The sequence below is a fragment of the Haplochromis burtoni genome, unplaced genomic scaffold, assembly GCF_018398535.1.
Source record: "Haplochromis burtoni strain Fernald_Lab_line unplaced genomic scaffold, NCSU_Asbu1 Contig_131, whole genome shotgun sequence".
In the NCBI taxonomy this organism is placed as follows: Eukaryota; Metazoa; Chordata; class Actinopteri; order Cichliformes; family Cichlidae; genus Haplochromis; species Haplochromis burtoni.
The window spans coordinates 528,210-600,298 of record NW_024582492.1 but is presented as its reverse complement, the minus strand read 5'-3'; the positions used below and the strand labels follow the sequence as shown (position 1 = coordinate 600,298).

Here is a 72,089-nt window from a genome sequence, read left to right as displayed (position 1 = left end):
GGAGTGAAGGAAGCAAGGAATAAAGGGGAAAAAGGAAAGTAACACAGAAAGAAATAATAGTATAGAAAGTGTATGTAGTCATAAACACTGAGCTACTTAAGAACCACATTTCTGAATTTCTTTAAGGGAAACGGGCTGGGTCGGTCTCTCCATCGTTGCCCTTCTACTTTCTCTGTTTTGCTCTGTGACTTTCACCTTGAGGAGTCGACGTGAAGCTTGTCACTCAAAATCACTGTCACTACAACAGTATACAAACACTGGCTGAAATTGCTCACAGTGAAACAGCACGAATTAAAAGAAGCTGTGCACTGACTGATGCTTTTTTTTTTATTACTGGTGGCTAGGAATATGTTTTTAAGAAGGCGCATTACAACTGTGGGTTTATAGTTTGACTCTGGCGTGCTTTCTTCTGAAATAAATACTCATATTTGCAAAATAAAAGAGTGAACATGCACCAGCGAGTGAACGTCCACACCAACATGAATATCATGTACACAACCCACAGATCAATCCACTTAGTGCCGATGAAATATAGGGAGTAGGCTGGCCACTCTGCGAGTCTGACATCACCATATTCAGCCATTAGGCTAAGTGCCATCATAGCTCATCATCTCTCTAGGACTGAACTTGGGCTGCATTTAAACCCAAAACCTGTAGTCCTGGCTCCTTTAGAACCATCTGGAATATCTTAAACCTGTTGATTAAGTGTGAGGTTCAGCATGTCAGCCGAACAGGCTTGCACTCCTACACTTTTGCTTAATTTGGGCTGCGGACAGATCATCTGTTACATCTATTAATGCTGCAGTGCAAATATGGAAGGTCAAATTTAGACAGAGCCAGAGATAGCTTGACTGTGCAAGCGATATCTCTACTTGATGGCATGGGTTTGTAAACCGAGTTAACATCTTGCAGGGCAAACAGAGTTTTCCACACTGAGCTGAAGTACTGGTCTGCATGCTGGAAATCACAAGAAACTAAACTTTTAAGGAAGGTTTGAGACAACTTTATCACCAATTGCCTAATCAATGCAAGGTGATATTGAAATGTGTCCAGCAAAATAGGGAACTAATATTTTATTTGGAAAACCAATCATCATTTGTACTAATCAAGTAACCGTCATGATGAATACATTTACCATTATTCATCAATATTATCAGCAGAAGACAAAAATATCAATATTCTGGATAAATAATGGATTAACTGTCATTTTACCCGTCAATAACCAACTGCTGTCAAAAAAGACAAACTGAGGAGTATGCTTTCTATATGCTTTCCTATTTACAGTTCAAACTTCATGCATTGTAAACAAATGTGATTCATTACAGCAATCTACACATATAGCCAAATGTCAGAACTATCTGTGGACATGGTTAAGAGAAAGTTCAGACCTTAGTCTCCCTTCTTGGGATGATTCATGTGACAGTCCGCCATATGTCACACTGCTGCAGGCTGGCAATAAATGGGAAGCAGCTTTTAATATCATATTTCACAAAGTTAAAGTAACGGACAAAGCCAGTGTACAATCCTCATCATCAGTTGGCAAGAAGGAGGACTGTTCTGCTTCCGAGAGAATTTCCCACAAAGTGCGCGTTCACAAACTTAATGTAAGCTTTAGAAGCATATTTAGCACCACGTTTCTCTTTAAGTGATTACCAGGCTGCTTTGCATCTACCGTATATCTCCGAACATGCCATATAATGACACAGGTTCAGAAAAAAGAACCACATAAAAATTTCTATGATACAACACCGTATTACTTTAAAAAGCCAACAGGCTGTTTTCAGCTGTACAGTACTCACATCTGCGATGTTGGGAATTGCCCGCTCGACTCAGACGAAACGGTCGCCAAGAGTAGGAATAGACAAAGTGAGTAATCCATATCTTTGTTAATTTCCCTAAAGCAGGATTCAGCAGATGAACAAAAAAAAAATGGAGAAAAAAAGAAGAAGAATTGCCCACAAATCCAAAGCGCCGCTCGTACTTCTCAAACCAAACGCCTCACACCGCCATCGGTGCGCGTTTGGAAACAAATCTCATCCGATAGCTATGTTCTCCCCACCGATGGAGTTGAAGGAGTGTGTTCTTTTTTTGGAGTGGGGGTGTAGCGTGTGTATCTGTGTGTGTGAGAGAGAGACACTCTTAAGTGAGTGTTTCAAACTGGAATAGGCTGTTAGAGCAAATCTCAAGCGTGTGTCCAAAAGATTTATAAAATAAATTTTAAAAAAAAAACAAAAAAACAGGAGAAAAGGGGAGGGCGCATTTACAGTAGAGCTCAAGCTCGGCCGGCAGAGCGGTGCCACTCCGCACACTGCAAAAAACATCGTGGGTTCGCGGGGATGAACACGAGGGGTGGAAGTGTGTTTGAGTGATTGTGATGATTTCACCCAAGTTGTGCATGGCTCGGAAAAAAAAACCTCGCAGTTTATTTCGAAAGTCTTTTAGAAATCTTTACACAAATGGGAAAAGTCAATCTATGCGTAGACATGTACACGTGACCTAATTTAAGATTTTAGGTAACTTTAAAAAATTAGAATACACAACCCTTAATGGCACTTTTTTCCCCATGTTTTTTTGCAGTGTGTGTGGTCTCTTATGTTTGTGTTGCTGAGGCGCAAATGGGTTTCCGGGCGCCCTTCACGTCACCCAGCAACAGTTATTTACGGCACACTGGCCTTATCAAACATGGGAGATTCTAACAACACTGCAGCCCGTGTCTTTAGATTTAAGTTTTCCTCTGATAACCTTAAAGCCCGATATGACCTCGAGCTGATCATCATCATAAGACACACACTCCACTGACTGTGCGTCTATATTATCCTTCCTACAATGATCTTCTTCCTCACAGAGCTGACTTTTGAATGTTTTTTCATGTGCATTCTTGTAAACAACAAAGTCAGGTGACTTCCAGGGCAACTTTGCTCTTGTCTGGTCACATGCGTTGCTTAAAGCATTTCAGGCCCACAACCCAGTTGTAGTCCATGTCAGATTCAGTCAAGCATCTCAAAAAATAAATAAAATAATACACTCTTCCCGTCCAATAAAAGCTCTCCGTTTTATTATGTGTATCATGATGAACCTTCATTTAATTTTCAATAGCGCAGTGCCTCTTTTTTATGCAGAAATGTGATAATAAATTCCACTGGCTCCAAGGGTTGTGGCAAACTTAATATGGAGTGACATTTCCCTTTGCTGGGACAATCAGCAAGGTAAATACCAGAAGTATTTTCTAGTACTGTATTTTCTAACGGGTTTGTCTTGAAAGCCCCTTGTCAGATGCAAAACTAATCTTTCACTAATTTGCTTCAAGCTCCTCCATTATTACAACCCCCCAAAGATAATTCTTTTCTTTTTTTTGGCTTGAATTTTTGTCTGCTTGTTTTTGTGTGTATGGATGTCTGCATGCAGATGAGCTGTGTGGGTCACAATAGACAAACAAGGCAAAGTGTTGCCCACCTGCTACATGAATCCCACAAATAGATATGCTGTGCAAATAGCTGTCTATGCCCCCCCTCTCAGGTTTCACTATAGCTCATATAAAAGCTGTTCCTTTGGGACCTCTTGCCTGGCATGGCTCTGAGGTGGGGGATTGAAGTGTATTTACCGAGCAATGGCGAAGAGGAGGGGCCGGTTTGGAAAGAGTGTTGACCGTATGGAGAGAGGAACGCTGGTTTAAAGGTTTAAGGGCTAACATACTATACACTATTTAAAAAAAAAACCCACAGAGATGAACTATATGTGGTAATTATCCGTTAAGAACGTCCACAGGTCGACTTTTAAATTAATTCTGAAGATATTTCTAAGTGGAAAAAAAAAATGTACAATGTGTTCCCATAAAAAAACATAACAATCCCTCATGCTGCTCGTGTTTTTGAAACAGGCCAGCAAATGCAACACTCTCTTAAATAGGATTATATGGGTTTTTCACAGAGATTAGTTTTGGCTTACAAAAGCCTCTCAAAAACAGCAAATTCAGTATGACTAAATACATCCAATTTCCATATAATCTCTGACTCAATGTTGTTTCATGCTATAATCAGTATTTTTAAGCATCACACAGAGTCAGTTGACTCTGTGTGATGTAAAGGGAGACACCTAAGTGACAAACTAAACTTCCTCTATATATTTTGGCTCATTGATTTGCTTTGACTATAGCTTTTCTCCCTTTTTTCATTGCTCCATGTTCATACACAAAGTCTTGATAATTTATGTGCACTACCTGCCCTGCCCCAAAAGTTAGTGCACAGGCAAAGCAGATATTTTTTCCCCCATAGAGAATAAGAAAGCTGCAAAGAGAATGACTAATATGGCCATCAATATGACACGAATGCTAATCTGCTGAGGCCTGCACTGTAAAGCAGGATCTGAGGTTAGTCGGGTAACTTTGTCACGTTTACCCCAGTGGTTCAGTTCTTTGCGGGGCACCATGCAAGTCATGCAAGTCTTCTTGTGTGAAATATGCAGCTGTTTGCAATAGGTCACCTGGTTACAACACTACTGTTTCTGTTCTAATGGTAGATTCAGAAAGCCAGTGTTTTCTGGGAGACTTGATAGCTGCCATCAGCCGTTTAGGTTTAACAAAGGAAGCTAACAAAAACCCAGCTGCTTGACTATCTATTTCCTTAAATTAAGGCTTCAGTATTTTCGAGCAATATACTTATTTTGTTTTTTTTAATGCCATTTCAAAGCCAATCCTAATGCACCCCGATGGCAGCACACTTAAGCGAGCATATTCAGCAGATGGGAAATTGTAGGACAAAATTAAATAGGTTAAAAAGACAATACTATGAACACAGATAGAAAAAATGTTCTTCATTTGGCATTTAAGATTGTACCCTGTGTAAAGGTTGTGTTGATTTCAGTCATGCGATTCACTGCACTTTTGCTTTAACCTGTTGGCCACTAAAGTACAATTTGCTTCAGGTCATGTTTCCAGAAAAGAGCAGGAGGTAAAAATCAGCGCAAGTGTGTGTGTGTAACAGTGAGACAGGTGTGTGTCTGTTTCTGAGTGAATTAGAAATGTGTATATGCGTCTGGCGGGCAGCAGGTGTGGCCTCTGTCATCAGCTCGCGACCCCACCCACCTGTCCAGGGAATAGCCCCCCCGGCCATCGCCTAGCAATGCATTTGTCGTCAACTAAGCCAACTAAGCCACAAGGCTGTTTCTTCTCATCCACTGAGGACACGCCTAACATGTCTTTGTAGAAATGAAGCTGCAGAAACAATCAAATTTACAATCCCAATTCCAAAAAAGTGTGTAAAGAAAAAACATAATGATTTGTAAATCTTATAAACTCCTATTTTATCCACAATAAAAGATAGAAAACAAGTTAAATATTTAAACATAGAAAATGTATCACTTTTAAAGACTATTGGTTAATTTTAAATTTGATGGCAGTCTTCTTGTCATAATTTTTGTTTCATGATGCACTAAATACAAACACAGCTGTTTTGGAATTGAGGTTGTAATTCACAAGTGTGTGTCGTCAATTTTATTCAGATCATCATTCAAAATGTGAGTTTAGTTTCCTGTCAGAAGCATAAAACCAGGAATTAAACTAGGCCTGATTGATTCAGGATGGCACTCTGGCAACTTTAGTTAATGAGGTTAATGTATATTATTATTACATTTGGTTTTTTTGTTTTGTTTTGTTTTTATTATTGGCCTGGCACTCCTTCCAGCCCCCACATGCTAATACCGTCTAACATCTTCAGCGCATCCTCTTTCCCTCCCATCCCTGTGATGCGTTCATGCTGCAGATGTAAAGTTGTGGTTGCAATACTTCAGCGTCTCACTAGTTACAGAAGAGGAGCTATCATAAACAGAGTAACATGTTTTTTTTTTTTTTTTTTAATGCTACATGATTCCAAATGCAACTTTTCAAACAGCTCAACAAATTTCACCAAAACACACAAACTGTTTCTGTGAAGTCTGTCACAAAACATGCCTGTGAGCTAAATGTACAGCTGGTGTATTTCACTAGTAGGGAAGATCAGAGATTATTTTCAAAGGTCAGCAAATTAGATTTAAAATTTAAATCTTATATTTAATATTCTTGTTCATTTTTGAGTTTTAGATCTATACACAATGTTTAGCCTAATTGTGTTTTTGTAAAAGCTCTTGCAAAAACAAATCGAAGCATAGTAATTTTGTTGCTCAACGATTCCATTAAAACACAAAGCCAGGGGTGTGGGGGAACTCCAGGCCTCGAGGGCCGGTGTCCTGCAGGTTTTAGATGTATTCTTGATCCAACACAGCTGATTTAAATGGCTAAATGACCTCCTCAACATGTCTTGAAGTTCTCCAGAGGCCTGGTAATGAACTAATCATTTGATTCAGGTGTGCTAACCCAGGGTGATCTGCAGGACACCGGCCCTCGAGGCCTGTTGTCCCCTGCACCAAGTAGTTTAGTGCAGGCAACACCGGTTGGTTTGAATTATTCTGTCAAAGTTTACAGAGATGTTTGATTGAGGACTAGTTACATCTATGGTACTGTTACCAGGTTACAACTAAAGTACCAGACATAAACTTATATTTAGGGTAATGACGCTGATTAGATTCACTCACTGGGTTGTGACTTTCATACTTAATAGTGTGTAGGGATTGGAAATCAGCCATTTAAGCTTGCATAACATCAGCTTATATGATGTTTAAATCAGTTGGGTAAACCTACAAAGAGCAATGGATCTCTGTGTAGCAGCACAGGTCAGCTGATCACAGTGACTTATTATTATGCGACTTATTTCTAAGTAATTATTTTCCCCACCTTGCACATTTCCACCGGAACTTGGGGTTTCCCCATCGGCAACATCCCACTGTAAGCCCTAGATATAACCACATCATTTTTAGTGTAATCAACCAGCTCTTATACACAATTTCTTAATATAACAGCACAAAGGAGGAAGATCTATTAAGCAATAAGGTTTAATTACTAAATGTATAAGCTCATTAAAACACATTTGCAGGGCAAAATGCTTTGCATCATATTCAAATAACAAAAATGTACCTATGGCTATTTTTCACATCAAATAACCACTTCAAGTCAAACACTGTGTGTTCTTTTCCCTACTTCCTGCATTTCTGATCATCGCCAATGACTTTTTTGCCGGTACTTTTTCATGATGCTGATGTCACCGAAAAATGCAGGTTGTAAGCATATGGAGAACATTCGGAGCCACGCAACATGATAAAATATCATGAGGCATCTGTCGCATCTGGCTTTCATCTCAAAAGTTTAAATGTCACTGTCATATCCTGTCACATTTTTCAGTATTCTGCAAGACAAACAAATTGATACATACTGCTGAATCTTCCCCAAAGAGCAAAATTCTGCATTCATGCACCCACTCTGCCTGCCCCCACAGGATGCCAAACGCAGTTCATTTAATAACTCGTCTGTGGTACTGTGGCGATAAATGATTTCCAACTTTAATCACATCTCTCCCCACACACCATCTTTCTGGGAAAGATTAAGGGCCATGTGTTTTATCTCAGCATGAGCTAACAAGGACGTAGTCTTCACTGTCAGTTCCAGCTTCTAGAGAGGAAAATGATGGAGTACAAGGAAAGAAATGAAGTCTTTTGATTCAGATTCAGGTCATTTTATTAATCCACAAAAGGGCAATTTGTTTGCAGCTTACCCACACAGTCCTGAATTCAGATGACAAAACATTGAAAGGACGGTTAATAATGTTTTTGTTTTCCTTCTTTATAACCTGATTTTTCAGAGTGAATAACAATCTCTCTGACTGACCCTGATTTTGGAGCAGATGTTAATGTTGCTGAGGGAGTTTTTATGTTCGATAGATAAAACACTAAACCAGCAGACCAAGATGAAATATTAAAAGACTTTCAATAAAACGAACAATAAAAATGACATAAAATCTCCTTATTAACATTTAAAAAAAAGTTCAGTTCCTTAACAAATGAATGCTCTGTTGACCCCGTTTTACATCAGACTCCGTGTTAGATGGTTCAACCATCAACTCGAGTTGGTGGTTGTTGATGGTGTTGATGCCAAAAGGTTGAATCTGTTCATCTAGACAGAACATTAAGAGATGTGTTGATGATTTTTATCTAAGCTTACTTCGACAGTCTTTTTTTTTTTTTCCTTTTGAAAATGCGCTTATTTGCTTTCTTGGCAAGATTTGTCACTTCGGTCTCTCAACCTACAGTCAGCACACACAAATTGACCTATTTCATTCAATTTCTTCCAGGCACTTACAAGAAGTTTCCTGAAACGCTCATACTTGTCTTGCTTCTTTTGCCTTTTCTTGTTTACTGTTACCTGCATTCATAACAGAAAGCAAATTGGACCTCTGCAGAATTTACATGTTCTTAGTTAGTTTCCATTCATGGTTTTATGCAGCACAGTCTGGGGCACTATTGCATTTACAACTTATCCTGATGGAGAAAATCATACTCCATTAGCAACAACAAATAAGATTTGTTGTGCAGTAAATATACCACGAGTATAAACAAATATATAGATATCTTTCAGTCGAATCAGGTTTTCTTGGTTGAGGAGGACAAAGAGGCCTACTACACCTGCATGGCCTATTGTTACTTAAATACCTCCCACTAATACACCCATTATTCTTAAGTACTGTTATTTCTAATATGCACTAAAAACTCCCACACACTGCATATGCTTCACCCTCCACACTGAAACCTCTTGATTCTGTTCATCACACTGCGCTGTGTTTATCATAGCTGAAAGATTTTCTTACTCACACAGTATCTCATATGAATAAGTCGGACAGTCTGCCTTTAAAAAATAGAATGCAGACTTCTTACAACGTCCAATCACAGGACTTTTAAACATTAGCTCTACCACTTAACCAAACTCAAAAAAGAGTTCAAATTCTGAAATGACAAATAGAATGATAAAATAGAACGGGACCAATATCCTTTGTTTCCATTAAACATATAATAAGCAGTAGGAAAATGTGAAGCCTTTGTGCTGTGCCAGGGGAATAACTCCAGCTGTACAATAGGTCATTGGTCAAAAACAGTGACAAGAGAATTATTCTAGCCTTGAAAGTCCTTGGATGTGTGGGTTTCCCCCCATGGAATACCACAGAAACATGAGGAGAACATGCAAACTTCACACAGAAACACACAGAAAGGCCATGGGTTCTTGCTGTGAGGAAAGAGTGATAATATTTTGCACAATGTCAGTCCTAGGGAACCAAAACACCAACAGCTATGCTGGCTACGTACGTGAGGGTCAGTGCACACAGCGCAGGCTTAGCTTCAGCTGAGCTAGCTATTGCATGGCTGCTTGCCACGATCATTGGATTTTATACCCAAGCTTTTGGGTTTTTTATGTTTGAAATTCATTCGAACATTTTTGATTATCTTTGAGTTTGGGTTCTGTGTTCCTTGGATTAATTAGGTAATTCCCTTTTGTGTTTTCATTCTGTTCCTCCAGTCTTGCTCTATATTTGTATATTTATAGCAACTGGTGTCTCTGCTATTTAGATCTGATATGCACTAGTCTATGAGAAGTTACTGTACAGCAGCATGAAATCTCCCAAAACAATAACAAATGGCCAAGCTCCTCCTTCAAGTCTCCTTAATCATTTGATTCAGGTGTGTTAACCCAGGGTGCGATTAAAACCTGCAGGACACCGGCACTCGAGGCCTGGAGTTGCCTACCCCTGCTCTACAGCGATGCTATTTGTTGTTAGCATACAGTATATGCAAGTGTCTGATTTTCTCCTGAGGCGTCACATCATTTATTTATGATTGATTCAAACTTATTGATATTTATATAATTTTAAAGATTGTGTTTGCAAATTCCTTGAATATCCTCTTCTTTGCGAGACACAGCGTTTGTAGGTCACCCCATAAAAAACAACACTGGTTTTCTTGCACCACAGTCTTGTCTCGGGTGATGGCCGGAGTGGTTACACCTTGTTGACTCAGTGAAAGAGAAGTGACGGAGAGTGTGTGTGATATGATGTCTCATTTGGGACAGGGGCAGCCTCGGTCCCCTCTGTGCACTGACTGATCACATTACTATTAGTGAAAACTATTCTGTCAGTAAGAGAAGTCATGGCCCAGCAAAGGATGGCCTTAGGGTGAAACTGGGCATCCAGTGATGGGAAGCTGTCTTCAGGGGGGATCTGAGGTGATGAGATATGAAGGGTCTTAGCTGTCCTGTTCTCTTTTTTAACTCACAAAATCTTGAATCCTTTCTAAAAAATTACATTTTCCTATTCAAATTCTCAAAAGAATTTTTGTTGACAAGACTCGTGTGACCACATGCATGTAGAGCAGTAAACTGTCACATATGTAACAGGTGACTCTGATTAATGTCTTATCCTAATAGTTATGTTAACATATGTTTTCTGCATCATATACAACCACTGCAGCTAAAGCTCATGATCTACAACATCATCTTCTGACACCACTTGCCAGCAAAGATCCCTTTCTCAATTCCCATTCATGTGTCCAAATGCTGGCGTCTCCTCTTATCAAAACACTACCATCAGTCACTGGTTAGAGACAGCACATCCGTGTCTGTGTATCATCTGGACATCTGGACTTTACCAGATGTGAATTTCAGAGCAAGAGAACAAATTTAGGAACAAGGTTATGGAAATTCAATCACAATCCAGATGCTTTCTTTTACACTATTCTGCAGTGGTAACTAAGATCATTTACTCAATCAATGCAAAAATTAAAGGTAGATACCTGTATTTTACTTGAGTATTCCAATTTAGGCACCCTTATCCTCCACTGTGTTACAAGGGTAGTTTATCCCATCAGCAAAAGTCTTAAAGAAGCAGTGCTTCCAAGTGATATCTCAAGTGAAAGTTTGCAGCACCTCTTTGGAGATCAAGGCATATTTGATGGATGTGTAACCTCTGTCTAACCTTGCATAAGCTGATGCATCCAACGACATTGCCTGATCCCGCCTCGTCAGATCTCTGTTGTTTTCATCAAAGTTACCGCTATGTGAATCACAGATGCAGGACAACAGCACAATGTTTCCAAGCCACCATCTGATTCAGGCCACATCTTTGAAGACAAAAGAGGGGAACAAACACATCTTTAGAAGCGAAGGATGTAAGGGATCTATCAGAATCAGAGAGGGGGGAAAACAAAGGGGGACTCACTGAGAAGCGGTATGAAGAGGGGGAATATGAAAGAGATCACAGGGAACATGAAACAAACAGGGGAGACATAAAGGGAATAAAGTACACACCAGAGAAGAACCTGGCAGAGAGAGCCTGGCATAATTTGATCAAGTTGTGGAAATTTTCAGCCAGAAGCACATCATAACTTAATCAAACCATATAGTCTAAGGTCCTCTATCTTTCTCTCATGAACACTTCTGGAAAGAACTTATACAGAGAGCTGCAGCATTACAGACTATACAAATTGTAGACATAAAACATATTTTTGCTTTATGAAGCTTCTTAACTTAACTTGTGGGATATTATTTGACAGAACCAGGCTTCTTTCTAAATGTATTATTGTGTAAATTTAAGCTAAGCTACAGCTAGCAGTTGGCTAGCTTAGCTTAGCACATAAAGGTAAAATTGGAGAAACCTCTGGCTGAAGGTGAACTTCTTCTATAAATATGCAAAGTTTAAATAGCGGACAATATTTCATGTGAACATTAGCCAACTGTCAAGCTTACTGGGTACACTTTTGTTCTAGCATGCAGTAGCTAAGAGCTTAGTATCCTGCTATACTTAAAGTTTTTTCTCCAAAAGATCAATTTGAGGCTCATTAGTGCTCACTTTGCCCCATTCAGCGATATCTGGTGTAGTGTTTGCAACAGGTGTTCTCAGAAAGATTACAATTGTACCAGATCACCAGCGATGATCAAGGTTCCCCACATTAGTCATCTTTTTGCTTTATGTACCTGATTAGCATCATCTGCTTTTTTATATATATAATGAATTCTTTTTTAGGGCACAAATTAACATTAAGGTGCTTCACAGCAGTAACTTTGGCTTGGTTTCATCAACACCAAATGCCTGATCAACTCTCTATCACTGTACACCAATAAGCCAAGAGAAATACATATCTCTTAGAACTGCAATTCAGCTGTTAGAAAAGCTAACTAGAGCATTAAACAGTACTTGTGTAGACTGAGGAAAGGATTTTTGTTTTCTGTTAACCATATAGTTACTGTGCATTTGCATATTCTTTGTCTTTCAGCTGCTCCCTTTAGGGGTCACACCAGTGGGTTGTCTGTCTCCTGGCTATCTACCTGGCACCTTCAACTTCAACCATTTGTCCAGTATATCTACTATCCGTTCTCTGCACCTGTCCAAACCATCTCAACCCTTTCCTCCTTAACTTTGCCTTCAAACCACTCACCCTGAAATGCCTCTCTGATATATTTCCATCTAACCATGTTCCCTCCTGGTCACTCACAACAAAAACCTTAGTACTTTCAACTCCGTCACCTCCAGCTCAGCCTCCTGTAGTTTTGACAGTGTCACCGTCAAATCATGAATCGTAGCAGCTCTCATTACAGCTTGTAAACGTTTTCATTACTGTGCATTTGTATAGATTGCTCATTCCTATAAAATAATAGATAAAATCCTTATTTTGTTCTAGGTATTATAACTGTAGGTGATCTTCTATTTTTCCAACACATGATTATTTTGTGGCAGACTCAGCTGGCAGAAGCAGGTGTTTTTTTCAGCTGCAGAGTCAACATTCAGCAGGTGCTGACACAGGTGATCCATCCCCTGTCTGTAAACACACAGACACACACACACAGACTCGCACTACTCCCTGAAAAAAATGCAATAATAAGTAAGTTATTTATAAGTTTAAATGCATTTAAGCTTATGGGATCTCTATTTTGAACTCAGAAATACTTAAGGTCAAAGGTCCAAAAGGATTCCACTACAGAGAACTGCGTGACTGTGTAAAATGGATTTCTTACGCCCCCTGTTGGTGTAATATACATATGTATAAAAAGTCTAAAACATTTTTTAAAATGAAAAACTGTTACAGATTATTTCTATGATTTGGATATGCTTTTAGGTTGTTGTATGTTGCAGTAAACACATTATTCCACCATCACTCATGAAGTAAATTCAGATCTACTAAATATGAGTCAGTGGACTGTATATTGATTCTAGAAGGTTTTAGTGCTAACCTGTCATTCTCATTAGTCGCCTCTGAGCTTTTTTCAGTTTCCTGGCTTTAAAGAACAGCCCTCCAGGGTCGAAAGTACAGCAAGATTTCAGACCCATGGTTGTTGAGCCGAACAACTGAATCTTTTCTTCATGATGTTGCCGGGTGAAGCTAATGAGAAAAGCCTGTCCGTGGAGAATGTCAGACACCTTTTTTCAGACTTCCCAGTCTCCTTTGTAATCTTTAGTTGTATTGTGTTTCCTTTTCCCCATGCTTGCTTGCTGGTGTCTTACTGTTTGTCTCCATGACTTTCTTTGTTTTGCTGTCAGGTACTGCCTATTTTACTTTCATCCTTATATGTGCCTTATAGTGTCTCCCTGGTGTGCTGTGTAGTTTAGTCTTCATCTTTGTCATTGTGTGCTATCTATCTATCCATCTATCTTTGGATGGTTACATTTTGCTTCAGTTTAAGGTTTGGTTGTTTGTTTTTTAACACAATTTTGACTCATACCATAGACTGTATATAAAAAATGGGCGAAGATTCTACATCTCAAAGTTGAATTTTTTTTCTGACGGCCAACAGGGGGAATTCCATCTTCTCCTTTGCTCTTATGGTCTTACTGAATACAACATTATGTTAATCTTACTTGATGTAGTGACACCATTAGAGTTAACAAGGAGGATCAAACAGGGCATGCTATATGGTGCTGCTACATGCCACATTAAACCATATGTTACTATAGTGCAACACCGTATACCATATTATTATATTTATATATTTATATATATATATATATGAAAGTAACGTAGCATTATAGACGCATCTAAGCACGTGTCAGATATCCTATTATAGCACATTTTAGCATTATGCATACAAAGGGATCAAGGACCAACAAATAGCCTTGAGCACACATATACACACACCTGGTGCTGATTTGTCTTACAATGAAGCCGGACCAAATGATGCTACAGAAGGATCTGTCAGCAAGCCCCATCTGCACACTCCCACACAGTCACGAAAAGACTAATCAGTAATAAGTGAAGACACATGTGTGAGCACTGCAGGCTCGCGTAGGCTTGCTTGGACGTCACCACGGGGCTCCAACTGGCCAAAACGATAGCAGATGGCACCATCTTGTGGCTGTATTCTGTTACTTCCTCATATGCAAGCCATGTATGCAACCTCTCCCCCCCCCGGAAATATATACACACACACACACACATGTGTATTTATATATATATATATATATATATATATATATTATATATTAATTATATATATATATATAAAACACTGCAGTTTCCCAGAAATTGCACTTTCTACGTTCAAAATAATAATCTAACAGTGGAATATGCAGTAAACTCAATGCACGCTAACGATGCTTCATTTATATGATATTTAATATTTAGACATGGGGCAACAGCCATTTTTACAGCACATTTTGCATAATTTATCAATACCTCCTGTATACAATCACAAAACCATGACATTAGATTTCTTTTTTTTTTTCTGTTTACTTACAAGTGAAAAACCAGACAGGTTTTACAAGCATACTCTTTGTACACTCAGCATACATCATCAATTATAAGTTTTCTTCATAACTTCCCCCTCTATAACATTTGTTCTATATCTCTCTCTACACCATTCTTGTTTTTTCTTTAATAATATCCGGACACAAAAATAGTATGAACCACCAACAAAACATGCAACATCCAGTGTGAGCACATTTAAATTCTCCTGCAACTACTTGAGTTGTGAAGATAGACTTCTGTGTTAGACTCTGGTAAACTTTTAGTGTTTGGTGTAAAGGGTCAGGTAAATCTGGGTCCCTAAAAACAGACAGAAGCTCTTCCCTCGGCCTATCCACTGTACAGCGATCCAAGGAGAAACAACTCCCTGTTACTTCTAAGATCACGCGACTTTTTTTTGTTTGTTTTTTGTTTAGTTTTGACTGCTAAAAGACCTATTGCTTCCCCAAACCCCAGTATAAAAAACTATTTATTTACAAGGTTGAAGATAGAGATGGCATCTGGGTGTGTGTGTGCGTGTGTGTTTGTATAATTCATTGTGTGTTATGAGAAATTTTAGATAATTTAGACAGATAACATGTAAAGGAAGGGATACTGCATTAGAGCTAATGACATGCATGGACTTGGTGTGAAGATGCTACACACACACACACACGAGCACATGGATAGAAAGTTAAGAAAAGCAACCAAAAATGCACGTTGCACCTTACGTTTGAGGTGTGAAGTCCACTGATTACAAGGTTTTCTTTAGTTGCTTTTTTTTTGGTAATTCATACACTTACTGGAAAATGAAACAAATCGAAGGGGGAGGGCAAAACAAAGATAGGAATCATGACTAGGAATGTTCGATTTTCTTCCTTTGATTTATAGCTACGTGGAATTGGCGATTTTAATGTGAGCGTGTGTTCGTGCACAAGGGCAAAAAAGTTGGTTCTCTGAGTTTCAGGCCCCTCTAAATATTGTAAACAAGCACTACATAGTGTATAAAAACCTAATTTCTCTGTACATCTGATATGTACTGTAAACAAATATAATACAACATATGAAATTGTCTCACAGGCAATAAATAAAGATTAATATAGCAATACAAAAAAAATCACACGGTAAATAAAAAAAACCAAACAGAAAACAACAAATCATATTAAAGCAGTAACCATTTCGTGGAGGACATGAAAACATAGCAGTGCAAAATAAACAGAAATGCTTCCTCTCAAACCAAGTGTCATATTTCTGGCAAGTCAGGGTGCAGTTATTTACGCTATATAGTAGATGTTGCATAGAAATCACTCGGATATTTCACTGAAAATGTTAAATGAACCAGCCTTCCAGTCTTTTGACACCTGTACAGGACCTGTCTCATGAAATAATGGGCATAATAGGCGTTTAATGAAGTGCGCGTGGAGGTGGGACGAAACATCATCATGCTACTGTTACAGCATCGCGTCTTAGGATCGTAACTCTGGGTAGTTCCTGGTCTATAGTTTCTCACTTTCCCAGTGAAAAAATAATAATTTAGCAGGATGATGATGTTAGTTTTACATTCTAAGCAGAAAAAGTGCAAAATACTACAAAAGCGAGTGTCGTCGAGTTGACTGCCCTTACGAACGAAAGCAAGACTGATGCAAGACTTCTAATGTGCTCCAATCTTACAAGGAAAAAGAGGAAATGCTTAACTCTCATATAGTAAACGTCTCACATTCTAAGGGGCAGCATCATGAATAAATAAAACCTCTATGCCACAATCATCAAGACTTGATTGTCTGTGATAAAGATATCTATATATATCTATATATCTATATCTATATATGTAGAATAATGTCCAGCTATGACACTTCACTATATACAAAGTGAACCTTGGAGGTGGTTTTTTTTTTGTTTTTTTTTGTTGAACATGTGGCACTCCATACCAAATAGATAGACTCATGCGCACAACATGTAATGTCCAATTTGATATATATTAATATTGATGCTATATCAAACAATAGTCATCATTGGATAACATCAGGGAAAAATCAGATTAAAAGGGTAGGGAACAAGTAGTTTTTGTTAATAAAGTCAAAAACATGCTTGCAATATTTTCTTTTTGTATTGAACTGGAATGCTAGGTAGTGTATTATAAAATATACTTCCTTCCCAGAATAGATTGTTAAAGTACTTAAATAATTGAGGAGAAGACAAATCATAGAACTCTACACTAATATCATAATACAAAAATAAATAAGAGGTCTCTATAGCAGAGTCTTTACTCTTTCATTCCCAAAACGCTTTGTAAATCAATACAATAATAAAGCGAGGGTGAGTGCCCCATTTAAAGAACATTTAATGGATAAAACGTCAAAAGAAATCAATTCGAATCTATAAGTGTGTCCATTCCCTGTATCTATTAGATTTGAAGTTCTGTGTGAATGACTGTGTGCAATGTCGTGAGCATGTGTGTGTGTATGTGAGATAAAGTGTGTAATACCTGGTTGATTCTGCACTTGACCTCTGAACTCAGCACCTGTGTTCTTCTTCTAAGTCCTGGCTACACTGCTGTACACTGTATGTCCTGTAAACATGTGTTTATTCCCTGTAAACACATAATGGTTTCCTCCAAGTTTTTCACATAATCAGAGCAGATATCATCATTTGCTGAAAGCATTTTTCCCAAATAGCAAGCTATGCGAGCCCTGAAACAAAGGTTGAAGAAAAAAATCCCCCCTCTTCCCGTGCCCAGACCTTCCAGAAGACTGAATCAGCGTTCCAGATGTGGAACCCAGATGTCAGAAACCTGTTTTCCACTTAAGCTTATTTCTTTTAGATTGAGTCCCCTCCTATGAGTGGATCTGGGCAGTGCTGGCAAGCAGCTTGTGCCAGCTCACCACTCGCTTGCGTAAATCAACTTTATCCAGCCACACGTAGGCCTCGCCTATTAAGGTCTTCTTCACAAATTTGCCACCGTTGGACACCAGGAATAGCTGGAAAGAACAAAAAGCAGCAGTTTTGTGCGTGCTTAATGGGATGCTAACGTGGCATGTGACTGTGAACATACACTTTGTGTGGATTACCTGTAGCGCGTGTCCGGTGGGGTTCATGCAGAAGCGGAAGGTCTCATTAAAGGACGGCTCACGGTCGTGGCGACAAACCCTGGTCTTCTTCTTGATGATCCTTTTCTGGGTGGCGATATTCACCACGTAGAGCTTCACATAAAGATCTGTGGACAGAAACAAAGCAAAACAAAACAAAGTATGCGATTTCTCTGAGTGTGACTTCTGACATCTGCAGGAAAATGTCCTCCTATAATCATTCGTTTTAGGTATTTTTTAAAAGGTTTATTTAGTTCCATCCTATTTTTCCACTTAGGATTGGGGATTAAGAACATATATCTTTAATAACTTTTTATTAGTGCAATAAAAATGTGCCTTTTTTTTCAGTTTCAAGCTTGTAAATAAAGGCTTGATCCTTTCCTTCTGTATCATATTTCAGGATTTAAGCAGATATCTTTTAAATAATTTCCTGTTTTCCTCTGACAGTTGTTTCTTGCAACCTGCTTTTAGTTTCACTTCCCTGCTTCCTCGTTACCCTCCTGTGTCCACTTCCCTGATTACCCCTTTGTGTACTAATAGCCATGCCTTCCCTTTATTTTTGCCTCAGCATCTGCTCTCTTTCACAGTGTGGTTCACTTGCATATTTCTGTGATTACTTTGGATTCCCGATGGTTTGTTTTGGACTTTGTGTTCTCTGTATCAGTGCAATAAGATGGCTTTTGTTGCTTCAATCTGCCTTTTTGAGTGTGACTCCCAATTCTTCGAATCCTGACACTGGGTGTCTATAGCGAACACAGCTGCACTGAAAACGATACTTTTATATAACATATAAATAGTTTATATAACTGTCATAACTATAAAGTGTTACCATTATGAAACACCGAGCAAGATTCTGTACTGCAGAGTGACAGTGTATTCTCAGCTGAAATAAAGCCTTTTGTGCAGGTCCCATCTGGTAGCAAATGCAAATCAAGCAAGTGGCCGGCAGCTTGGGTATTAAGGAAGTAAATACTACAAGCAGAGGCAGTGTGGGCAACAATCTGCATTATATCAGCAGAAAGATTCATGTAATTGTGCTGTATAACTCCCAATGCATTTATCCAATGTGTCTAAATAATAATGCACAGAGCAATCTTTAAAGGCTAAATAGCATACGATTGTACTCTAATGAAGCTATTTGTATTTTTTTTAACACTTTAATTAATTTTCAATTAAAGGGAGTTACATACTGTAATGTATGCTACTACTCGAACTACACAGTTTCTGTCAAATATAACTCATAAATGGCACATCCCACATCTTATTTGCCCAGGCTTATGTTTCATTAGTGAGCCTTTCCAGTCTCTTTTTTAGCCTTACACATATACAGTACATATTACTTAAGGGTTAAATGCTCTACGTGGGCTGGGAAACACTTTATTGCAACACCAGTTGTTCTACTGCTATAAAACTGGCAAACATTTGAAGGGAAGCTAGATGCCAGAACACATATTTGTGTGGGCTTCCCAGCTGTTAAATGCGATATAAATTATGCGTATCATGGAAACTCTCTGTAAATATACTTTTTCCTCTCTTTCACCTTCCTCTTCCTAAAACACGGATTCTTGACAGAATGGATGACAATAAGTGATATGTCACAACAGCTTGCTCAGTTGGTGTACTTTAGCTTGGCATTGGTTCGGTCATGTGCATAGATCAGGTATTTTCAGTTACCAGGCAGGTGATCTGGAGTCTTGAACTTGTAGGTGATGTTACGACACTGAAGAATCTCAAGGACCAGGTGTTCACCTTCCGTCTTCATTTCCTTCTTCAAAGCGATCTTTATCTCTCCCATTACCTGAGTCTTACCTAAATGCATACACACATGAAGCTAAATATGCACTAGTCAAGTTAACCTTATTTATATGGCACATTTTAAAACAACAGAGGTGCTTTCCAGGCACCTTCTAAATGGGTAAAAAAGAAAAAAGTCAAATAAAAGAGCAATAGGATGTATTTACAGTGAACTTCAGCAAACTATTAGACCTCAAGTTAAAAGCTACTGAAAATAGGAAGGGCTTTAGAGCTAATTTAAGAAAATAAGGATGGGTATAAGCTCGATTATTACAATTATTTTAAATGTGGCATCTTTCAAAGTGGACGTACTCTACAGAGCACAAAGTGTGTGAATGCGATGACTAATATCTGACATGGTCTGCGAGCAATCACATTTATTGATTTAACAAGGACAAGGAGAAGTTATGATGAGCCTTGCCTGGCCTCTAGTTGCCTTGGCAACTGAATGGAAGTGGCAGTTGTGAAAGCTGGGTCAACAAGTCCCTGGCAAATGTAGGCTGTGTGTAAGTGCACTTTTATTACCCATGTTGTGGGGACATAAATCTGTTTACACAGTTACATTGTGGGGAAGCAGCTCCTTTCTCAGGACAATAACATAAATCTTTACAATTTAGGATGAAGTCTGGGGTTTAAGGTTGACTATATAGTCATATACAGGCAGGGATTTGGTTAAATCAGTGGATGGAATGTCTTCTGAAGTGATGAAAAGTGAGAAATCCAGTGGCACAAAAAGACAGAGCGCAGATGGTGAAACGATAAAAAGATAAAATAAGTCCATTTAAAATTACAGTGTCATAATTACAGTGTGGTATGTCGTAAGCCAAATTACAACATAAGAAGGAGTAAGAAATCATATAATAGACCAATAGAGCTGACTTAAAATTGGATGAGTAACTATTGTGAGCAGTTATAAAATATATACACTCCCCAGCAACTTTGTTAGGTACACCTGTTCAACTGCTCGCTCATATAAATATCTAATTAGCCAATCACATGGCATCAACTCAGTGCACTTAGCCACATGGCAAACATGGTAAAGGGCAACCCACTGAAGTTGAAACTGAGCATCAAGAATGGAGAAGAAAGGGGATTTATGTGTCTCTGAATGTGGCGTTGTTGGTGCCAGACAGCCTGGTCTGAGTAGTTTAGATCTACTGGGATTTTCAAACACAAACATCTCTAGGATTTATAGAAAATGGCCAGAAAAGGACAAAAATATCCAGTGAGCAGCAATTCTTTGGGAAAAAAAACTTGTTGATTCCAGAGTTCAGAGGACAATAACCAGACTGCTTTAAGCTGATAGTTAGGGCACCAATAACTCAAACAACGACTTGTTACAACCAAGGTATGCAGAAAAGCATCTTCTCCAAGGTTGGACGTTTGTGTGAAAGCACAAAACATCCAACCTTGAAGGAGATGGGTTACAGCATCAGAAGACCACACCGACAGCCACTCAGCCGCCAGCTAAGAACCGGAAACTGAGGCTACAATTTGCACACAATTGGACAAAAGATTGGAAAAATATTGCCTAATTTGACTGGTGTGTCTTGATATCTGGCGCAACATTTAGACCGCAGGGTCAGAATCAAGATAAAAGTATCGATGTAGTGTGTGCTTATATCAATGGTTCAGGCTGATGTGGTGAAATGGCAAAGGGCACTTTTCTTGATACCGTTTGAGCCCATTTAATACCAGGTGAGTCTTATTTAAATGCTACCTGTCAGTAGCTGCCTACCATGTCCAACCCCTTTATGGCACAAAACAACAAGGGACTAGTTTAAATGTTGGTCATGCAAACTTCAGGAGCCATTTGCTAATTGCACTCTTAGATAATCATGTCATGAATGTTGTAATGAATACACCAAAAACACACACAAAAAACATTTACTGTATAACAGATACATGCCCAACCTTCAGTGTCACTGTGTCCCAGTGATGATTTTATCACATCTGTGCCATTTGGGATCTTTCCACTGAGGAAGAGAAAAAAATATATCAATTATTTAAGTGCATAGCATATTACAATGTAATACAGTATATCTTTAGTACAGCGAGGAATAGTTAAGCAAATTAACATGTTTAAAATGCTAAAATGCCGCTCATTGTGGGATAAATAAATTGACTCACAATCGGGGCACTTGGAAGATAGCACTGTCCACCTCGTTTGCCTCTGCTTCCTCGTCCAGTAGGCTGTAGGCGCTGCCGCTCAAGCCACTATCTAACGAGGCTGCTGTGACCGGGGCATCTCCTGATTTGTAGGTTGACCGAGCTGTGCATAGATATCACCACACCCATCACGACAAAGACAAAGAAAGAAAAATTGCCCCTTCCCCTCCTCGGTTGGTTCCAATAATTAAAAAAAGAAAAAAACATGGGCCAGGTAGCATTACTTATTTGCAGCAGTGGAAATCTGCTATAAAACTTGAAAAGTTTTTGCTAAGGTCAAAGAGAAAGCTACTTTAAAGCACACAGGACTGGATCGCAATGAATAGCACACAAACACTGAAAGCACATGGACAGACATCTTTCTCTCAGCAAAGACAAGACAGTAAAAAGTCACATTTAAAATTTAAAACTTAAAACGCACACATAGAACCAGAGCGATATCACATGTATATGTTTATGCAGACTAAACAAGAGACACGAAGACTCCACTGACATCGTTAGTCGTCTACATGAAATAAGAATCGCGTTCCGATTCCTCAAGTTTAAGTGAAACTGCCTCAGTGTGCTTCAGTTTCATGTTTTCGGGACTTTAAAGAATGTTTACGACTGTCTCTTTATAATCTTTTTAACTGTTTAATGCAGGATATTTTAGATGATTTTAAATGTTTTAGCTTTTTTGCTCTCAAACTGCTGATCAGGCAGTGTGATAAGAATATGAATGAAGTAAGATGCGTGGATGCGGTGCACAAGAGGATCCATGCCGACACGTTTTTCTTTCAAGCCACTCGACACGGCATCAATGCCGGATTGCGAAAAAGCTCACTAATAACAGTTTAATGATGCAGCAGATGTGGCAGTGGCAAAGTGTTAACATTCAATGACTCATCTCACAGTTTTGGATATTGACTTCCTGGTATTAGTGAACTGTGTCGGTGGCCTTCAAGAAAAGTGTGTGCCATGTGTGCATGAATCTGTGGTGATGTGGCTGAGTGCAACTTTCTCTCTATCTTCCTGTCTCTTTTATGAATATTCCCCTCTTTCTTTCTGCAGGTGTGCGTTAGTAGTACTGCATCCTCTCTTTCTCTCACTCTCTCTTTCTCTCCTTGCTCCATCTGTGCTTCAGTCACACGACAGAGAGGAGACTCTTGGGCAAACTCTCACCTCCGGTGCTCTGCGGCCTCTCTTCTGACACGGCTTTCCTGAGGGTCAGGTGTCTGCCGTCTGCTCTGCTCCCTTTGGCCGACACAATCGATGGCAGGGCAGGCAGCCAGTCAGACTGGGCTCTCTGAATGGTGAGCACGCCCACTACGCTGTGTCTCTGGTGCCTCAGTGAGAGGCGGCCTCTTTGGCCTGGATGAGTTTAGTTTCACAGGCACGATGTCAAGGGGTCAACGCCGGGAAACAAAGGTCATGGTGTCGGAATTCAAATTGGAAGGAGGGAGGAGCGAGATGGAGATTCAGAGAGCGGTTTATCTTCATCATGGCAACCAGCTTGACTGTCAATCACATGCAGCCACAGTGTGCAGTGCCCCTCCCACATCACTATTGGGTGGGGCGTGCAGCATCTACTGAGGTGCATCGTGGGTCCGGTAGTTGTTTAAACAGAAAAAAAAGGGTTGGGAGGGGGGGTGTAGCGGACTGCATGCACAGCCATCTCGGTGGAGGAGCTTCAGAAAAGCTGGTCGTTGTTTGTTAACAAAAAAGGAAATTATACAGAACTCAAAAAATAAAAATAAATAATAATAATAAAATCAAAGTAAAAATCCAAATAGGTAAATGATATAAGGGAGGGGACTGCAACTGTCTTCGGTTTTAAAGTCAGATCAGTTAAATGAAATGATTTAAGTTCTAGCAGGCAACAAAAGTCATTTTCTGAATTCTGAAGAATTATTTTCCTGATGAACTGTCCTCTGTTACGAAACTGTTTTATCAGTAATCTTTCATCATTAGAGCGAGCTGCTCTGACATTATCGCCAAGCTCGTTTGAACATCTTGTGCAAATCTGCTTTTTTCAGTTTCATTTATTTACTACTGTTTACACTGTCATCTTAAAATTAAAAGCTAATGTCAGTCAAAACGAAAGCTAATATTTAAGTTTAACTCCATTAAAGTACATTTAAGCCTCTTTATTACATATTTTTTAACACTAATAGGATTTTAAATAGTTAGAACTGGATACTTATTAGCTAGCATTATGCGTATTTGGAAGGAGGTCAAAATAAGTAAGGGTCAAAGACAGTGTGCTACCTTACAGGTGAGGTGCTGGCTGCTGACACTTGTGAATACATACAGAAGAGAAGCCATGAAAGGTTGACACACTGTGGATACAATGCTGAAGAGAACCAGAGTGTGAGGAGTGAGGGGAAACTAAGTAAGGAAAAGGAAATAAAGGAACGGGAAAAAAAAAAACTCAACAAAAGGTAGAACAGATGAGTGCGAGGAGGCCATGCTGCGTAGGCTTTATTTGCGTCTTGGTTTACTTGGTTGGAGGCGTTGTGGCGGCTGCTGCTGTGACTGCTGTTGGGCATCGCCCGTTGCTACGGCAGCGCCTCCTCTGCTTCCATTGAGGCTTTCCTGATGGTGCTGTCGTGCTGCGCTTTTGCTGGAGCGTGAAGCGCCGTGTGAGCGAGAGTGTTGGCTGTGTCCGTGGCTGTGGCTTTGGCTCTGGCCCTCGGACGGGGAAGGCTTCGATGTGCCAGGGCTACTGTGAGATTTCTCGATAGAGGGCACCTGTGTGTCTAAAACAACCAGATTCACCAAATTACCAAAAAAAAGGCTACCTTTTGCTTTTCTTAGTGGTTGTCACCTGATGAGCACCACTCACAACGAGCTGAGTTGCTGGCCAGTGAGATACTGAATCTAGCCAGTGTGTCTTATAGTCTATCATGCTCATTAAATTTGATGTTACTTTGAGGTTCTTTTTTAACTAGAATTCAAAGCCTTCCACGGCCATGTTGCCCTCTGTGTTAGGAGAAAGATAGAGGGAAGCTAAGGCAAGGCCTCTAAGCAGGGTGACATCATGGCAACCAAGAAAACAGACCACGAGAAAGCAAAAAGCATGAAGCGAAAGCTAGAATGGGTGCAAAAATGACTAGAGGAAGGTGGCGGTAATAAAGGAGACAAGACTGTAAAGAGAAAATGGACAGAGGTAGAGGTAGAAATAGAGAGAGCAGTGACAGGAAGAAAGCAAAAAAGAGAAAGAAAGGGATAAAGAAGAACAGACTACAGAGACGAGGAAACAGCAGAGAAGCAGCAGAGTGTTGTTAGGGGAAGATGGTGATTAAGTCGAGGTGAGGGGAATACATCGTGTCCTACCCTTGGCCGGATCTGGAAAGATCCCATGGCTTCGACTCTTGATGACAGATGATTTTGGGGAATCCTGATTATCATGCGAGGAGCCAGTGGTTTTAGGGGAGGAGTGCTGTGAGGAGGGTTTAGAAGAACTGTGACGACCCTGGCCTGAGTGCGAGCGTCTGTGGTGGTCCCCCTCGCTCTGCTCCTTGAGAGGGAGCCACCGCGGGATGTTGTCCAGCTGGACAGTGTTGGACAGATCAATAAGGACCTACAAGCAAATAGAAAAGTTTTTAAAAGTTATAGAAAACCTTTATGGATTCATATATGTATAAAATATAATATCAAAGGAGCTTACCTCCCCCAAGAAATCATTAGAGGAGCCCTTGTCATAGTCCCACACGCTCACCTCCAAAGTCTTCTTCTTAAGCTAAAATGTACACACAGTTGAAGAGTTCATAAAAAAGTTTCAAGTTTAAAGCTAAAGTTAAAGCAGTTTCACGCCTTCAAGCAGCTGAAAAACGAATAGAAACGGCGACAGAAGTTGGCAGTTTTGCTGTGATTGATACAGGCTCACTGAATCTAAAATGGGATCTAAACAGATATAATAAATCTCAGCGATACATCCATCTGCTCCGCTGAAAACCAGTGGCAACGATGACAGGTTGGCACAGAAGCAGAAAAAAAAAGCAATATATTGTGCTGCAGTTTTTTGTTATTTTCAATCTGGAAATTAATCAGTTGAGGGCTTTCTTATTTGTCCATTCATATATGAACTATTACAGAGTTATAGAAAAATGCCATTAAAAAAAAACAGCGTAAGATAACAATAACATTTTTGAGTGTCTGAGCTCATAGTGTCGGTTTACATGTTGCTTGAGTCTATAGCTATACTAGTGGTTTTGTTACTCTGTACTTTGGCAGAGCATGCTAACAAGCTCATGATGAAGACACCTCCAGCTTATGATATTATCATGCTGATGCAATTGTGTTTGCTTAGAAAAAACCCTAAAACATTTAAGTAAAGCAAAATATTAGCATTAAGACAGTAATATCAATACCATGCGTGAATAATAGACTGTATATAAAAGAGGCACCGCCACCCAACCATTTAGAGTATAAAGAGCAGCATGTAAGGAAGCAATATATGTTGATTCTATTTTCTTTCTAATTATATCTGGATGTGAGAGTGAAGAGCAAAGTTATCAGCTAATGTTAGCAAGCTTGGTTAGCAGGTTGCATACAGTTAAAAAAAATGGTACAGATACTGTATATGTGCACTGCAAAGACACAGAATCAAAGCTGGGAGACAAAAGTTTTGGAAACATTGTTGGTATGATTAATCCCAATTACACAAAGTGAGTCATATTACTGTATTTGTCAGATAATTAAATTAATAATTCTCCAAAAAGCACCAACACCACAGTACAGTGAGGCCCAGCTCAGTGGCTCAAACTAGGCTCAAACTGTTTTAGTGTAATCAAGTGTCTCTGACCACACAGTACCTGTTCCAGGTGGATGTTCTTATAGATGACAGTTTGGTTCCACTCAGGGTTGATAGTCTTGCCTGCGTGTTTGGTCTTCCTCTTGTTTTCAGCACTGGGGGGAACACATCACAGCAACACACACTTGGTCAACGACATGTATGCAAATAACATGCGTGTCAGTGAACCTACGCATTGCAGGGAGCAGAAGATACTGGAGTAGGGCACAATGTCACAGTAGAGGGAAAAGAATGAATGTGATGCACATTGTTTGGATGGTAACAATGTATGGGCCTATGTGCATGGATAGCAGGGTATGATGTCAGGGTGTGCTGCAAAAAAGTCCATTTCAATGCCCATCAAGTCATTTAGTTTCACAGAATTTTGATGCATTGAAAGAACAAATGTTTCAGGTCTCCAGTAAGAAGAAAAGCACCAATAGTCCCAATGACAAAAACAAACGTAATGACCGTATACCAAATGGTTTTTTTTTTTAACCTATTCTGAGTTAAGATATTTCACATGAAAAAGTTATGCTGGGCATCAATAAATGACTTGTTGACATGGATATTTTTGCAGTGTGTAGGGTTTGAGTTCAGACTGTAGCATATGAGTAAGTTTGGAAGAGTTAGGTTGGAAAAGACAGGGACAATCTACTCTATACTGGACAACAATGGTATGAATTGGCCGTAGGGCAAAATAATAGTGTACACTGGATGTGGATGCAGGGCACTGAGGGTACATTATGATGTCAGGGCACAATGTAGGATATTACTGAGGGATTTTAATAACAAAACAGGGTCAAAATCTAGGGTATTGGGGCCGATGTTAGGGTTTCAAACTACGATGGTTAGAAAGGAAAAACAGACCATCTACCAGAAAAAGACAACAGTTAACTCTGAAAACAACACAGGGGACTATTAGTTTATATGTGGTAAGGAAAACAGATGGTAAAATAATAATATCTGGGGCATCCAAAGAGAGTATCATGAAATAATGGATACTAAGGGAAATATATTCAGGTTGAAGGGAGTTAGTAGGACTGAACTAAGTGACTTTTATCAATAAACTTCCAGAGAGAAATTGACCTTGCTCTTTTTTTGCCTTAACCAAAGTGACAACTAATTATCAACCAAAACAGAACCAAAGTGCCAAAGTGGGCAAGTCACATACCTGGCATTCTGGACAACCATGACCTGACTGAGGGGGTCCAGCATGCATTAAATATAGAGAACAACATACAGAAACAATAGTCAGAGGGAGGGTGGGGGCGGGTCAAAAAGTGTCTGTGGACTGTGAGGGGAGATTGAGTCTACACTTAGCTTAGGTTTAGCGTGTGATTTGTCAAGTGTGCCTTTTAGAAAGGGGCATGAACAGGAAGCTGCGGTCTGCTGCAGTGGTGGAAAGAAATTTTGCTATAGTGTGTACATGACTGCATGTATGTGTGCTGAGAGGACTCCCAAGTCACGTGACAGATCTTGTGGCAACCGGAGTGGAGATCTGTCACTCATGAGCCAGATCGCGCAGTCTGATTTATTTCTTAAAGTTTCTGCTGCAAGAGCTGAAGGCTCAACATTTGTTTTACGTAAAACAAAATAAAACCCACTGTTTTTTTTCTGGCTTCTCAGTATTGAGACGCTGTCCCACGTAGTTGCCAGAAGACCTGCGATGCAACTGAAAAGCCTCTCTATGGATTGCAGCTGGCATTGATAGCTGTGAGATTCCATGTATACACACACAGGGTATACACGAGTATGTGCACACATGCCTTTAAGTGTGCATGTTTCCATAACCACTTTAAAGTGGCCGTAGGGCTTGTGGCTGCCATTCTCTCAGTTTCTTTAGCATAGCCCCAAACCCATTCATAACTCACAGTGGCATCGGTGCATGAGTCAACCCGAAGGCGTGTGAGAGTGGCAGCTAAAAACCCCACAGCTATACAGTATATTATTACTTTTATCTGAAATGATCCCTGGAAAAAAACAAAAAACACTCTCTCGAGGGACCTCATCTCATTCCGAAGAGAAGGTGGGAGAGTCAATTGCATTACAGTGCAATCACAGCGGGAAAGGGAGCAGTAGACTTAAGCAGGAGTCTGGATTGTATTGCAAGTAAATATGAGAGCTATTGATTTTGACTGCACTCACACCTACAGAGGAACACACATCAACAGGGGCAACTCAAGTGCCTCATTATATTTACATAATGTTTATGCCATTCGGGAGCAAAAGAAATGGGCTGCTGAGTTTTGGACTTATACTATGTCAAAATAAAAGACGACCTTATGCATAGTAGCACATAGGCGTTATGGAGTTCATATCAGAAACATCCATGTGTTGCACATTGAATGATGTCATGATAAGCCAAAATCAATTGTACATCGATTTTAAAATGAATGGAAACTAAGTTACTGCTTAACAGACTGGCTGTCTGTGTAGCCTAGATGGGAAAAAAGATCTTAGCTAGAATGCTGCTACTGCTTCTGAAAATCTGTATACTTAATTACTTGTTCTAGCTCTGAAATCCTTAACATGTTCTTTCAGTCTAAACACTACTAACTCACCCTCTCCCTGGCAGGAGATACACTTTAACGAATGGATCGGAGTAGCCATTGTTATCCCGCGGGGCAAGGTTTCTGGCCTGCAGGACGTGAACTATCAAGTTGCCAAGCTGCTTGTCATAGTGGATTTGAAGCTGCAAAAAGAAACACAACTGAATTACAATAGATTTGGCTGCATTTTAGTCTTGCATCTATCTAATTTTAGCAAAAATAACATCCATCTACTCAGATTCTATACTCTTAGAATTAAATCTACACAGATTACAGATTTACAGTAATAGTTTTGTGTCACAAACCTGTATCTCTCCGGATACAGGGTGGGATTGGCTCTTTGTTCCCTCTGCAATCTGTAAAAGATGAAAACAACATGGTGAAACACGCAAAAGTGTAGGTGGAACTTTTGTGTGTACTGGTAGCTGATTATAAGGTGGTGTACAGTACTTTATGCTGCACTTTAGGCTAAACTGTGAAGTCTCCAAATCATAGAATCTGTGCATCTGATTCAGGGATCCCTTCAGATAATTGACATCCTTTAAAAAAGACATATACTGTTACCTAATTTTAACTAATAAATAATTATATTATACACATCTTAAATTCATATTGAGTTAGAGGTAGATATATCTCTTATGAAATCAAAGAAAACTACTAGCAAACGTTAAAACAAAGTTTAGAAGAGCTCTTCAGAAACTCTCTGCAGACAGAGGCATAGCTTCAAAATAAACTTTCCCAGAAACTCAATATTGCAATCTTAATGGTGCTTACAGTGCAGCTAGGACTGCTATAGTCAAAAGAAGACCATGTACTTCCATCTCCATGGATTTACATGAGTAGAGCAAGCATCAATATCAAAGGTTGTGACACAGAGTCAGAAACAGCAAAGGAGAAAAGGAGGAGCTGGGGCGAAGGTTGGTTGCAAAGCAGCTTGCAGATTTGCAGCAACTGTGGGTAAGCTAAAAAAGCCTGTGTGAATAGCATGCTCTACGGTATCTGTGGATTGTGGCTGGGGTTGACATGTTTGCTTGGCTGCCTAAAACGTAAAGAATGTGATTGATAGCGTGCCTCTAAACTCGCCTTGCTGCTGTGACGTTTCTTGCTGACTGAGGGGGATCCTGGCTGACCGGGGCTGGAGGTTGCTGAAGTGGTGGCAGGCAGGCTGGAGGAGGAGGTGGACAGTGGAGCCTGCTGCTGTGACACTTTCTGCAGCTCGGCCGCTAGCTGCTTGGGATCAACACCTGGAGATCTGGGAGGTCTGTCACCTAGAAAGTTAACACATATGGCTATGAGTACAGATCATCATCGCTGCACATAACAAACCAAAGGATCTTGACAATGATCTGTCTAGGGACCAAATGAATCATCACTATGGCTCTTAACCCAATTCACTTCCAAGTCAAATTCAATGGAAAAGAAAAGTGAATATTAAAGTGCCACAATAGAGACAGCTCTGTGAAAACAATCGCATGTTTCCAGAACTGTTCTGTGTAACAGACTGAGGAACTAGGCCACAGAAAAAAAAAACATGGCTCAACTTGAGAGAAAAAAGAGAGCTGAAGATAAAAAGAAGAAGAATATGAGAAGAGCATCTGAAAATAACAAGAGACAAAAGTTAATAGGGAAAAATTGAGGACAGAGGAACAGGAGTGAGGAGGAATCAGTGGAATCAGTTCCAGTTGAAATTATAATAAAAATAATTAGGTAACAACTTACCTTTGCTGTGCTCCTGGAAATCTAGGTGCTGGGAACCCTCAGACTCTGCCAACATGTTGAGATCCCTGTTGGAAAAATTACATTTCATACATTTCTGAAAAGTGAAACTAAAGGAATTAAATGACAAGGAAAAAAGACAAAAAAAGGTACTAGAAAAGCCACGAAAACATCACAGAAATGGAGAAAAAAATGATGTGACAATAGTTAATTAAAAAACAGGACAGCAAAGCTAGTGATTAAGACTAGCTTTTAAATATTAGACATGGGGCAACACTAAAGTCATGAAGAGGTTAAAATGATCCATCTTAAATATAAAGAAAAGAAAAGACAAGAATGACACTATGGCGGGTTGAACAGAGTGCACAAGAGAAAGATTGCAAGTGACACAGGTTATACTCACAGTCTGACACACACTTCTGCCTCATTACACGGCTGTCCAACGAGCCCTTGTACCTCTTCATAGGTTTTCCCCGTCAAAAGAACACCATTCCACTCCAGGACCTGCATTCCTATATACGATTTGCACACCCAGAAGAGCAATCAATATTGATCCTGTATTTTCCCACATCCAGTGCTGTACAGACGCATCCCTCTAAATAAAAAAAGGAATCAAAACCTATCTCATAAAACAATCAAATGATTAAAAAAATCAATCCATTCATTTTAGTCATTAGTTATTAGTTAAGAGCAAGCAGAGTAAAAGGGTCTGTTTAATCTTAAAAATATATCATTTACAATCAAATACACTTTTCTCCAACCTGCTTTAGCAGTGACAGATGTTTCCCAGGACAGGCTGATCATTTCTATATATAAAATAGCGCAGTGATATTCCACTCAGCACAGCAAACCCACCGCATGCTCCAAAACACACCCTGCACGCTGGCAGGACTTACACGGATTGAAACAGCTCATCAGGAAGGTCCTCTGTTTTCGACGGTACTCTCGAGCTGCGTGCATATGTGACAGGAAAGCTAGAGTACACTGTATTCCCACACTGGTATTATTCATCAACACCCTTGAACTGTATATAGTAGCTTTTGGAGGTTGAATTCCAACGATCAAACAAGCACCCATTCATACACACACACTCCTTCTGAGACACAGAGCCTCTACCCCTGTTGAATCTGACAACGTTTCTCCATATTCGCACCAGACAGAGTGAGGCATCGTGTTCCCACTGGCAGAACTGAAGTAATTTGCAGCCATTCTGCTCGGTGTTGATGACAGGGTTACGGGTGTTATTATGGTTGAGGTGTCTGGCTAACGGCACCACAGATGTACCTTGACTCTTGGACTACAGCAGCCGCTAACAGTTTTAGTTTTTTCTCTGTGTTAGAATAAAATGCGTGACACAATTGTTCTGTAGGATGTTGTTGAATCCTCTGGCCTTTGACTTAAAGAACAACTTTCAGTATCATATTTCTATCTTTTCATGGCACTGTTCTCTCTGGAACCCTTTATAGCGTGCTTACAAAAAAGTGGAGAGCGTTAAAGCAAAATAAAGCAGCCATGTACTACAATAAAAAGGAAACAGGAGGAGAGGTAAACAAGAGCAGCGAGTGGTCATGCTCAAGTGCACATAAACACATCCTCAGAGTACAGGCAGATGGATTATACACGTCTAAACTGTCCAACCTCAAGCTTTACTGATTTTGTGACACCCTTCATGTGAGTATGACTAGGAGTTCACTGATCTCATTACTCCCCTATGTAAAAATCAATATAATGTGTTCCTGTTACACACAAAACAAGCAATTTATTGTTAAAAAAAAGGCCATATCTGTGGGTTAAGAACTATAATATAATGATTTGTATTTTAGAACAGTCATCAAATAATACAATAGATTTGTTAAGAAAATAACTCTGCTATCATGACACAGCCATTAGGTTCTATCTCCATTCCAATTAGTCAAAAGGTGAAAAATGATAATAAAATGATACAAATATAACTGCTGGTTTAAACACTCAACACCCATAAGCTTCTTGTTTTTGGTTCTCATCTCTCATGACCAAATGTGAGTCATGGCCCGTCGCCTGCAGGTGATAAAGCTAAATGCAAATGAAGACCTATTTTTGTAATCTCCCTGTTTCTCTCACTCCAACTACATGTTCGATTCTTTCAGTCTGTCAGCTGCGAACGACCAAAGATGTAAATGCACCCAAATTACACGCGTGAAGAAAAAGTTTGTTTGGCATGCTTGTTGAATTTTATATGAGAAGACTGAAACATTTTGTATCTTAATTTTGTATCGCACAATACCTTATGGCACCCCTTAACTGTATGGCAGAAGACTAGTGAGTTATCAGTCACATTGTAGTTACACTCCATTTACTCTACTTAATTTTCACAATAAGAGATTTAATTAGATGAAAGAGCTTACCTTCAAGAATCTTTCCTGTTTGTTCTGCCGCTCCACCAGGTAACACTTTGGCAACATATGCTCCAATGTCTCCATTACTACCAGGGACCTCTTTTCCTCCGACCACTCGGATACCCAGACCATTTCCTGTTAATGCCCCAAAAGAAAGACTGGTGAGTGTTTATGGTAGAAGTAGCCCACAGTCTACAACATTTATAATTCAATATATGATTTCTTTTGTATGACTGTACACAAAAAAAAACTCGTCAAATAACATAAAAGTGTGACTATTATGTAGAAAGCCAAATACACTGACTACAGAGTCAGACAAAATAAAGACTGTATAAAAGACATGACCTGAATTCTTTTTAATGGCCACAAGGGGGCAATGCCTATGGTTTCAAAAAATGGAAAAGTGCTTTTGAGTTTGAGTCAGTTTTGAGTCTCAGTCGCTTGTTTTAGACCAGCGGTCCCCAACCCCCGGGCCACGGACCGGTACGTGAGTCATTTGGTACCGGGCCGTGAGAGTGAGACTCGGGTGTGAAATGTATGATTTTCAGGGTTTTTATCAGTTTTTAGTGTTATTTTGTTATCGTTTTTTCGTTAACTCGGTTTTCCTGGGTCTTTTCACGTGTGTTATGAATAAATCTTCTTTTTTTCGGTACCGGTACTAGTTTTATTTTGTTGTATTTATCCGCGACACCTTAAAGGCCGGTCCGTGAAAATATTGTCGGGCACAAACCGGTCCGTGGTGCAAAAAAGGTTGGGGATCGCTGTTTTAGACCATATTTAATAAAGCATTAGGTCCATTTTCTAAACCCTTGTCATACCATGGTCCAGAACTGAGGATTATTAGAAATAAGCTCATTGGCTAACTACTTGTGATTCACGAGTCAACGCCCAATGAGCATGCAGTTTCACAGCCAGACGTGCCCCTTTCTCAAAACCTCTAAGTTTTGAGACCAACATGGTGAAAATCCTCATCTTGAGGCTCCTAAGGAGACTTCACAAACCAAGAGGTGACGTAGCTGTGGCCATCTTTTATACTGTCTATGGTCAAAATAGAATTAAGCCTGTAATTTGATATTTTGTATCAAATTAAACATGTAAGTTATTTACTAAAAATACAATAATTTTTCAGAGATAAGCAGGTAAAATGTAGCTAAAAGTTATGGGTTTAGATATCGTGGGAGTGGGAATTAAGCTAGGGAGCTAGCCATAGCTAAAGCTAAAGCTCATTATAGCATACTTGCTGGTTTTGGCTAGCTGTAAACTTTTGACTGAAATATATGCACTTTGATGCAGTCTCTGAAACTTAAATTACTAGATGCTTAATCCAAAACTGATGAGAAAACCCAGCTAAACTCCAGGTAAAGCTTAATAGCTTAAATTGATATGTTAATTTAAATCACAGTCTTAAAGAAATGTGTGCATCATTTTGTTTGCAGATTTTCTGTGTCCAGCAGCAGTTTAGGTCATATGTAGGCAGCACACTGTCTACACACAGTACACTGTTAACTAGATTAAACCACTACCCTTGTATTGATTTTCTCAGCCTACATAAAGAGGCTTTCAATTACGCAAAAACAGAAACCTTACTAATTTTGAACCATGAAACCATTTTTTATGGTTATTGAAGCCAGAACAAAAACATTGCAGCAAAATGATTCAGTTCAGCACCGGGCGCTAGTAAACAAAACGCTTCCTTTCTGGGCTGCTTGTTAATTGCATAAGATAATCCTGAGTGTGAGGGATACGCCATTTTGAGCATGGCAATGACTGATGAGCGTGGAGGAGAGCCAAATCGAAAGGGAAGCCAGGAAATGAAATGCTGGGCTGCTTTGAGCCTGGAAGAGTTGTGTGATGCAACATATAGGCTAACAAAGTGACCTGCTAGTTTGCTGAGATTTGGCTGGAATATTAAGTAATATGCATTAAGCTAACTAGTCATGCTCTGTAAACCCAAAAAGATCTAGGTTAATGTCTATATTTTGTTATGCATATTTTGTTGTCTATCCTTTGTAAATATTTTTATTTCATTTATTTTATAACATTCTTATTCCTAATTATATTTGATGCAGTCCTAACTGACTGTACAACAGTCAATAACACATGAACATACATGCCTTTCTGACTGTATAGTCAGTCACTCTACCATTAACATGATGCTCCTGTAAACTGTGTTACTTTACCTGAGACACTGCGGTCTTTAGGATCCCTCTGCAGTTTGACCCTGAGGTGAGGGAAGGGGTAGTATGGACCTTTTCCCTATGGCCCATACACAATGGTAAGACGTTAAGTGCCTTGTGCTACTATACAAAAACCATACACCATTCATGCAACATATTTATATATATATTTATATATATCAAGATGATTCCATGTGGATGCATGCAGCTTGGTATTTCATAGATGACACTTTGAGAACTTTACTACAGTGTATGTGTGTTTTTTCCTCTTTCACCTGTCTCTTCTCCTGTCCGTTCTCCGACCGCCCATCTCTCGGTTTGTCAAACCAATCTGTCTCTTCCCGTCTAAGGTGGTAGGCTTCAGGGATAAAAACAAGCACAGCTTCAAAACCAATCTGAGAATCTGGACTTTTCCATCCACTTACAGAGGATGGTTATCAGGTCATTTAAAGGTGATTACATGCCATTGAAAAAACGTCTACATATTAGTTGTTAGGTTGCAAAAAATATGAGGAAAAAATATGAGCCAAACAGAAGTTTAATCTGTTACACTTTTTGCAAAGTAGGAAAACGATGCCAAAAACCAAAACAATTCCATATGTATGCACAGAAAATAAGGCAGATTGAGAACGATTAAAGCACTATTAGTACAACACAGTAGCATAAACTAAATCTATCTTGCCATACTTGTCGATAGATGTAAATGTTGGGTATATTTCTACAATTTTTCTCCAGTTGTTAGGAAGGTGAATGAGTCTCCTCCCCAACAAGTGTGTGATGAATCTTATGAAAACTGTAAAAAATGTAAAATCATTTAAATTTGTTTTAAATTTCCAATATAAGTATTGTTTGTATTACCAAATTTGAAATGTCTTAAACCTCCCCAACATTTAGACACCATTTTGTTGATATGCATTTTATTTGTGGTGCAAGTTAATATATTAGCGTAGAGAACTGAACTAATACTCTACCATTGGTTGCATCGTCTCTGTTCAAAGCCATCAGGGAATCACTTAGGGCTGCAATCAAGGCAAACGGGTTTAATGTATTATAAAGTATGAATAAAATATTGGGATCCATATGAATCAATAGGTAAATAATTAAACTGCATTCAAGACAACTCAGACATGGCATCTTTAAGCATATGAAACAAAAAGATAGGAAATGTTAATATGAATGTAGTTTGCACTTAATGACAGCCCATTTTGCATCCTGTTTTAGTAATACATTGTCCTCAGCTTAAAGTTTAGAAGTTCTAGAGCTGCTTTATAGAAGTCGTTTTTGAAACACATGATTTATTGCGAACCACTTCCATCACGACAGCAAGTGCTGGCAACAATAATGTTTTTTCCCCTTTCCTGTTGTAATAGTGCTTTTGAACCACTGTTTTGGAAAAAAACACTGTCCTCATATGTATGACAGCTCATTTGCTTTCAGCTATAGAAGCTGCAGCAAAAATAATGAACTATGTTTGCTTAACAGAAGTTAATCAAATGATCAGATTTTCGGTGATCTTCTTACATGAAGGAGGCATGCATGCATTTCATGCAGCATAAAATCACTCATGTATCACAGTGCACAAAAGCAGATATTTAAGACAAGACATGCATGTAAAAGTTTTATATTTATTAACACAGAAGTATTGCAAAGAAATATCATGCATTTCAAACAAAATGAAACAAAACAAAACAAAAAAAACATTTTAAATCTTCCTATAGTTTAGTCTTACTGGGTACTAGTAGAAAGTTAAATGCAATCATGGAATAACTAAGTAAATATCCTGTATTCACATTGCACATCAATAATCCAAAAATATATATTTGTATATTACTGTCTATGAAAATGCAGACAGGACACTATTATGCTTAAGAGAAATTGACTGAAACTGACAGAACTCTAACTTTTTGAGTGGCAAAGGCACTTTTTTCATTGCATCATTTACAGTGAAAACATTTTCTCTATGTGATCTATTTTAAAGGATCAATATACTACTGTCGTCTAAATGCTTAATTAGAAGGATTTAAAATACTTCAAGCATTTCAACAGCTACGTGTGACATCATGTTGAGTTTTAAAGTTGTATTTCTTGGGGGACGCCTTTCATGTATCTGAAACAGGATGTCAGACTGTACAGTGCAGTGAACTCATATAGGAAGATGTTACACAATAATTGGGATGAGAATAGAACAGAAAATAGAAAACAGTGTATACATAAAGATACATTCAAGTCTATAGGAAACAGAAAAGTTTACAAATGATTTGCATGCACAAAGGAACTCAATATTAAATGTACTTGCACTAGAAAGGAATAAGAAGACACATTCAACAGAATGCAAAGGAAAAACAAAAACACCTCAAAAGACATGCTGAGTCTGAATGAAGAAACACAAGCTATATTTTACCCACTTTAGTAATAAATTCATGCAAGACAAACCATAACCAAAAAGTGTTAATGATGAAACACTAATTAGGAAAGAAGTGGCAGTGTAACAAGTCTGTTTTTTACCTTCGCTATCTGACATGGTGCCCTGAAGATCATCCAGCAGCACATAACTCCTACCCCTTGTTGGCTCTTCCCTGATATGTTGCTGCTGCTGGGAGTCTTGCAATGAAAGGCAAGAACCAAATTGGTCCCTTGAATCGGCTGAGATGGGAGGCAGAGGTCCCGCTGATGCACGGGCCATACCCATAGGCTGCCCAACAGGGCTCAGTGGACTCTCTTCTTCTGAATTCTGGGCCACTATGGGTATTCTGCCGCGCCCACTTTGGACAATGGGAAGGCTAGTAGGTTTGGTGCGACCAGATGGGGTTTGATAATTTGGGCCGTCTCCAGATGCTTCACCATCTCCTTTCAGCCTGAGTGAAGAGCTTGATGGGTCTCTTTTGATAGACAAGTCCAGGCCATAGCAAGATGTGGGCCTGGAGGATGGTCTTGAACGACTACCACTAGGATAGGCAGAATCCAAACCCAAGCTCTGACTCAAGTTAAGTGACCCAGCCAAGTTAGCACCCAGGGTGGATCCTAAATACTTTTGCTGCTCTGCAATATTCTTCCGAAGACCAAAGGTAATCTCATCTTGCAAGAGACGGCTGGATCTTGGGGATGCACTGGTGGACCCCAAATAGCTAGTATAGTCAGTCTCTAAACCTCTACTGTCTGTAATAGAGGAATACTTGGAGGAGATTTTAGGATCTAGTAGTGGTGTCTTATGTTTTTGGTACAACATAGATGCTGGGAGTTGTTTAGCTGCCTGCTTCTCAAGAGTAAGTCGACTGATGCTATACTTTTCTGACTTTGGATAGTGTCTCTGAGAGTAACCAGAGATGCTAGAGCTTGGTGTATAGTAGTGCTGTGAGAGACCTGTCAATTGTTCTAAGTTTTCAGTCCCACCTGTACTTCTCCTAAACTCTTGCTTAAGCTGCTGCTTTAAAAGTTTCAGTTCATAGGGTTCCTCCATGGTATCCTCTTCGTCAGGGGTCTTTCCAAAGGTATGAAGTCTGGACGTGGATCCCAAATAGTCAGTAGACCCCAGATCAGCAGCACTCCTACGAAGCAGTTTCTCTGCCTTTGCCAGCTCCCTCTCAGCCAGACTATAAGATGAGGACAGACCTGTGGAGCCTTTAGCTAGTTCTGCAGCATCTTCCAGCAGCATGTAACTCCGAGGTGTGTGGTGATCTACATCTGTGTAGTAGGAATCAGAGACAGCTGACATTGGGCTACCTGCTATACTTCCCACTTCTAAGGCTCTGAGATCAAGATGATTCCCATATTTGTCATACTTAACACCAAGGTAAGCTGATGAAGTGGGATCAGGCTGACGGCTAATGACATCATATTTCGTTGCATCGAGCTCTGAGAGTAGGGCTGCTTGTCTCGCAGCTTTCTGCTGCAACAAAAGCATTTGGTGGTAACTCTGCTGCTGGGAGGTAGTGAGCGAAGGGACAGAGGAGTAGATTGAATGAGACTGGTAGGACTGAGGTGTCTGGTAGAGAGACTGCTGAAATTGACTTTGAGCGTATTGGTACTGAGAGTATTTTCCATACTCGTGCTTGGTTTGTGGTGGGACAAAGTCATCCAATTCTGACTGAGGAGCTGTCCTGGGACGTTCAAGACCATGACTTTCAATCTCCTCATCCTCACCACCTCCTCTAGTCTCTCGGATGTTGCTAACCTCACTGTCTGACATGTAGTCTCTGTCCTCTGCAACACTCTGCAAGTAGGCCCTTTCCCTCTTCTCTCTTTCTTTAAGCAGTGCGTCCTTTCTACGATTAATGCCCATCTCCAAGTATCTTAGCTTTGCATCTATCTCTTTCTCCTCCTCATCTAATTCTGCTTGTCTTTTGCGGAGCTTGGAAGACTCGCGCTCCACCAGATCTAGCTCTCGATCAATGTCTTGTAGGATCTTGGCGCGTGCCATGTTGGAATTACGGCACATTCTTCGACGGGCTGAGCCAGTGCTATATGCTGTCTGTCCAGTGGTTGTTGACTCATCCTCTGATGGAGGATTTGGGAGAGTCCTCTTCACCTTCTTTTGAGTCCCTGTTGGTGTACCACCTGAGCCTATGCCCTGTAGGAAAAAAAGTGTTGTAAAAGTAGTTTAGTTCCCAAAATAATTGTTTAAGGAGCCTTCAGCTTCATAAACAATATGTTACTCAGATAAATTAATTAGTGATAACTGCTACATTTTATGAGTAATTAAAACAGAGCAAACTGTATAAATTTAAGTTGTTTGATAGTCTTCCTCTATAAGGATGTATTGTAGTAGAGTGATTGAAAGACAAATTGTTGATTATCTTTTTTCTAGGTAACAGTAACATATGTATTTCTGCCCATAAATATTCCACACTACTGTTGCACAAGAAATAATTTATTCACAAACCCTTGATGGATCTCTGACAGCTTAGTGTTTCCTGCAACCTCAGCTTATTTCCAACTGTTTATGTACGTATGAGATTCTCAGTGGTGAATTGCCCAGGCAGAAAACTGACTACAATACTCCATGATATTTTACCTAGAAATGGGATTAAGCTGAAGATAACTCTCCAGAAATGTCAAAATTAATCAACCAAAAGAAAAGTTTAAACACAGATCACACCATCTGAAAGTTAAAATAAATTCATATTTTTGGCTTGTGGTTTTGCTTCCTGGATTTATGTCAATTACGATGGTAGTACTTACAGTATAGCCTTCACCATACTGGGTTCCAGATGTTGCTCTTTCTTCTCCTGTTGGACTCATGGGCTTAGGATCAGACATAGATCTCTGCATGGATTTCTGTCCTCTGGGACTGGCTGGAGAGGCTTTTGATGGATCAGGACTTCCTCTTAGGTTTTGTGGGCTTGTATCACCAAGGGATTTATCATAAGACACAAACTCAAGGGATTTGCTTGGTGAGATACAAGGGGATACAGGGGAATAGAGCACTTTGGGGGATTTAGGAGGGGCCTGAAGAGTAGAAGAATCAGCTTTGAGGTTAGCAGACTGCCCTATTTCTAAGGGGGTAGGTCGTTTCTTTGGTGAGGTCCTTTCAGAATCTGAAAGCTCCATTCTGGTATCCATTCTAATGTTCCCATCTGTATCAGTTTGTATAGAAATCTCAGTGTGGGCTTGAAGAGACATCTCAGACTGCCCACCCCTATCACCTCTGGCAGTACGTGGACGGCTTTGTCTGCTTCTGTTCTGAGCCTCCCATTCATCTTGATCCTCATCATCAGTCTGCACACAACTGTCAACGCTCTTTTTAGCAGTTCTCTTTTTTCTACCTGCTGTGTAAGCTTTGCTGACTGCTTCATCCTCTTCATCTGTCTGGCACCCACTATCTGTGATCTTTCGGGCCAGTACAGTGCCATCAGGTCCTAAGACAACTGCCTCTTGTATGTCCCCACCTGGGTACATCTGACGAAGCTTTTGCTCTTCCAGTTGCAGACGGAGCTGCTCTTGGAGTCTCTGAATCTGCTCAAGCTGCTGCTGCTGCTGAGCGTAAGTTTCTTTCTGCATTATAAGGTGAGCCTGTCTTTCCTCTTCTTGCTGGGCAAGTATCTGCTGTTTCATGGCCTGCAGCTCCTCCAGTTCCTTTTGCACCATGAGTTGTTCGTGTTCTCGGAACCGCTGAATTTCCTGCCGTTCCCATTCTAATTCCTCAGCCAGGCGCTGTTGCTTGAGTTTTTCCATTTCTAGTCTCTCGCGCTCTGCCTGATACTGGCTGTCTCCAGGAACCATGGGTGAAGAAAGCGCTTCCAGTGAAGCAGCTATAGCCTCCAGAGATGCATCAGTATAGGTGTCAAGAGATAAAGAAGTTGCTGCAGTAGTTGCAGCATCACCAGCAGTAGTGCCTCCTCTAGATATCTCTAGATTGAGTGGAGCATCTGCTTGTTCTTCTGTTGCAGTAGTAGAGATGGTGGATAGAAAACTGTGGGATCGAGTAAGTGGTAGGTTCTGGAGGTTGGAAAGAGAAGGCATGGTGTCGCTGGTATGCATACCTGACAAGGTGTTGTATGCTGTACTAAATATGGACCCTGGCTGGGTGGTAATGGCATATGTAGATGGGACTGGGGCTGCAACAGAGGAATAAACCACTCCATTTGATGATCTCAAAACACTGCTTGTACCAAAGAGTGTGCCAACAGCACTTGTGACTCTATCTTGAGAATAGGGAGGAATTGTCATTCCAGCGTAAGTTCCTTTCTTGGAGTAGTCAACAGCTTCACCTGTCAAAAGTCAAAGATATCATTTCAGTCCCAGTATTACAGAATTATTAATTGTTGCAGCAAGCCATGCCTTGTTCAAATAATGAAAAAAGGTGGAAGACAAAAAAAAAACTCCAATGAGGTTCAACAAAGTAACAGCATGCAGGTACATGCAAAAAATATAATGGTAAAACAAAAAAAATGATTAAAAAAAAAAAAGAAAAAATGTCCATGCAAAACAAAATAAAAACAAAAAGTAGCCATTATTTCCACATTAGCCATGAATAAGTGGAAGCAGTTCAAAGTGACATTTAAGTGACAGGTCTGCAATGTCACTGCACTGACCTGCATCAGAAATCTTTGCTGAGGTAAGATCTACTGCACCTTCAGTTGTGCCACTGAAATTATAGCTGTTTTTACTCTTGTAAATGAAGAGACCAGCCTCTGCTAGGTTAGTATCTGACATAGAAGGTTTAATTCCACCAAACCCTCTCATGCCATAAGGCGACCTGTCATACTGATAGTGGTCGTCACGATATCCAAAGCGATCTTCAGGCAAGGGTGTGGTAGGTTGGTGAGTTGCACAACTTCCTGCAAATGGAAGCTTGTACACAACATCACAACATACAGCTCTTTTCCCTGCAGTCAGATCCACTGGTTTGCCATCGTCTGTGATTACAGCTGTAACCACTTCGGTAGACGCAGCATCCACTGAAACCACAGTGTTGAATGGTTTATTTGTGCTAAGGTCAACAGCTCCTGACACTGTGGTTGTGCCATTAGTTAATCCATTAGCAATACAACTTGCAACAGAAGCGGGTGCAATTGTTACAGGGGTGGCCTGGAGTGTTCCTCCACTCGTACTAGATCCAACTGAGAGATTAATAGGGATCTCAGCAGTAGCATGAGTAGACGGCTGAGAATCAATTGGTCGATAAATAATTTGAGAAACGGGTTCAAATGATTTGTTTTTTGTTAGCTGAAGGGGTACTGAAGAGGTCAAAGAGGTGTCCAAGTTGTCGCGTCGCTGGATTGTGGCAGCACAGGTCACGATGGTAATGCTATCAGTTACTATAGAAACTGTAGATGATTCAGCACTGAGGTTGACCACAGGGGACTGCACTGCACTGCTGTGACGACTGACATCAGTCGTAAGGGACTGATGTCTTGAGTCTGGACCAGCAGACAGATCCACACCACGTGTGGTTGATTCTGGATCCACTTTCATAGTCCTAAGATCTACCACCTCAGAAGGTTGAATAGCCTGTCCATTCTGTGCTGGCAACTGGGGCATAGGCTTCTGCATTGATATTGGGAGACCATTTGCCCTTGGAGCTGGCACTGGTGGTGGTGTCCTTTCATGAACAACAGAGACAGTGGTCCTTTGGACTTCTGTGGTAACCACTTGAGAGATGAGGTTGGGCATCACCACAGGTGGCTGTGCTGAGGCTGATATAGCCTCAATTATATGACAAGAGCTAGATACATGTTTTTCAGGGCCACAAATTTCTTGACTTTCAATGGATTCTGTGACTCGTGTATATGCCAGAGGCACCCTGGTTGTTTGAGGAGGTGTTTGTTGCTGCTGCTGCTGCTGCTGTGAATATGGTTGAGGTTGAGGCTGCTGATGGTGGTATGTCTCAGGCTGAGCTTGCCATGAAGGAGATGCTGGACCAGGGCTAGAGGGAGCATGAGTGGTAACACTATCTACAGGAGAGCTAGGCTGAGATGGCAGAGTGATGACCACATATGTGTCACGAAGATTGCTGGCATATCTTGGAGAAGAAGGAGACTTTGGTGATGGTTGAAACAATTTGCTTTCAGAAGTGGGGCTTAGATTAAGGGCTATGTCACTAGGACCTGTGGGAAGTACAGAGGGTCTTTGTGGATGTGGGGCATGGGCAGGTGATGAAGGCTGTGAGCCAGGCTTTGGTGCAATTGGTGGTTTAACACCATGTCCTGGTTTGTGGCTATCCCCAATTCCAACGGGGATGGATGGCTTTGGGGGTACAGGAGGGGGAACATGAGGTTTGTATGTTGGAGTAACTACTTGTCTTGTAGGTGATGCTTGAGCTGTAGTCATAGTCACTGTCTCTTGCCTTACTGGAGCTGCTGAAGCCTGAGGTGGAAGTGGAACTGGAGCTTTCCTGGGAAAAACAGTAGGTTTTGGAGGAGTGGGAGGAGGGAGCGGCGGTGCAACAGGTTCTTCTGTTTTTTCCTGAGAATTAGCCCTACGCAGGACAGTTGGCTTCGGGGGCACAGGTGGGGCAGTTGATACTACACTTGGTATACCAGGTGTATACTGGGGGACTGTAGGCAAGGGTGATACACTGGCAATCACAGGAGCTGATGTTTTTGTAGATGCACTAGTCAAGTCCACAATATCACCTTGGGTTGCTAGGATTGTGGTTTCAGGTTGCTGATCTGATGTGGGTGATGGAAACGTTTCTTTCACAGGCTCAGTTTCCATTGCTGATGGGACATCTGATACAGGATTTTTCTCCACTTCCTTTTTAGGTATAATTTCATCATCAGAAGATAACTCTCCTGAAGAGCACTGCGTTACTTTTAAGTCTGGAATAGGGTGGAGTGCCTTTCTAGATGCAGTGGCTTCTACTTTTGGCTCATGCTGAGTTGGACTTGTTCCAGGAGTCAGGACTCTTTTCATTAGCTCTTCATAGGCAGTTTCAGCATCCAACAATGGCTTCCCATCCATGTCTAATGTTATTGTACTGCTTTTGGAAACAGTAATATCAGCAGGCTGCAGCACAATTTCTGGGTTAGTGCTTTCCTTTTTTGCCTGCATATTTTGGTATTCCTGCTCTAGCTGCATGAATTCCTTTCTTTTCTTTATCATGTCTTCATAAACTTCATCTGGCGATCGCAGCTTTTTGGGCTGAGTGGGAACAGTAATCTTCTCTGTGTCCTCGAGATCAGCTGTCGAATTGTCAATAAGAGATGCATATGCATAATCTTCGATGAGCATGCCTCCATATAGGGACTCTTTTTCTGGCTGAATTTCACCTTTGTCAGCTGTTGGAGACTTGGCCCTCAGCATTATCTCCTCATAGGCTTCATCAGCAGATCTGAGAGGTTTTTTCTGTGGTTTATCAACATTTTGATCATCTGTTGGGGAGTGAAGAGATACAGACATGGGCAGCTGATAGGTTTTCTGGACTGCCGCAATCTTTGCAGCATGGATTTCCAATCCTTCAGGATCTGATTCAATACTGGGTGAAAAGTCTGAGCAAGATGATCGTCTAATCTCCTCCATTTCAGCTTCCTGCCTCTGCTCTTCAGTTGGTGAGGCATCTTCAATAGGGGAAAGGTTGCTTGGCGGTGTCTTTTGATGCTCTCGCCTCCTCTGGGCTCGAATCTCATCTTTATCTTTTTTGGATTTTTTCCCTGAGCCCTTCTGTTTTTCTTGCTCCCTGAGCAGCTCCTCCTCTTCCCGTAACTCTTCTTCCTCAGAAGAGTCTTCGATAGTTGGCAGCATTTGACCAGGTTGTCTGTGTTTGGCTTTCCTGTGCTGTTTACCTTCACCACTGCGGATATGGCTCGGACTACTGCTATCACTGTCTTCATCCAGTGATGAGAGGGATGTTGGGGAAGTTCCAGGAGTGAAGCTGGACGCATGTAGACTGGAAGACCCCTCACCTCTAGACCGATCATCTGGAGAATCTGTCAGGCTTTCCATTTCAGGCTCTCCATCATCATTGGGTATAGACACAGGGCTGCTAGTTGTATTCAGCTCCATAGTTTGGAATTTGCGAACTGCAGTACCACTTTGTTGCTTCCCTTCTTTTGTTTCTGCTTCCATATCTTTGTTTATATCATGTTTATCCACTAAAGTACCAAATTCCTTATCTTCATCATCTGGGCTTATGGTGCTTTTCTTGGTAAGCCGTCTGACTTTCCCTGTCGTGCCCTTCTCTACAGTTTCTGTTTTCTTTTGTTCCTTTTGTTTCTTCTCGTCCTCTCTGATCTTTCGCCGAACTAGGTTTTCCTCATCAGATTGTGAAGCATCTTCATTCTCACTCATTTCCATTATCTGTTTTCGGATAAATTCTTCATCATCTCCTGACATAGGGCTTTCTTTTCCAAAGCTTTCACTGCTATCGTCCAGGGAATCTGCCTTGACATCCATGGGCACAAGGAGCTTTTTCTTTGTGGTACCATTGCCGTTCTTATCAGAAACCACTCTGTCCTCTTCTGAGCTAGGAGAGTCAGGTGAGAGAGGAAGCACTTCTAATTTACGCCTGGCCTTTAGAGTGTCTGTTTTTTTCTCCTCTTCTTGTGTGGTTGCCTGGGCCTCAAGGATGGGCAGGACAGTGCTTTCTAGCTTTGCTAGGTCTGATGGACTGGTTGGGCTGCCTTCCTTGACAGCTGCTTCTTTAATTCCAGGCTCTTTCAAGGTCTCCACTGTTTTCACCTGATGAATAAAAAAAACAAACTTTTTCAGTATATATGCTTAATTTCTGACAATTACGAAGACAGTTGTTTTAAATAAGCACAACATGCAAGTTCATATGAATTTAGGAATGACAGGAATGAAAAATGAAGATTTAAAATATATTTCAGGAGTTAATAGGAATGACTAGTGTGGGGTACTTTCGACAATGACCATATGAGAGCAAAACCTTGAACTATTATCCAGCTCTTACTATTCCACTTTTCAGGAATGTCATATGCTTAATGAGTAATCCAAACATTAAACTGTATATTTAACAATTTAGACATACATTGTTTAATTTGGCACAAAATTAAGTGAGCATTTTTATTATAATTAATATCTTTGTGTACTTGAAGTAGATAATCATGGTATTGTAATGTAATGACTCATTGTGTTTCAATGTGTGTGTAATAACATGTCAGCTCATTTAACTAGCTCTTTGGAAGTGTCTACTACTGTATTTCCCTCATTTGTGCTTCTTCTATTTTAACATGTGAGTAATATTGCTTTCACTATCTGTCATTCATTTGGCACAACAAGAAGTCATTAAAAGCAACTCTGATACATCAAATTAGCTGAGGAGGAATCTATTTAGTGTAGCAGCATGTTTTTAAAGAACTATTAATATTTGGTCCAAGATTATCAATAATTTTATTGCAAGGTGAAGCAGTAGGATATATTGTTCTACCAATACTTCATTCAACCTCTAGTAAAACCCATCTGGAATGAACAATTTTTCATTTCCTCCAACTGTAAATTCTTGTTTTGTATTTAAGTTATTTAAGTTTTTTTGTTTTTGCAATGGTCAAGCAGTTCCGAAAGATCATTTTTTCTAATCTACCTCTACATCTGCTAAATACTATGGTCACCTCAGAAAGTTCGGCTTCATCATTGAGTTTTTCAAGGGGCTCCTTTTCCTCCTCCACGTTAGTGTTTTCCTCCTTCGGGCTGCTGTCCTGCTCACTTACTACAGAAACTGGGATTTCAGGTTCTGTGACAGGAGCTGAAGATACTGATAGAGGCACACCTCCATTTTCAAAAGCTGTCTCTGATACTTCATCCTTCTTTGATATTGCATCCTCGCCTACATCAAACTCTGCAGTGCCTTCTTTGTCGCACACTGCGTTTGCCTCTGATACTGAAATAGTTGTCTGCATGTTGCCAGCAACAGGTTGTGACTCATCGTCGTTTTTGTCACATTCTGCTTCGTTCTTCTCTTTGATTGACAATTGCTCATCGCCGCCTGTCACAGCTGATGTATCTTCCTCTGCTTCGTGTTGATTTTCAGCAATACTCTTTGTCTTTTGTGAGCCCATCTCTGACTCATCTTGGAAAAGGTTCCCCTCACTGGCTTGATCGCTGACATTTGTCTTACTGGTAACAGCTGAGGATAACGCGCTGTCTACACTTTGCACTGGCACCTCATTGACCATTTGTGGCTCTTTGAAGTCAGGGGGTGGTGGAACAGAGATAACCGTTGCATTGTCAGATTTATTATCTGATTTTAACACCGTGGCTTCGGGTGTGCACTCTTCTTCGACCGCAGTCTTTCCTTTCTCCTGTGACTTCTCTGACAAGCATGCTGTTTCAATAATGCTCTCCTCAGCTGGCTCATTCTTTGTTCCTGCTTTTATCTTGTTCTGTATATCTATTTCTTCTTTTGGCATTTCCTCTGGAACAGTTGCAGCCGGCTCTAATCCCGTTGCAGATTCCTTCTTGTCGAGAAGAGGAGATGAATTTTCTGTATTAGTAACATTCTGTTCCAGAGGTTTCTGGTTAGTTTCATTATGAACTGTATTCTCCTCATTTTCTTTTTCTTCAGCAACTTCCTCGTCATTTGGTTTTACCTCAGTAGTTATCGGTACACATGCATTTGTTTTAATCTCAACTGATGTTCCCTCATCAGCTCCCTCAGGTGCTTTCTGCGCTGTTGTGTCTACCTCATTATTAAGTTCCTGAGAAACTTTATTTTCAGCGATGTTCTCCTCATTTGATTTCTCCACAGCTTTAGTTTCTCCTTCAAACTGAGCAACAGGAGAGGATTTATCTGCCAGATCAAGTAATGTGGGCTCCTGATCTTTTTCTGACTGTTCATTTTTCACTTCGTTTGCCTGACCTTTTCCCTCTGAAGCTGAGACAGGATGCTTTTCTGATACTGCAGAAGAAATTTCAGGTTCTGCACTTGCTGCCTGTTTTTGTTTTAATTCTTCATCAGCTTTATCAGGTTCAAGGACATCAACTTGTTCAACAGGGGACGCAGAGTTTTTCGGTTCTACTTCTGCACTAACATCACTCTTGACATTAGGTGTTGTTCCACTGTCAGGTGGAGTGTGATCTGCTGGAGTAACTTGTGGTTCACCTATCAGGGGTTTCTTGGCTAAAACCTCTGTTGTTTTCTCCTCTTTCACACTTGCAGCTGTAGTATCAGGTTGAACAGGAGCTGTTTCCTGTCTAACTGCTTCAGGGATCAAAGCAGGCTTTGGCTCAGCTGCATTTGTTGTCACTTCTGGATGCTTTTCTTGACTGGGTTCCACTTTCTTACTATCTGCCAGGGGAGCGGCAGCCTCACTTTGCGTAATCTCGGGATTTGGCTCAGTTTCTGCCCCAGCAGGGTCTGTTGTCTTGTCTAAACCTGCATTACTCAATGGATTTTGTGTCTCACCTTCCACAGGGAGAGAAAGGTCCTCTGTGGGTTTCTCAGAACTACTCTGATGTTGCACAACTGCTGGGATTTCACTGACAGTTGCACTCTGTGCTTGTTGCTCATCATTAGCTATCTCTGTACAGGGATGAGGATGGTCCTCTGATTCTTTCTCAGAGCTACTCTGTTGTTGCTCAGCTGCTGGGAGTTCACCGACAGTTTGTTGATCAGAATCAAATGGCTCTTTCCCTGGCTGAGGGGGATCCTCTGCTATTCTCTCAGAGCTGTTTTGCTGTTCCTCAGCTGGTGGGGCTACATGGGTACTATCAGCTAAACTCTCTGAAACAGGAACTTCTTTCTCAGGGTAGATGGCATTCTCATCTTCTTCTTGTTGTTCTGTTGTCTGTGGTGGGTCATGCGAACTGTTCTCAGGAGGAGGAGTGCTATGATTAGGTGAAATTACCGCACTATCAAGCTCAGCCTCAGGGGGTGCTAATTTGGTCTCAGAAGTTGGTGGGGTTAGGTTTGCTGGTTCTACTACTGGAACCTCTTTCTCACGGTGAATAGTATGCTCATCTGCTAGTGTTTGATTTTGTTCTTTTGAGTGTAAACCATTCTCAGGAGAAGGAATACTATGATTAGGCGAAATCAGTGCACTCTCAGGCATGGAGTCAGTAGGGGTTGTGGTCACTACTTTGGTTTCAGAAGCTTGTGGGGTTAGGTTTGCTGGTTCTACTACAGGAACGTCTTTCTCAGAAAGAATAATATTCTCACTTGCTAGTGTTTGGTTTTGTTCTTTTGATTGTGAACTGTTCTCAGGAGGAGGAATACTATGATTAGGTGAAATTAGTGCACTATCAGGTGTTGATTCAGAGGGGGTTGTGGGGACTACCTTGGTCTCAGAAGCTGGTGGGGTTGGCTCTGCTGGTTCTACTACAGGTTTGCTATCTACAGCAGCAGGGGGAGGTGTGGAGGAGGGAACAGGACCAGGAGGCTGCTTCTTCGGGGAAGCCATGGATGATGGTGAAACATCTCCCAGCTGGCCTGACATCGCTCTTTGAGTTTGACAGGTGAGGCAAAGCCATTCTTTCTGTAAGACAAACATTAAAAAAACACTGTTAGTAATTTTGCCTGAATGTTTTTACAACCCAAAGTCCAACTGTGTAGCATCCCCTCTTCTTGTGAGGGAAGAGACAATATGCAGCTCTAAAACCAATATATATACCTTTCAGCATTGATGGCTGGCATCAGATGCAAGCTTGAGAACTGATCTGTCCTCTTTAGTCCTCTTAGAGAACACAGCGTCCAAAGAGACTTTTAAAATTCGATTAATCTGACCTGACCACAGAATATTTTTCCATTTTACATCAGTTCATTTTAAATGAGTTCTGGCACAGAGAAGACAGCAGTGTTTCTGGATCATGCTCGCATATGGCTTCTTTTTTGCATGACAGAGCTTTAACCTACAGTTGCGGATGACACAGTGAACCACGTTCTCAGATGGAGATTTCTGGATGTGTTCCTGAGCCCATGCAGTGATTTCCATGACAGAGTCAGGCTTGTTTTTAATGTTGTGCCTTGTTCCTTGCCCAAATAGATTTGTATACTGTAAACTATTCAAAGTCTTTACAATTTTGAGGAACAGTATCCTTATTATTAATTGTTCTACAATTTAGAAACTGTTTTGCAGGTTGGTGAGACTCTGCCCAAAAGATGCTCTTTTTATCATTATAATTCTAACACTGTGAAACAAAATGTTTCTGCACATTTAAAATGTCACTGTGACAAGTTACCCTGTGACAGTATAACTTCTATTTTCAAGGGGAGCTTTTACTTTTGTGGGACTTAAGAGATAGGTCCATGCATAATGCATAGTAATGGGACCAGGGGTTTACCAAGGCATGTCAGAAAGGGTTGGGTGGCCTATGCCGACATTTATGAGGCAAACTAAGCACAGAGACTGCATTATTATAGGTTTTGCTGTGTATGTGTACAAGTATATATGAACATAAACAGTGCATCTGTATCAGCAGAATTTTTACATCTGTTGTCATCAGCAAAATGTTAATTAAACACTTCAAACATTAGCAATTTCAGGGGTGCTGGTTTAGTTTACCAGTTACCTAACATGGAGATCCAAGTTTGAATCCACCCTGTTACTATTTACTGCATATCTTTCCCCTAGCTTTCCTGTCTTCTTTCCACTGTCCTATTGCAAAAAAGCTCCCTCCTCACCCCCCCCCCCCTTTCCTACTTAGTTAGCATGCAGAGGATCTTTTCCAAAGATCCTCAGCTTCTTAAATATGTCATTTACCTTCATTACATCTCTAATATGATTGTGATACACAAAAAACTGTAAAGAATATTTTTTTGCAATATTTTCGCAATAACTTCCTGCTTAAAATTGCATGGGATGTAATTCTGGAAGAGGACACGTGCTGACATAACTCTAACTTCTAATGTGTTGTCTCTGAGCTCCAATAAAGCTCTGCTAGAATGCCAATCCTATTATGGCTGGGTTTTTCCAGGGCACTCACGTAAACAGAGGACACTTGGGGAGCAAGGAACTATTTAATGTAGGGACACAAGACCAGACCAAGTAGTCTGGAAAAGCAAAGCAAAAAACAAACAAACCACAAAACACCTCATTTCACATTTTGCCAAGTGCTCTGATATTCTTCTGTGAACCTCTCTTGTGAATGTCTTCGCCTGGCTTAGCAGCAGGGTTTATGCTAAATTCATAAAAGATCACAGGCTGTATGCTAAGCCATGCAGCAGACAAGCCACCTCTGTCCAAGCGCAGACAGAGAGAAAGAAACAAGGAGACGGGAGGGGAGGAGAGAAGATGACAGAGGGAATGTTGCAGCAGCACAGTCAGATTAAATAAGACATGATATGCCATGTTTTAGACCTTGCCTATAAAATAAACCTTACTCTTGTTCCGTACTGTACACTTTACCTGAAATGACAGTTGGGTATTCTAACTCACGAAGGAACAATATTTTAGTATATATGAAATAGCAACTCAAAAATGATATTACTGCATGTGTGTATGTCCAAGTATTATCCATTTGACCTCTTCTGTGGGTCCCTGCTCAAACAACTTGAGACAGGAGCTCCTCCGGCTTGAGGGCTGCATCAGTTAAACCAGAGAGGGCAGGCGCTGATAGCTGGAGTGATGGCCGCCGATAGGAAATGCAGGAAATCAACTCAGACTGTCGGTCAGCCTCAGCCACTTCACAGCCAGTCATCGCCAACGTTATCAAGACATCAGAGCTGGAACACCTACAGCTATTACTGCTCCTTTTAATACACTTACTGTAATCATTGTGTCTCTTATAGCTAGTGAGATAAACCAAACCAAGCCTTTTAAGCCTTGAATCACTGCCCCATTGAATTAAATGTGCTAATTTTATCTACAATACAACTCACTGGCAATCTCAAATGCAGTTCCTATCTTACAGTTATCCCTCTGAAAAGCAGTCAATAAATTGTACCGCTAGCTTTATACAAAACTAGACAAGGCAACTTTTTCACTGCAGATGTCAGAACCTTAATACACATCCCGGATGTCCTTTGGCCCCAGAAAATATGCAGTGAATAAGTAACCTCGGTATCTGAGTTTTGGCTTAGCATATGCCTGACAAAATGAGCAACTTGGGCTCTGGTAAGAAACAAGGGACAGAGTATTCTCAAACTAGAAGTCAGACTGTAATGCTTCATTCACAGTCTTCATCTATTTCTACCATCAGAAAAGATTTCTCACAGGTCTCAGCAAAGTCATCACAAATTCTATTTACAGGGTGATGAAACAGCATCTAAATTAGCAAGAATCTTACACTACTCTCTGAGACTCACCACGTAATCAAGCCATCTCATCTCGTGGTGAAACCTGAATTAGTCACGAAAGCAGTCTTTTTGTACTAGTGCATTTAGACTTGCGTGTAATGGACAAACTGGCCTCAGACTGTATGACAACTGTATATCCATGTACATGAAAAATGATGAACATCAATCGACAGCTTCCATTCTCTGACTAAATCACAAAGGGCCAGAATCTGTTTCACAGCAGGAAGTAGTTGGCATTAGCTGCTTTCTTATTTCAGATTAGAGTGTGCATGACGCAGAGCAGGTGAGAACTTCTTACTTGTTGGGAATTCAGTGGGAATATTACCTGTACTATTTCTACATCAGCACAAATCCAATGAGTTGAACACACTAGGGAAGTTCAAACTGCATCAAGAATTTGTGATGTCACGAGAACCAAGAAGAACGTTCAGGGTCTCCGTTTACAGTGCAAAACTACTGAGCTACCGCTGATTTCTTATTTTATTAGAAATTTTTTTAAAGTGGTCTTGAGAAATAGTGAAGGTCTTGCAGTGCTTTTATTTGGATACTGGGTGTTTTTTCACTCATTGTCAGTCCAGTCTTGTACCTGACCTTTTTTTCTTGTTTTTTTTGGAAAAAATGGTGGAGGTCCATGGTCATGTCATGGTTTGAGGTTGTTGGGGATCATGCCATGACAATTTGATTCACCATATAAGATCACCTGGAAAGGGCCTGATTGGCAGCAGTATGACAATGATCCCAAACACTGCCAATGAAGTAAAAGCATACCAGGATAGAAAAGCCCACAATGGAACACTGTCAGTCATGGATTGGCCTCCTCGGGCCCGGACCTCAAAATTATTGAACCGTGTGGAATTATTTTCACAGAGAACAACACAAAAACCAGCCAACATCCAAGGAAGAGCTTTAAATGTCTTTCAAGGAGCCTGGAGAACTATTCCTGAAACCTACTTGAAATTGAAAGGAATCTTACCTAAGAGAGTTCAGGTAAAAGTGTGGAAAAATAAAGGTGGTCATACCAAATATTGACTTTCATTATTTCATTATAACTGCCTTTTATCCTTTACTTCCATGTGTGTTGTCATGTTTCAATAGACTGCTGGACCTACTTTCTATTTTCCTTACTAAATATAGAGAAATGAAAGATGGCTGAAGAGTTTTGCACAGTACTTTATCTATCCACAAAAACAAAACCAAAAAATCTGAATTTTTTACATAATGATCTTTTCTACATCAGCTTTCAAATAAATATGACATGCCTCTGTAAGATAGCTGTGATGGCTTCTGCAAATCGCATCATGGATGATTCATGTAACCTAGGGAGTCACTCACGCACATCACCGTCAAGGATTTTCTGATATCACGTGGGCACCAAAGAGCTGACAAACACTAACACCCACAAAGATGAATTTGTGGCAATGTTGTTGAAATGCATATACTCAGATAAAAAGCATAAAAAACCTTGGAAAATAAATACAAACTCCCTCTCTCTTCCTACATGAAGCTCTCAAACAAGCACGAGCTCAAACATGAATGAATCATGACAGACTCAGAAATTTTCCATCTCCGTCAGGCTTCCTCCAAGGACGGAGAAAGAAGACAAACTGAAAACCGCAGACAGGAATCAGATGCTGGGACGAGGCTGACCATACCCATGTTAGGTTATTGTCTCCAACTGAGAGTAGGAGTGTTGTGAAGGTCGGCGCAGCTCTTTGATTAACACGAAGGATCCTATGAGGGTTTGGCTCATCTAAATTTAGACAGCGCTTGGCCCACAGACTTGGTGAAGTCGCTTCCTCTTACCACTGCCTGCACTTTACACATTCTTGGACATATCCACACATACATATACTTTTCGTGCATTTTGATGAGATTTCTTTCTATGACTTTTCCTCTGAACTTCAGAAGCGTCGTTTTAAACAGATGATTTAGAGGAAGATGGGACAGATGGATAAAACAGATGAAAGGGAGGCAGTGGAAAAAAGACTGATAATGTTGGGTTAGATGCAAGACAGGATGAAAGAATGAGGGGAAGATGATAAGTAGGGAGAATAACAGTCAAGGCTATAGGCAGAAGGAGAAAATGAACATAATACAGCACACTGAAGGACAAGCTGAACAGTAAAGGGAAGGAGCTTAATGACCATTGGAAATGACTCAACATCAGCTACTGCCAACAAGCTTAACGTTATCACCCTGTATATCTGCAAATCAACTGCCAAGAGGACAGGACAAGCTGCAGTTTGTGACTGCCCAGAATGACTTTAAAATGTTACACTAGAGATTGTGAATGTTTTTGACGTCATTTGTACATACATTGGCAAAAGTTCCTGCCATTCTTCCAGGTTAACGCCTCTTCATCAGCTTTTTTTTTTGTAGTGTCTTTTCATTAATTAGGTTTTCCTTTATCATATGTAGACTGGAGAGATAATTCCATATTGCAGTTAACTTGCCTCATGTATTTATGTCAAGTAAGATGAGATGATCATTTTCATCCTGGTTACTCTCATTGCTCTCATCATCTTGGTTAGCTGATTTTAAAAAGTAAAATGCCCTAAAACACCCTCTATTTCTCTAAAAATAAGATGCATCGGAGTTGTTTCCACCACTGTAATTTTTCCTTAAGCAAGCGAAATAAAAGGTGCTCGTGATGATGTTTCTAGGTGCTAGCAAGTTAAATATGCCACCTTCAGAAAGAGCCAGATTAGCTGTTTCACACCCTTTCTATTCTTTGTGCTTAAGCCAATGCTACCCACCTGCTGGGGTTACCTATTCCAGTCAAGTATTGGCAAGAAAGGGGAATAAAAGGACATTTATGGGTCTATTCCTTTAATATTTTAATATTAATGTTATTTTACATTTAAGCCCACAAATGAATGACATGTCTTGACAATGGTGATATCTGGATGTATATCACCAGATAATTAGCAAAAACACAATATAATCCACTATATGAATGATAAGGTTAAAAGGCTAGAGACTAATGCTCTTTTTGCAGCACCGCTCGTGCATGTTTCTGTCATAAAGCTCTAGCTCAAATTAAAATCTGGAAGTCTCTGCCCTTTTCCCATTGATGAGCATGCTCAGTGGCCAACTTAATTACAATTCACTAGACCGCAAGCAGCATATCACAGCATCAGCTCCTTTGCGAGCCAAAAAAGATCTTTGTTCTAATCGGTGTCTCCGCGTTAAGGATGTTAACATCGTGGTCTCAATGTGTTGTATTCACACTTACATGCACAAATGTTTATGTAATTCTCAAATGAATCATGAAAGTAAACGTTACATGAGTGGTAATCGCCTTAAGGTTTGAGAACTGGGCTCGAGACGAGGAGATTGTAGGCTTTAATGACAAAATAAGAAGCAAAACCTGAGTGGGGAATTTGAATAAGTCCCATCCTGCTACCATCCTCTGGGAATGCATTTAGCAAAATGTTAGTGAAGCAGAATGTTGCAGGACAAAGTATAAGCCTACTGAGGAATATTCCCTGGATAAATGAAGGTTTAACAGGTCAATTATCCCATTATAAATACAAATCTTTTACTCAAATCAAACCTGACAGTTGACAGAAAAGAGCCTCAGTGTTTCAATTCTGTCATGACGATACTGTCAGAATATTTCATTCCACTGTGGAAGGTGAATGAAGACGAGCTGGAAGAGAGAAGGACAAAGTGTTTGTTGATGTGTAAAAAGTCTGTTTTTAAAGTGGGTTTGACACAATATATATACACTTCTAGCCTAGGGATTAAGGACAGGGAGAAGTTTCAGTGCATATTCTGTGTGCATCTGTGTTTGTTTATCTAGTTTATCTCATAAACTGTCTGCATGAGTCAGCTTCTTATCGAAATCAAAAAAGTGACAGGGCTTTGTTCAAATTTTAAATCAAGTGTTTCGCTCCTTTCAGCAGTTATGAATTACATTTCAAAACAAAGAAAGAATCTTTATAGAGAAGTTTTTACTCTGCACATCCCCTCGGCTATATAAAGAGTTTTTGGTTTCTTCAAGGTCATTATTTTGATTTTATAGTTCAAAACATTGATATAGTCGCTATAGCTGACTGTTGGATTGTCAGATATTTTGGTCCATATCGACATGACAGCATCACACGGGTAGATTTGTGGCTTTACATTCATGAAGCCAATTTCCTATTCCATCACATCCCAAAGCAGCAAAGATTGAGTATGTGGGTAACACCCATGAAAACTTGCCAAATATTCTCTGCCTATGCCAAAGAGCTTATTCTGCCATTGACTGTTGTTTTGAGCTTCTGGTACCCCAGGTTCCTGGTTAGCAGTACCTGTGAGCATGGACACTTCTACAGAGGTCACTTGGTGTCTGCTCCAAGAATGCTATGTTTGACTGATCTGAATAGGACATGTGCCATGGGGCAACTGCAAGCTGGTGTTCTGCAAACCCAAGTTGCAGCATTATTTGGAGTGAGCCCTGCTACCATCTCCAAATTAAAGCCCAAATCCCATATAATCAGGATGTCAGAGACAGGCCGTGAAGTGGACGTCCCAAGAAGACGACAACACAAGAAGACAGTTCCCTCACCCTGTCGGCAGTCAAGAACCATAGGCAGTCTTCTACAGTACAGGTTTGGAGGATGTTATAGCCGACTGTTCTCTACCCAGACAATCTGGGATAGACTGCAGACAGCCAAACTCTAGTGGAACCTGAATATGTAGAGAAACTTTATGTCCAGCAATGAGTCCAGATTTTGCCTCTTGCAGTTGATCAGAGGGTCAAGGCCACTTAACACTTATGGGATTAGCTTGAGCTTGGAGCTTTTGACTAACAGTGTGTTACCATGCTGGTGACCACCACGAGGATGAGGTGCCTTGCTGTTGGGGCTGTGTAAGGTTTTTTCCACATTCTACTGACGCCCCTGTTTGTTAAATGAATAAATTGTTAAGTTGGCAATTTGTCTTGTTTCTTCAGACTTCAATCATCCAATGCAATAAACGACAACAAACAACAATCAATAGCAAAATAAGCTATTTGGCAGCCCACATACCCACAACCCACATACTCAACTCTCTTTTTTTAAAGCAAACCACACAATCACCTTTAAGTCACAAGTGCAATATTGGTTATACTCCAATTACATGTTTCCTTCAAACTTGCAAAAAGAAAAGTGTGTATTCTAACAAACATTACTCACGACAGAGACACAATTCAAGACAAAAGCCAGAAATGCCTGCATATTACACCGATGTCTCAGCATATGACAGATTTTTTTTTTTCAGGCAATGCAAAAGAAAGAGGCACAATTTGACCTCCAGAATCTATTAGCACGACAATATAGTGCACAACCATTTTTATGTTGGCATAACTAGGGCTGGCTGTTTCCTATACATGAATAAAATCTTATATTATGTTAGGATTCTTGCATTATCATATTTTCTGCCTGACAGTCAATTCTGCCCACAGGTGCTGTTCATGTGACTCGCAGGCGTGAGTCACGAGTGCTAAAACAAACCGCAACAGTCAGGTTGTCATGGTCTGCACTGCTTAGGGCAGCATGGGCTGGCACCCATATCCTTTGTGACACCCCTTTCCTCCTCCACCCCCCCATGGGATTCCTCTTTCTGTCACAACCATATCTCTTGTCTCCTCTCGCCTCTGCTTTGGGCCTGTCCTCCTCCATTCTGCAATGAAATGTTATCTGTCTGCGTGTTTTTTCATCTCAGTGCTCTCTTACTTTCATTTCATGCTTAAAAAGAAGACTGTGGTTTTAATATTTGACATTTTAATTAAAAAACAAAATCATAAAAAGACGCTTGTGAAGTTTCTGGTCTATTTCTTATAACTTGTCAGTCAAGGTAGCTCCCTCCAACTGCTCTTCCTTTACCAATACCTATATTCTCCAATAAAGATGAAAGGGACCACTTTAAACGTGGGATAAAAGTTAATCCTCTTGCCTTTTTTTTTTTTTTTTTTTCAAAAAATGCATGAAAATGATTTTTTCACAGGTGAAGCTAAGCTGTTTCCCCTCACCCACTTAAGGTCATTTAATAGTCAGACTGAGATAGTCCAAAATCCACAAAACCAACTTTCTGCTTTATCCAAATTAGACCCTTCCCTGCTGGTGAAGTAAAAGCACGTGTTGCAGTGCTGACAACAAGGGGCAAGTGCCAGAATCTGTGTCTTCATGTGTCTCTGCTTGCCTGTCCTTTGCTCTCAGTGTGATGAGGCCCCACTGCTGGCACACTTGACGTATTCGCTTGGTGGTGAAAATTTAAGTCTTGCTAAGCATTTAAAATAAATTTTGAAAACTGCAAATTCGAAAGGAGATCATTAGAATTTCTTCTAGAATAGAGCATGAAGGGTTCTATATAAAAAGGAAGGATCTACCATTCATAGCCTAACCAAGGTGTAAGATCTGTTAATATGGCAACTGAGACAGCAACTTGCTAGATGCATTTCTCAGTAAAAATAAATAAATAAAATCAGTTTAACTTGTGAGATATATTCTTATTCAGGTGCCAACAAAATCAACCAAAACACATCCGCAAACACACACGCAGACACACACATTCACCTTAATGTCTAAAAATACCCTCACAGCCTTCCAATGTGGCCATGTGCGGGTCTCTGTGGGTTGCCTGGTGCGGCATAAGAAAATACACAGTTAAAGGAGTGAATATGAAAGAGGGAACACAAAGAGCTACAAAAGGGAGTGTTGAGGAGGGAGGGGGGGGGGGCTGCCCTGCAGTTGCTTGTGTTCTCCCCTCTCTCTCTCTCTCCCTCTCCTCTTTGTGGCTCTCTTTGGTGGCTGTGGCTATTTTTGTATGCTTCAGCCTCCTGACCAACTGATGGGAGAGCTGTGAGAGCAACTGGACTGTATGGAGCGGATTGAAAGCTTTATAACTGTGATATATAACTGTGGTTAGTTTCTAAGTATTGTAAACAACAGAATCATCTAATATCTGGATTCTGCAATGACGTGTGACTTAAATAAGGCAGAAGTTTGGAGCAGGGGGGGGTTCAGAGATACCAAGCGCTACACAGAAGCATATTCAAGCATGTGCATAAGTGTATGTATGACCACGGAGCGAGCCTTTATCTGGCTGTGCAGACTCAAGAGGATTCAGACTGTGGGCGGAGGCGTGGGCACGATTGCAGAATAACAATGAGGAAGGAGGACACGGGAAACACATTGCAATAAATGCAGACTAAGGTTTTAGAAACATGAGGATGCCCAACACGGGGACCTAGCGCTCAAGTGGCTTTTTGGTTTTAACCGAAACTTTACAAGCCTAAACTAACGGCTTAACTTAAGCAGATATTAAGAGAGGTGAAGTTAACGAAACAATCTGAAATGATCCTTTCCTGTCTGACCCAGAGGAGCAGATTCATGACATCTTTATGTCATAAATAAGGAAGTGTTTACTTTTGCGCCAAGAAACCACTAGCCTAGCATTTGCATTTTGCTCTGCTTACTCTCTTTGAGGCTAAACAAATCTTGAGAAGAAAGTGATGCTAGCCTCCTAACCCGAATGTCAGTTTGACAGCAGACAAGGGTGACCTACTTACCAAAATCCTAAACTATTTCTTTCCACAATTCCACAAAAATAGGTGTACTCAACACTTTATGATCATTGCTTATTCATTTTCCAGGATGACGACTTTTTAAAATCTTGTAGTTGTGACTAAATACAAAAATGGCAAACTGGAATAAAGCAGTTCAGTTTCTAGGATACATTAACCAACAGCCAAAAAGTATTTAATAATTAAGTTAGGGAGAGCAGTTGATACAGGATAGCAAAGCATAATCTTGTAGATGTTGGCCAATGTCAAGTGGGGGGAAAAAGAAAAAAAAAGAGGAAACACCATGCATCTTCATAACTCTCGTTTATATGTTTTTATACATCTTTTCATATTTAATTTATCTAAACAAGGCTCGCTGGTAGAGTGTACTGTGGCCAGTTGAGATCAAGAAACCAGCTTAAGGTGATTTTGTGACATGGTGCATTATCCTGCTGGAAGCATCCACCAGCCGATGATCCTCTCTGTGGTCGTAAAGGAATGGACGTTGTCAACAACAATACTCGGGCAGGCTGTAGTGTTTACATGATATTCATTTGCTGTTAATGGATCCAAAGTGTGCAAATAAAATATACCCCACACCATCACACCTCCAGGATCCAGCCACAGCAGTTGATATAAAGCAGCATGCTTTCATGTTGTTGACACCAAATTCTGGCTCTGCTATCTGAATGTTGAAGTACACATCGAGACTCGTCGTTCCAGGCAACATCTCTCCTTCTGTTGTCCAATTTTGATGAGCTCGTAAGAACTGAACCCTTAGTTTCCTGTTTTTAGCTGATAGGAGTGGTACATGGTGTGGTCTCCTGCTGCTGGAGCATTTGATGTGTTCCACATTCAGAGATGCTCTTCTGCATACTTTGGATCTAATGAGCGAATCGCTGTTGCCTTCCTATCAACTTGAACCAGTCTGGCCATTCTTCACTGACTTCTGACATCAAGAAAGCATTTACACCCAGAGGCCTTGTGCTCACTATATATTTTCTCCTTTTTGGACCATTCTCTGTAAACCCCACAGTAGATCAGCTGAAATACTCAGCTGATCTCCTGGACTTCAAAGCACCATGTTTGAAGTCACTTAAATCTCCTTTCTTCGCCATTCTGATTCCTGGTTTGAACTTGAGCTTGTATTGACATAGTCCAAATGCATTAAGAGTATGAACTAGGGTTGGGCGATTGGACAAATATATCGACAATCGATGATAGGCTGAGCCCATCGGCGATCGTTTTTACAAAGGCGATTTATTTATTCATTTGACCATGAGTAAGTTTGCTAATAATGATGGAGCTAACAGAAGCAGTCAACAGAAAAAAAATTAAATATTAATAGCGCTGTTTTAACGGCACCCTCTTTCATCTGCGAGCAAATGTACCCTCCTCAGAGGGTGGTTACACCCTTAGGTTTACCTCTTTCATACCAAATTGGCGTCTTTATATTTTTTTAGTGCTGTCAGCATTAACGCTCCGTCATTACGACTAACGCGATTAACAATTAACCCATCTGGAGTGCAGACTGAGTCAAAATCCCTTAAATGTCTCTGTCAACACATTTCGGGCACTTTGTCCAAAGTTTGTTCATTCTGCGCTCCAGATGGGTTGAGCGCGTTAAAATTTTTAATTGCGTTAATTGTGATGACCTGTTAAGTTAAGTTTGTCCATGTTTGGACTTCTGAGTTGTAAAGGCACAAATCAGTACATGCATGATTACATTGCTCCGCCCATCAAAATGTCTGCCCATGCGCGAATATATCGCCCATCGTCGATTATTGGACTGACGAGTGTCGGTTGGAAAATTTTTTACATATCGCCCAACCCTAGTATGAACATTACATTAATATGTTCAATTTCAAAACCACAGATTACCTTCTGCAGAATTCAAATAAAAAAGGTGGAAATCTCGTTGGTTTATGTAGGTGGAGGTGACACAGAGTGTAACTCACAACTCTACTCTTAGCTCTGACTCTCTGATTTGCACTTCCCATTTTACGTAAGGCTCCTTCAAAAAGCACACTCATTACTGATAAGGACAATATGACATGGAGCCTGAGCTAAAGTAACACTGCTGAGCAGCAGACACACATTTACACACTTTCCCTACTTCAAAGGGGGCCCCATTGGTAAAAGCAGGGGGATAGCACTGTTCAGGGAGGGTTCTCATAGAGAATACACTGTCTTTAAAAACGCAGGTATTAGGAAAGTCGTTCTTTGTCTTATAAGGATAAGACCAAGAATACAAAAGAGTGGGAAATACAAAAAAGACAGAGAAAATAGGACAAAAATGCAAGGAAGGGAGCTGCGTTTGAAAGAAAGCAAGCAACAGAGAAAACACATTAAGGTGAGTGCCTTTCCTTCCAGGGTGGCTATTTTCACAACTCATATTGATGGGATTAAGCAGAAACACCTGAGTCGGGGCTCACGCCTCAACAGAAATGGCAGACTTCCTGTTGCCCTTTAAATCCTTTCAGGACACAGAGATTATGGCTACACATGCTGACACATTACAGTCAGATGGACGCTCACCCTTCAATATTTCAACAAAATGACACATTTTTAGCAAACAGACCCTGAAATGCCTTATTTCTAATCCTTGCACATGCACACCGTGAGAACAAAAACACACTAAAAGAAGCAACTCTCCTGAAGTGTGAAGGCTCACCTGAGCCTACTCAGCCAAATGTCAATAGCTCGACATTCTCACAAATTAAACAAACTGTCCCCTCCCACACACACGTACACACACTCGCCACACACTCTGCACCACTCACGTCAGCAACTAAACCCTCGCTGAAAGCCGACATTATGGCAGCGAATGACACACGAGTGAGGCGTACTACGTAGGGGGCAGATGACTCAACCTAGGTGCCGTGTGTGTGCGTGTCTTTTATGCCAAACCTTCAAAAGCTTGGTCACAACTTCAGTCAGAACCTTTCATTTTTATTCAACGTATGTGTCTTATTCAGCCCTGCAAGAGAAAGAAATAGTCATCCCTCGCCGTAAGAATTTCTAGCTACGCCTGTCCTAAAAACAAAACGGAGTCGGGCTTCAAGAAAAGAGGATGTTAAGAGGACTAATCTATGTCCAATTAGAGCATCAGTGGCTTGAATGCCCATCTCGCCTTTGTAATTACATTTCCCCCTCCATGCTTGGCCTCAATTAAGTGATTCAGCTCCTCAGTCTCCCAGCAAGCATGTGCAATTAAAAAAAATCCGAGCTTCAGAAGACGACAACAGTACAAAAACTTTAATAGTCCTGTCACCACTGTAAACTAATAGTGGTCATATATAAAAGGGGAGTGTAGATGTGACCGCGACCTGCTTGTGGACTCTCGTCACTGGACTGCCAGACATGGGAGTGAGGGGTGGGTGCAAAAACTTGAGTGTAAACACAGAAACTCCCTGTTTAAAGGTTGTTTGTGTGCCAAACTCCAGGAGACTCCTGGGATTGCTGGCTGTAGCATTTTCTTTAACAGACAGATATGAAAGCAGAATGGGAAAATGGGAATAAGGATATTTTTCATAATGTCAAACTGCCTCTGAACTGGCAGCGTTCACAAGCTCATTCTCAGCTTAGAGCCAGAAATACACAGCAGATTACCAAACCTTGACCTAACAAAGCAGTTATCACGTGAAACCAGGATACGGCTTCGGCCTGGCAAACATGTGTTTGCGCTCTGAGTGGCATGACCATGTCAAGAGGATATTAGCCATCCCAAGTGACCACTAGCTTTAGTTATGTTATACTTTAGTTCTCAATGGATGTTTGATCTAATTGTGAGATGTGACTCAGATACGCTATAAACAAAATTGGGACAATTCACATGTTCACGTGGGTGCAGCATATGTGACTATGCTTTGCCTGCATGCTGGGAAACTGCTCAACCAAAAGCACTTTTTGGCCTCTGTTCCCATTATATACTGATTCGACACCACAGAGTACCATCTGCTGTGTGGAACTCAAAGCACGGTCTCACAGTGCTGCTTCCACATGGAACAACACATGGAAAACACCAGCAAACCTGTCCCCGCACCTTGATAGATAACCAGGCTGGAAGTGACTGGTTGGAGATGCTTTCACATGCTGAAAAGCAGACAAATAAGCATTGGCATTTACAGATTTACCAAGTCGCATGTATCCAGTTTCACAATTAAAGACTGCTCTATATAAAGGAAAGCGTGCATTCGCTACACATGACCACACAAGCGCACACAGCCAAATACACACATATACAGACACACAGTGTTCAGTCAAGTGCTCTTTGATGATGAGTCCTCCAAAAAAGCTATTTATCTTCACGTGTCTGGCCGCGCTCTCAGCTAAAGAAAGCTTGACAGTAATGAGGCTTACAGATTTTTTTAAACGCTGCATAATTGACCACATCCATTAATTCAGCAGTCAAATATGTGCAGATGCCATTACACTGTCTATCTGAGTCAAACTAATAGACTTAAAAGAAGAAATAAAGGGTATTTTTGCAAGATGCTAGTGGGGAAAACGTTCAACTGAATAGTCCTAATTGTATTTCTACTGTGACCTATTTCAACGAAACATCTAGAGGATGTTTGTGTTCTATTTATATAGACCAGAATGCATAAATTAGCAGTAGGTGCACGGTGCTGAGAGCGCAGGAAGCTGTAGGGGCGTAAGAAAACAGCAACAATGATAAGGGTTTCTTACCTCTCCTAAGTGAGGAGTAGGATTGAATCCACACAGATTGCACACTGTCTTCTTGCACTCGGTGCAGAGGCTGTAGTTGGGCGTGTCTGTCGAGCCAACGTTTAGCTCCACATTACACAGAGGGCAGTTTTCCTTCGTCGCTGGAGCTGAAGCGGGCACAGGTTTGGTTTCCGGGGCTTTCTCTTCCCGCTCCACAGAAATGGTTCTGGGGGGTTTCTTGGTCTTAGGGGGCGGTGTTTCAGGAGCAGAGTCTGAATCAGGGGGAGAGCCAGGGCCAGAGAGGGGGGAGTCAGGTGGTGAACCGGGACCAGAGTCTGCAGGGGAGTCAGGTGGTGACCCAGGAGGTGAACCCTTTGCTTTATCTTCCTCTCCCGTGACAAGACTGGTGGCTGAGCTCAAGAGGGATGATCCAAAGCTAAACATTTGAGATGTGGCTGCAGGAGGTTTAGTGGACTCTGTCAAGCCTCCAAAACCTCCAAACAACTTCCCAGCAACAGATTCCTCCTGTTTTGGAGCAGCCTGGGCCTGAGGCTTCGACGACTCCATCAACCCACCAAACCCACTAAACAGTTTTCCCGTGACTGACTCAGCAGCGTGTGAAGCAGCTGCTGGTGGCTTAGCTGCATCTGTGAGCCCCCCTAAACTGATACCTCCCAACCCTCCAAAGAAGCTTGATTCCTGCTTGGGTTTAGCTGGGGACTGCTGAGGACTGGACTTCTGAATAATGGGGCGACCTGTCTTGGGGTCGATTTTGGGGGATCCCGCGACTGAGGAGCCTGGTGAAAGTGGTCCTGGAGAGGTAGGACCTGGGGATTTCTGCCTTGGTGTGGTTGGTGGTGTTAACCCTTGGTCGGAGGTGCTTTGCTGTTTTATCAGGAGCTTTCCAGGTTTTCCCGATGCCTGTCTCTGAGGAGAGGGTGGGGCGGAGCCTTGCTTGGGCTTCGTCACACCAGGGGGATCCATTCCTCCCATGGCTCGCTGCATCTGACAGTTCAGACACAGCCACTCTTTACCCTGTGCATGAAAGAAAAGATACAAACAAAGCATTAGTTAGATGCACCAGTGACAAGTGTAAGTACAGTATATGCCCAATAACTAACTTTAATCGCAAATAAAAGACACAACCAAATAATTTGCATCTCAAAGGATGCTAATTCCTGTTTTTTCATCAACAACATTTACACAAATACTAATCAGTCAAAAAAAGCAAATACTATTCATGCATCAATGCCAGGTTATAGTAGCTTTATTACAGGTGGTCTATATGTTGATGATAACTGGCTGTCTTTTGTTGCCTTTGTTTACACCATACAGGAGTTATCAACACCTGTTCTTAAAAAAGCTGGGTTTACAGCAGAGAGCTCTTTGTTCAGTGTTTGGCTATCTCCTTGGTTTCCACTGTGTGCAAAGTACAGTGTTCAAAAGGGTCAGTGCTGACAGGCTGATCGCTATCTAGAAGAATGTGTATTTGTATTTGTAGCGTAGAGCAGTGTGCGTATTTTTGTGTGTAATGGTCGCCTATTTATTGCGTAAATGTAAACAGATCAATCCGTCCAACATATGCAAATACGCTGGCTTTCGAAGAACAACCCAAGTATAAATGGCAAAGCTGTGTAGAGTCTGTTGCAGATAAGAGTAATAAACGTAGGTGCTGATATATTATTGTATCAGCTGCCACTTGCAGCGATAGAAGCACGCTCTAAGAGTTGTATACACCCTTGGTGGACTTCCTCCTAGTGTCTGTCTAAACATGCACCCAAAAATCAAAGCCTCTTGTTTTAAAAATGTGCCTTCTGAACTATCCCCAGTGTTATTACGCACATCAGCCGATCCCAAGAAGAAACTCGAGCAGACGGAACCAGCCATTCTGCTCTGCTATGATCATGGCCCACTAGCGTTTACAGTCCATGTGTGACTGAGTGTCCTCACGGCTGGCACAGTATCTTCCTGTGGCCATGACATGAGTCACCTTGATCAACATTCCCTGGGTCCATATGGTCCCTCTGTTCCTCAAATCGTCTGCAACTCTTATTAAATGCGCTCCTTCTGCCAGGCTCACGGAACAGCGATATGCTGTTAACAGGCGAGCGCTGAATTCAGCTTCAGCGCAAAGATGTGCACCTTGGCTAGTTATCTTGACTTCTTTTGTATGCTGCAATCATTTTTTCTTTGTTGGTCTATTTAGGATGAGGACGCTAACTTCCATTGTTTACAAATTGGTTTGACTAGTCATTTTATGGTGATTTAAATGCAGAGCCAAGAAGTCTTCCTACTGGCAGATTATATTTATTAAAAAACCCCAGAAAAACTGATGTTTCACTGACATAAAATCGAATGATACTTGGCCTTTTCCACACACTGTCATCATAACATAAACTAGATTGTGTAATATTAGTTAAATGCCAGTATACTAACATAGGAATTATACATGTTTTTTTTTTACCTTTAGATGTCTGGAAAGCACAGATCTGTGGGTGCTGACATGAAATGAATCATTTGGGATGTTATACAAGGTGTGATAACGCTTTTAAAGTCTTCATGACAAGAAAGGGGTTCGAGGAAAAAAAATTAATAAAAAAGAAAAGAATGAACAGTCGTGTCTTACCGCTGAGTCTGGGGGGCTGAATCCACACAGGCTGCAGACCTGGTTCTTACACTCAGTGCAGTTATTGTAATTAGGTGGATCCTTAGATCCAACGTTCAGCTGGGTGGTTTTACATAGTGGGCAGATCCCAGCTGCAGGCTTTCCAGTTCCCTGCTTAATAGGGGGCCCAGCAGTCTTTCCTGGGGCTTCAGGATGTGCACCAGGCCCTTGTGGCACTTGCTGTTTGGGTCCAGGTTTCCCAGGTCCTTGTTGTTGTTGTTGCTGTGGTGGCAGACCACCTTTTTGTTGGAGAGGGGCTCCCTGTTTGGTTCCTTGACCTGGGGGTCCTTGACCTGGTCTGGGTGCCTGTGACCCTGGTGGGCCTTGACCCGGTGGTCCCTGACCTGGTCTGGGGGCCTGATGCCCTGGTGGTGCTTGGCCAGGAGGACGTTGGCCTGCTTTTGGCCCTTGGCCTGGTGGTCCCTGAACTTGTCTGGGTCCTTGACCAGGGGGTCCTTGTCCTGGCTTTGCTCCCTGTCCAGGAGGGCCCTGACTCTGTTTCTGGGGTCCTCCCTGCTGTGGTCCCTTCGGACCTGGCCCTTGCTGTGGGCCTTTCCCTTGTGGCTTCCCTCCCTGCTTGGACTCAGAAGCTGCAGGCAAGCCTTCCTCCTCTTCATCCCCAAACAGTCCAAATTTGGGAATGTTGACAGTATCACCCATGGAGGATATGGAGGAGGAGACAGACGAAGTCATAGAAGATACAGCGCTGAGGGGGTTGGCCCCGCTGAGAAAACTGGAGCCAAACATGCCGGATGACTTGGTCTCAGGGTCTTTTGGCTCCTGCCGGAATCTTGATTCAAAAAGGCTGAGAGACGAAGGGCTGCGGCCTGGTGTGGGCTTTCCGAGTGGACCCTGGTTGAAGGCGTCAACAGTTCGGCTTTTGCTAAGACCTGTTGGGCCCCTGGAGGCTCCTACCTGCTGGGAACGCTGCTGTGCGTCAGATTCTGATGGTCTGGAAGAAAGAAAACAGACACAGATAGGTTTATCTGTTAGATAGATAATAACACCTAACTGGAAACGAAGACTTTAATATCTGGATAGTTCCAAAATCCACTTCAACTCCACCTTCATCCATTAATCTTTGTATTTTTAGAGAACAAACCAACATCTGGCGACAGTTGAAAATTTTCTTTTGGCTGAAATTAACACATTTATGGAGCTTCAGATAAATGTGCAATGTCCCTGAAAAACAACTCATTTGTGTTATTGTTTCTGCTTGAATCATTCATATTCACTTTGACACTCCAACACATTTTCTGAACAAACGCTAAAAAAAACCCAATCACATCAGCATCACACGCTTTAACATCTACCTGAGCCTTTTGTCTTAGTTACGCGTACATTAATGCTTAATAAAGCTTCCTTTTTCCAATAATATTGTGAATTACAGAGGATAGGAACATTTATCATCTCCTTTTTTTCTTGGACTGTTTGCATGCTATGCTATTAATCCTTTCAACAACAAAACCTGTAGCATCCCTCTGCTAATAACACAAGCTAAGCCCGTAGCTCTCAGGCCTATTCAACACATCAGTGAGCACAAAATGTGTAGTGAGTAGCCCTGGGGTAAAGCTGACAGGAAAGTGAATACCGTTGAATGACATGGGAGTGTAGATTGTTGAGATAGAGAGGGGAGACGCTTGGCTCCACAGGGGTAAGCTGAGACGCGTTTGTTAGCTCAGACTGAGAGGCAACATGCAGTAAGCACAAGCCTAGCCAAAGGACTGCAGGATATTTAGAGAAATGCATCAATGTGCTAATGGACCGACTGGATACTGTTTGTTATTGTATCACCGTGTGTATGCAACATACAGCCGAGATATATTGGTTCTGCTGTTTTAAAGTCTCTGAGGCTTTGGCCATTATTAAATTACATCCTCAGGCAATAAAGTTTAATGCAGTAATGAATACATGTGATTATTTTATAGTGAGCACAGGCTATGTGGGGGTACTTTAAGAGCAGAGCAAACAGTGAAAAGTAGTGGCGGCGCAATGCTTGCTGTGAGCCAGCCCGCTGGATCGTGGATTTCAGGACCACGGACAGCGATCAGCCTCATTCCAGGGCAGATGTGTCCACAACAGAGGATGAAACCCGACTTAGTTAAACGTTCAGCTGCGAAGACATATATGAGTGATGACATTAACGCCTGTTCTGTTCTATTTATAGTCATATTAATATTGACGTGCCCCCTCCCCCCACTCTCAGCCTCTGCTCAGATATAAATACCCCCCCCCCCTCCCGCTGGAGCCAATTAGTAAGGCAAATCTTGGCATTTTATCCCACACTTATTCACAAACCTTTCACCGTGATAAACATTACGTAAAACCCAAATCTACATATTGTTTTCGTCGGCAGTTTTCTACACCCCAGTTTCACAACCAAGCATCCCCCACCCCCCACTCCTCCTCCACGACACCATCGGTTAAAATCCAATTCGGTGAAATTCAGGGGTAAACGTTTAATTGGCGACACCGGGGCGCGCATTCACGGCTGACGGTGTCGGGTTTGTTTTTAGCTGGGTGTTAAGGCATCGTTCGATCGGAGAAAAACACACTGGGCACGACAGATTTTCTTACCCAGCAGGCATTTCGAAAATTTCGCATAAATACTGGAGGTGTGTCTCTTACGCACATACCACACATAAACAGTGACCAATACTGTATACTTCTTAATACGGAACACACACACATACACTCAAATCGTTTGCTGGGTTAAAATGAGACTTGCATGTCTGCGTTAGAAGCGCGAATGGCTGTACGACTTAATTGCCAACATAGACATCACTCTCAGCCATGCAGATCACCAGATCTCGGTGATTATCCATAAGAGCGAGCTCTAAGAAGGGAATCATTTCTTGGAGCGGTTGACATGATTTTTTTTTTTTTTAATGGGCGTGATCGGGCTCTCTGCCTCCTTTAGAGCATCTCAGAGATTCCCAAACGATGCTTCACACAACCACAACACATCCACTCGTGCCCATCCTCTCTCCGTGTCGTATAAAATGGCCTGGTTAGTGTGGGTATTTGAAGTGCATCATAAATGCGGTTTAAATTCCCTGCCTTCGTCCAGCCGCCGCGCCTCCGGGCTGCCTGCCTTGCGCCCTTGACATCGCCGCGGAGAGCTGCCGCCTCTGCTCCTCGCTGAGTTCACTCAGGTTGACCGGTGTCCCGTCTGAGACCCGGTAAAAGCCCCCCTTCCCGTCAGGTGCCAGCCCCTCGGGTAGCCCAGACGGCGGCCCCTCGCCTCCTTCAAGGCTCGCTTCGTTCCCCATGATCGGCCCCTCCCGTCCCCCTGTTCTCGGATCAATGCGCGATCCTCTTCTCGGTTTTTTATCTCCAGCGGGAGAAAGCGCTGCGAAGATGCTGCTCCTCGGTTTCTCGAAACATCTCAGATGATTTGTGACGGCGGTTACTTTACGTTCAGCTTCGGTGTTGCCCTCTGTTTCCTTTCTCGACGTTTTTCTGTCCCTCGCATCTCTGCAGCTGTAGCTACAGCACAGTTAACCACAGTTTTCCGTAAGAGGGGTCTCCGTTTTTACAACCGCTCACAGCCACAAAAGCTGGTTTCCGGTACAGTCTTACAAAATAAAATCAAAATGAAGAGGAAAGGAAAGCGTTTTTTACTGGGCATTTAAAACGTACACTGAGCACACAACGACGAATTTGGACTAGTGAAGGTTAAAAACGGATTAGTAAGGCTCGTAAATGAAAATGAAAGAAAAAAAGAAACCAATTCATCCTTAAACGTCTCATCTTCAATTATGACATTTGGATGCCTTTATAGTGAAGCGGAATTGGACTTCCGCTTTGTGACACTTGACGTTTTCACGCAGGTTTTCCACCAGCCTCTCAGCTCTGATGCCCACCGCGCATGTTCCTCCTCTGACAGGTGATCCGAAGACATCAGCGGGGGAAAATATGGATTTAAAGGAGACCTATTCGTCATAATGTATGGAACAGGCGGGTTCACTGATGCCTTCATTTTGAGTCGTATGTTCAGCTTCTCACAAATTAAAGCAGGTAAAACAGATCAGACAGCTGAACGCATTTGGAGCTCCTTGGAAGTGTTTGTTGATGTTGCTGTATAATGCCCACACCTGGACTAACCATTCAGTTATAGTTAAATTATATAGATCTAATATAAGGAGGAAAACAATCACAAAGTATGTAACGGACATCTGCAGTAGTCCACAGATGACTCCTAACAAGAAGAGTAATTCATATGCCTTCTCAGTTGGCAGCTGTACATCTCTCTTTCTCAGTTTTTTTTAAAAATCCAAAATACATTATATTGTCAGATATGATAATGTGCATTTGAAGGCTGGCTG

The 72,089-nt window shown here is 41.1% G+C and overlaps 2 protein-coding genes across 11 annotated transcripts in view; both read right to left on the bottom strand.

Annotated features, from left to right (window-relative positions):
* cacna2d1a (calcium channel, voltage-dependent, alpha 2/delta subunit 1a) overlaps positions 1-2,221 on the bottom strand; it is a 100,095-nt gene extending 97,874 nt beyond the window's left edge. For 3 of the 5 annotated variants that reach the window (XM_005930258.2, XM_005930260.2, XM_005930261.2), the window contains exon 1: positions 1,800-2,221. In XM_005930258.2, the coding sequence (XP_005930320.1) occupies positions 1,800-1,879 (80 nt within the window). In that variant the 5' untranslated portion in view covers positions 1,880-2,221. The remainder of the gene's footprint in view (positions 1-1,799) is intronic. The other 2 variants (XM_005930259.2, XM_014336133.2) reach the window with 1 other exon arrangement.
* A 12,272-nt stretch (positions 2,222-14,493) lies between these two features.
* Positions 14,494-71,342, bottom strand: pcloa (piccolo presynaptic cytomatrix protein a). 6 transcript variants are annotated; one of them, XM_005930255.3, is made up of 26 exons: positions 70,822-71,342; positions 67,723-68,713; positions 65,118-66,131; positions 49,935-50,132; positions 42,294-46,380; positions 40,441-41,969; positions 37,768-39,829; positions 36,234-36,281; positions 35,538-35,620; positions 35,266-35,341; positions 33,095-33,220; positions 31,114-31,222; positions 30,714-30,778; positions 30,078-30,262; positions 29,300-29,350; positions 29,007-29,137; positions 27,617-27,643; positions 26,465-26,558; positions 25,318-25,389; positions 24,984-25,230; positions 24,149-24,406; positions 21,630-21,771; positions 21,414-21,475; positions 19,380-19,514; positions 17,688-17,833; positions 14,494-17,597 (listed from the first exon to the last, which is right to left on the bottom strand). In XM_005930255.3, the coding sequence occupies exons 1-26, from the start codon at positions 71,031-71,033 to the stop codon at positions 17,454-17,456; spliced, it is 12,294 nt and encodes a 4,097-aa protein (XP_005930317.1). In that variant the 5' UTR covers positions 71,034-71,342; the 3' UTR covers positions 14,494-17,453. The 6 variants fall into 6 exon arrangements, with proteins under 6 accessions (XP_005930317.1, XP_042080117.1, XP_042080119.1 ...); XM_042224183.1 differs by lacking the exons at positions 49,935-50,132; positions 65,118-66,131; positions 67,723-68,713; positions 70,822-71,342 and adding an exon at positions 47,271-49,920; XM_042224185.1 differs by lacking the exons at positions 24,149-24,406; positions 49,935-50,132; positions 65,118-66,131; positions 67,723-68,713; positions 70,822-71,342 and adding exons at positions 22,830-23,018; positions 47,271-49,920.
* Positions 71,343-72,089: the final 747 nt, after the last annotated feature.

Excerpts from the sequence above, each read along its gene's own strand:
- pcloa (XM_042224183.1), bottom strand. The coding sequence starts at position 49,709 with ATGCCTGAGAGTGCACTGATTTCGCCTAATCATAGTATTCCTTCTCCT. Across the intron at positions 35,621-36,233 it reads CAGAGACGATGCAACCAATG|CCTACCACCTTAGACGGGAA; the intron begins GTAGAGTATTAG and ends TTATCCCTGAAG. Across the intron at positions 24,407-24,983 it reads CTTTCCAGATCCGGCCAAGG|ACACACAGGTGCCCTCTATC; the intron begins GTAGGACACGAT and ends TGGTTGTTTTAG.